Below are 72089 nucleotides of genomic sequence, written 5' to 3' on the forward strand. Positions count from 1 at the left end.
TCCCTCGAGAAGAGATCAATCTATATAAAATATTAGAACCACTTTTTGGGATCTATGTCTCCTTCCAGAGTCTTACCCCAGGGATTTATCCTCAGTCCCTTGTTATACATTCATTACTCTGGGAACCAACAAAACATTATTCTTCCTAATGTTTATAGTCTGCAGTATCTAGGTGATATATGCCTATACCCATCTGGATCCATGGAGGATCCTGCATTCAGCAATCTTACAGAGGCAGTTCTAGAAATGGGCGATTGGTTACGCGCTAGTGGCCTTGAAATCTCTTCTTCAGCACCCTCAGTTATATTTTCAAGATGCCAAGTGCTGTGTAACGAAATTCGCACAAGGGCTACTCATTTCATATTAAGCCATCAGCCAATTTCTTGGGATTGTGGTTTGGTTCCAGACTCAGTTGCATTCCTGAAATCAAGTCCATTATCGATACTTGCCTTCCAGTCGTTAACATCCTTAGATCTTTAACTAGGGTACTGTGGGGTGCGAACCCCAGTGTTCTATTAATCATTTATCAAGCTTTAATTAGGAGTAGGATTGAGTATGATTGCACAGTATATGGGAATGTCAGCGTCAAGTATCTCCAAAAGTTAGAAATGTTTCAGTATAGGTGAATCTGGAATTGTTTAGGAACGATGAGATCAACTCTACATCTTACGCTCTAGTGTGACTCGCTAACAAGATACATAATGAAGAGGTTGGCTCTCAAATCTCACCTGGAAATCAATAAATGTAATAGGCTACACACTATTTTGAACAACAGATTCTTATATTGCCCACGAGACTTTTTTAGAAGTTTTTTCTCACTGAAAAAGATCAAGAAGACTTCCTATGTATGAGTAACCTTTTTGAGTGTGCTCATCCCGCGCTCCAGTGCTTTACTTGTAGCTTGGTGATTGCTGTAGCAGCAACCACAATGCAATAGCAAGTGCACACCTCCATGAAACTTCGAGCGATGCTCTCCAAATTTACACTGATGGATCATGAATCGAATTAGAATGTCTACAAACGGGTCACTATGAATAGAAACAAGCTTCCCTCGACAGCTTCTTCTTATTGGCGGAAGCGGTAGCAATCATGAAGGCAATCAAGTTCATGGTAACCCAGAATTACAAAAGGATCCTAACTATCTCGGACTCATTGAGCATTCTTGTTGCCATAAATTGGGACAAGCACAGTAGCAAAATGGTCATAGACATAGCCCGCGACATAACGGTATGTTCTACATCTACATCTACATGGATACTCTGCAAATCACATTTACATGCCTGGAAGAGGGTTCACGGAACCACCTTCACAATTCTCTATTATTCCAATCTCGTATAGCACGCGGAAAGAATGAACACCTATATCTTTCTGTACGAGCTCTGATTTCCCTTTTTTATCGTGATGATCGTTTCTGCCTATGTAGGTCGGTGTCAACAAAATATTTTCGCATTTGGAGGAGAAATTTGGTGATTTGAGTATCGTGAGAAGGTCCTGTCACAACGAAAAACGCCTTTCTTTTAATGATGTCCAGCCCAAATCCTTTATCATTTCAGTCACACTTTCCCCCATATTTCACGATAATACAAAACGTGCTGCCCTTCTTTGAACTTTTTCGATGTACTCCGTCAGTCCTATCTGGTAAGGATCACATACCGTGCAACAGTATTCTAAAAGAGGACAGACAAGCAGAGTGTAGGCAGTCTCCTTGGTAGATCTCGATGTAACAAGTATATTTTTCTCCTGTAAATCAAAGCTCATAAGTGTATGTTCTACAATGATTCTATGGACCAGCCAAGGGAGCTGCAACCTCTGAAACCTTAAATATTCAGCTACCTTATTTTGACCTTTTTCATCACATAAAAATGGAAATCGGATCCCAGTGGGAAGAGAAATGGCAAGCATCTGCACATAAAGACAAATAATATAAATGGACACAACCTCACTTACCAATATTACCTAAGTTTCACGATATGTCTGTACACAGAAGAGTGATTTCTACAATTACAACAATGACATTCAGTCACAGAAGCTTTCCTGTTCGTTTATTCCACCTTCACCTTAGGACTCTGGACACCTGTGACGGCATGAACTGAGGTATAGGGGACAGAAATCATCGGATCTTTGTTTGCCAAAAGTATGATCAACATAGAGAAAAATTCCTCTCTGAGCTGGGACATCTTGGGATTCCATTCGCTTTAAATATTTTTAGCCTACAATATGCATAGTTCACACGGTGCTTCGCAGTTTTGCAAGATTCATTTTAAGAAGTGATATGAAAATTTAATCAATGATTTATAAAAACGGTGTAATGACCATTTTCCCTATAGAATGGATTACGAGTGAACTGTGCTTTCTGAAGTGTCTATGTTTACTAAAATGCTGTGTAGAAGGTGCAGTTTTGTCATAGTTACTGCATCTCTACATGGCTAAATAGTGTTATACTCCTAAGGGCCAAGTAAAATAAATGAAAAAAGAAAACTCATCAACTACTAATGATACTTCCTCCTAGTGCCTCATCTGCCTCTTGTAATTCTGGGTTACCTAGAACTTTATGGTCTTCGTGATTGCTACCACTTCCACCATATAAGAAGAAGCTGTTGAGGGAATTGTTTATCAAGATCCTCAGATGCATCATCTCCCTTCACATCCACAACTTCCTAAACCAAAACTATCTCCTTCCCTGTAACCAGAGTGGCTTCCATTCCCGTTTCTCCTCTGATGACCAGCTCCAGCACCTCACGCATCTCCTGTCCCATGAATTCAGCTCCATAATTCCGCTATTTTTGCCTCCATCGATCTGAAGTAAGCTTACGAGTGTGCATGGCATTCTGGTCGCTTTTTCAAACTCCAGATTATGTTCGAGTAGATTCATTTTTCGTTCCATGGACCCAAAAATGAGATGATTCTCATGGTTGTGGAACATGTCATAAAATAGAACATACACACTTTCAAATTACTACGTCCACCTTATTGTATCCTTCCTATCTAATCACCAATATTTTGTCACTGTTAGCAATACAAATCCCTGTAGCTTCCACCTCAACTGTAGGAGTACCACAAGGTTCCATCCTTTCTCATTTGCTGTATCTTCTCTACACTTTGATATGCCCAAATCACCTCCACCAGTCCACCTCCATCAATATGCTGATGACACCACTTTCCACGCCCTCTACCTGACACTCCAGAAATCCCAACGATTCCTCCAAATCCACCTCAATCAGTTTACCTCCTGGTGTAACCAATGGCTTCTCGAGATCAAACCCTTCAAAACATAGGCAAAAATTATAGAATGAACTACCTGTACCTCCCGCATCAATGACTTCTGTCTCACTATTTATCAGCGTCCTACCCAACTAACATACAAAAATATCTTGTACTAACCCTTGACCGGCAATTATGTGCAAACTTCATCTATTAAGAAACCAGCAGAAAGCCCAGAATCTCCACAGCCTGATCCAATCCATCCTCTGCTAAGTAAATGTTGTATGGATCTCCACCCCACCAAAATTCTACAAGTCCCTCCAAATACTTGAAGGCCATGCAATCCATCTCACTTTTTGCATCTGTTTACTTTCCCCCAACGTGGATCCTCTACCATCTTATCAAATTTCCACACCTCTTCACCCACATCAAACACCTCCACATCTGCTGTGCTATCTGCAAACTAGATTCCAATAACCCCATTGCCTCCCCTCTGACCACCAACCCTGGGATGCTGCCAGGCCTTCATGAATACATCTGCACATGCTCCATATCCTATCTCAATGCAACTTCAACCATGTCCCTCACCCAGGCAATGACACCCATCCCAATACTCATACCTCCTAAAAACTTGAACTCTTCCCCACATATTCCACTCCACATCAGGGTCCCTCTCTTCACTTCCCTCTCCATCCCTTTCCTCTTGTAACCACTACCCTCTCACACACCACACTAATACTCACCCTCTGTCTTTCCCACCATCTGTATACCCTCTATCTGCCTCACCTCCTACCTATCATCTCCATCGTTTCTCTACCTAACAATCTCTATCTCTTTATCTACACTACTCAACCCTATGGAACACATTATCTCCCCTGACAATACGTCTCACTCAGTGCAGGTCCTTCAGATTTTAAGAGAAAGTGCAGTGCGTCAGTGTTTTAATCAGAAGAATTTCAAATTTCTGCAATGTGTTCTTAAAATGTACATATTTTCCTTTTTTAGTTGTCTGTCATTGGTTAATATAAAATAGAATAAATTAATTTCAATAGAATAAATTAATTTAAAATAGAATAACAGCCCCAAATTTGGTTTCTCCTTCTATATTTTTTTAATTTTATTGGTTGAAAAGCGGAATATTGTGCCACTGGCAGGCCTCCCCCCCCCCTCTCCCCCATCAATATGGAGCGAGGTCGATAAAATAACAATACAGGAAAGAAAAATAGGCTCAGAAATGAAGTTGCAAGGTTCCTGGTGGCGGTATTATTTCAGACTTAGTGTAGGTTTCGATGAAGGAAATCAACTATTTTACAGTGTCGCTTAGTGCAGATGCACAAAGTGTAGCTCCAAAATTCGTTATGGTACTCAATAAGATTAATATTTCGTAGTATTTAACTGATGTGGGATGCAACAGTGTATATACTAACTCTTAAATTATTCTTTAGGGCATAGTAAATAGTATCTAACATAACACTCAAAAACTTTGAAACTGTACTTTTGAGAATTGATAGAGCCCTAATTACTGCAAAGATGGACATTAATCGCCAGATTCAAATATCGAAGTGTCACTACTAGTTTTACTTGAGCCAAGAATGTATCTTTAATGTATCAGACTTTTTTAACAGAGTAATAATTATGGCTCTATAAGTACTTGAAATTAGCTTTTGTTCAAAAAGTGGTTAAAATGGCTCTGAGCGGGACTTAAACATCTGAGGTCGTTAGTCTCCTAGAACTTAGAACTACTTAAGCCTAACTAACCTAAGGACATCACATATATCCACGCCCGAGACAGGATTCGAACCTGCGACCGTAGCGGTCGCGTGGTTCCAGACTGAAGCGTCTTGAACCGCTTATCCACCTCGGACGGCTAGCTTTTGTTATCTGAAATTGTTTTTCATATGGGTCTTCGTTTCTGAATGCTACATAGGCTACTTTGTTTGGTGCCTTTGTGCTATTTATACATAAATTCCAACTTCTAATGAAACATTTGTGCTTTCTTTTCTTCTTCTTCTTCTTCGATTCTAGGTTTGGTTCTAATACCATAAACTGAGTGATAACAGCAAGGTCTTTATGAACAATCCTAGCTGACGCCATTTTGAAAACAGCGCAACTGCGATTTTGACAGGAGGATTTTGTTTCAGGTTCGTTTGAGCAGTTACCAGACAGCGCCAGACAACAGGCTGTACTGCGCATGCGCAGCTATGATGACGTAGGCAGCCCATGCTTGGTGCTTGCTCTGCTCATACCCTTTTCATCGTATTTCTGGTGGGGCATCACGTGACTATGTGTAGCTGTGCCGCATGTTGTTGGGAGGATATGCTGAATCGTACTTAGAGCAACTGTTTTATCATATCCCACACAGATAAAGGATGCAAATATGGAAGCAGTTCTTGGCAAAATATCATTTTAAAATTAGACTCCACAGCTCGAAGTACCATAAAATTTTGCTAAGGGGTGACTTTGACAGATTTTTTTTTTTTTTTAAATTCGTACTCTGCAATATTGTTATGAAGCATTTCCAACAGGTTTACATATACACTCCTGGAAATGGAAAAAAGAACACATTGACACCGGTGTGTCAGACCCACCATACTTGCTCCGGACACTGCGAGAGGGCTGTACAAGCAATGATCACACGCACGGCACAGCGGACACACCAGGAACCGCGGTGTTGGCCGTCGAATGGCGCTAGCTGTGCAGCATTTGTGCACCGCCGCCGTCAGTGTCAGCCAGTTTGCCGTGGCATACGGAGCTCCATCGCAGTCTTTAACACTGGTAGCATGCCGCGACAGCGTGGACTTGAACCGTATGTGCAGTTGACGGACTTTGAGCGAGGGCGTATAGTGGGCATGCGGAAGGCCTGGTGGACGTACCGCCGAATTGCTCAACACGTGGGGCGTGAGGTCTCCACAGTACATCGATGTTGTCGCCAGTGGTCGGCGGAAGGTGCACGTGCCCGTCGACCTGGGACCGGACCGCAGCGATGCACGGATGCACGCCAAGACCGTAGGATCCTACGCAGTGCCGTAGGGGACCGCACCGCCACTTCCCAGCAAATTAGGGACACTGTTGCTCCTGGAGTATCGGCGAGGACCATTCGCAACCGTCTCCATGAAGCTGGGCTACGGTCCCGCACACCGTTAGGCCGCCTTCTGCTCACGCCCCAACATCGTGCAGCCCACCTCCAGTGGTGTCGCGACAGGCGTGAATGGAGGGACGAATGGAGACGTGTCGTCTTCAGCGATGAGAGTCGCTTCTGCCTTGGTGCCAATGATGGTCGTATGCGTGTTTGGCGCCGTGCAGGTGAGCGCCACAATCAGGACTGCATACGACCGAGGCACACAGGGCCAACACCCGGCATCATGGTGTGGGGAGCGATCTCCTACACTGGCCGTACACCACTGGTGATCGTCGAGGGGACACTGAATAGTGCACGGTACATCCAAACCGTCATCGAACCCATCGTTCTACCATTCCTAGACCGGCAAGGGAACTTGCTGTTCCAACAGGACAATGCACGTCCGCATGTATCCCGTGCCACCCAACGTGCTCTAGAAGGTGTAAGTCAACTACCCTGGCCAGCAAGATCTCCGGATCTGTCCCCCATTGAGCATGTTTGGGACTGGATGAAGCGTCGTCTCACGCGGTCTGCACGTCCAGCACGAACGCTGGTCCAACTGAGGCGCCAGGTGGAAATGGCATGGCAAGCCGTTCCACAGGACTACATCCAGCATCTCTACGATCGTCTCCATGGGAGAATAGCAGCCTGCATTGCTGCGAAAGGTGGATATACACTGTACTAGTGCCGACATTGTGCATGCTCTGTTTCCTGTGTCTATGTGCCTGTGGTTCTGTCAGTGTGATCATGTGATGTATCTGACCCCAGGAATGTGTCAATAAAGTTTCCCCTTCCTGGGACAATGAATTCACGGTGTTCTAATTTCAATTTCCAGGAGTGTACAAATACACGGAACACGGGTCAAGTGAGGAACATGAGGAAGGACCCCCCTCCCTCTCACTATAACTCAGCTTGCTCTGCGCATGCGTGAATCTGGCAGCTTGGGCGCACCAGAAAATTTTTTCCGGGTAGCTTCTGGCTACTTGCTGCTACTGCTCATACAGCAAACAGCCACGCTTCAAGTAGCCAGGAGCGGGAGGAAGGCACTGCTCATACGCGAATTCAGCTCTGCGCATGCTCACGAGCCCGCTGGCAACTGCTCAGACGAACCTGAAAAGACAGCAGACGATACCTTTGCCGCATCAGCCGTCATGTCACTTGCTGTGGCATCACTTTTGTTACATGTGGAAATCCGATTTTACAAACTGAAGATTGCTTATATTTCTTTGTTCCTTGTAGTTCCATTCATAGAAATCATTTTATACTGTCATGGTTCCGCTTGACAGCTTTGGTATTGCACTCTTAGTGTTGTTAACTATCTTTGGTTGTTGACTGTTACATCTCTGGCGTAAAATTTGAAACCGTGGCGGTTGGACAAGAAAAATATTTTGACTGTCTAATTTAAAGGGAATGTTCTTGCTTCATTGAATTAACAAGTGTCTTAAGTAACGTAAAGAAAAGAGCGTGGATATTTTGTGATATAGTTTGAAATCTATTTTCTTTTTATTATTAAGAGAACAGAAGTTTTGTTTAGAAGTGCCGTGTGAGTTTATTAAATGAATTAAGTATACCGGGTTTGCAGTTTCCGTGATAGCTTATGGTGACACCGGCACTTTTTAATTACTTTTTACTCTGTTGTTTCAGAAGACGAGCATGTTAAAACAATAGGACGGTTTTACGTTGTGAGAATTTCAGTGCCGATAAAATTAAACGGAAACTGCAAGATACGTTCTCTTTCGTTTGGAAGAGGACGAGAAGGAAAATGGGCAATTGTCCATCTAGCAGCCTCAAAGAGTTGTTTGAAGAAGTTACTTCGATTGAGAATAAACAGAATGCTGCACCCGTAAGTAGTGGTACACCAGACAGGATTACACTCATCGATCCGAGATCTCCATTGGTAGACGCAGAACGAACACCCGTCGAGGTACGTTTTGTAATCTTTTCTACGTATTGTTTTCGTGTTGTTTCTTGTTCTGCATTACGTTGCCACGTTCAAAGAGTTCTTGTTGGGATTGTTGTCTAGTATGGTACCGCTTGGCACACTTATTTGATCTTGCCGTTTTGTGTGTTTTTGAATGCAGTGCTAGAGGATGGGGTTGATATCTGCAAATTATCATCAGTAATAAGAATTAAATCGTAGTTTACCGAAGCATACAGTCAGATTTTCTAATTCTGAATACGCACTTAGCCGCGATGTTTCGAGAGCGTATTTAAAGTTTATCAGCATGTTTGAGAGTATACTGGCGAATACTGTTTGATAGCGGAAATAAGAGTTAATTACATATTGGAGCATCAGATGATTGTAGTTGTAACGGTTACGATGGTTTGAGCATGTACTTCTACGACATTCCTGTTAAGATTCGAAGTAGGGGACCTAATGAGCAAACTTATTCCATTGCATAACGAAACATATGTCCTAAGGTACCTAGCTGTTTCAGGATTGTTATAGAATGACTGGTAATTTGATGGCAAAGCCCATAAATCATATTGTGAAGTAGAAGTAACAGCAGATTTCATGTGCCAGAAGCCTACATGACATGTCAGTAATTGATCCCTATTTGACACCCATCATGACAGCATATAAGAGCTGTGACTTGTGATTGATTTGTTCAGTTTTTTACAAATTTCACTCAGTTTCGTCATATCGAACATTCTCCCCAAATTAATGCTCTTTCGTTTTTATATAACACATCAAGGAATGTTAATTCAGGAAGAGTACATTATGTGATGCGCAGATCCAACCTTGGATCAATTCAGTGTGCCAATACCAGATGTCACATTCATCCTGTAATGTAATGACGTGTGATGTCACATGTGCATAAACAGAAAACGAACATAACTGACATTATTTCTTGTGCACTTATATAAAGTTTTTGACAGACTGGTCTAATTTATCGTGTAGCCAGAGGTTTAGGACGTATTTCTTGCAGAAGTTGTGTATTTAGAAGCAGCTTGTGGTGTATCAGTGAAGCATGTCCAAAAACATTTTTACTTTGTCAGTTTAAAGAACATTACTATTACTAATCCAAAATGCAGACTTGCTTAGATAACTAATAAATTTAGCCACAATACTTCTGTAAATTTACATAATTTAGATGCAAAAAGCCAAAAAAGACAAACGAAAATCCAATAGTAATAGTTCTATACTATGGTTACATAATTTTAGATGTTAGGCATAAGATGGTAAAGCAATCCGTATGTATTCTAACACCAGTTTTGTTTACATTAATAAAAAAATTGAATGCAATGTTACTATAATCCACCAAAGTTAAGACATTTAGGTATAGTAATGCTGTTTAGAAGTCATCTCATTTTGCTTTTGATGTTCCTCTCTTCCTGTGTACATTTTTATTTCAAAACTCTGCCTGTTTCAGTTATTTTTATGATAAATTCTCTGAATGAATATAAAGGAGTTTCTAGTAGTAACTGTTTGATCAAATATATTAATTTGACTCTAGATTTGGCATTAGTGATGTCCATTCATAAACAGCTATAAAATTTTACTGCCATGTAACCATTGCTTCTCTCAAGTTGTGTTGTTGTTCTGTGGAAATCATAATTTTGTGTGATTTCTGATGTGGTGGTGGTGTATATCTTGATTTCCATGGAATTTATCTTTATGGTCCCAAGCAAGTTGCGAAATTTTGCTGTCAATGGAAAGGTCCGATTCCAGCCATCTGCTTTGACCCATGACGTAACTGCGTTCAGTCGTGTGACGTCATTGAGGCGTAGCTGTTAGAAATGGATTTTATTTGCAAATGGCATGTTGGTGTAAGTGGTGGCACACTCTAGTGTGTGGTGTTTGTTTCCAAATTATTTGTGAATGATATTGATGCAGTATTGACCTTAGCACTGCATGTTATTTGATGTCGTTGGCGTTTGTTGCTGTCTTGGTCGTGTATTATTTCAGTGTTGTTAGTCATTGGCTACCGATGTAGTTTTGGTTTTGAAAATGTTAGTTTGTCATGTTGTTGCTGGTTTGAAAGTTTTTTTACTGTATATGGATGTCACAATGAAGTTTACTAGTCATTGATTGGTTGCTGCTGTGTGTGACAATGTAGCATATAAAATTAAAATTCTCTAGTTATACAGCCGCTTAACAGAAGTATCATCAGTGCTTGGAAATTGACATTCACACCATCCACTTTTCCTTCTCCCACCCCCACCCCCCCATTGGGGGGGGGGGTGTTGACATTCGTACTGTATGTTCAGCTTGACCCCACCCAAGACCCACTGCTTTTCACATCAGTATTAGTTCCATTTTATTATTGAAGTGAAATAATTCTTATGTTTAAATATCTGTGTTCGTGGGTGTATTGAGTGACTTTATGGTATTGTATACGCTGGGAATAGGGATGTCATGAGTCAAAGGAGATGGGCAGAATTGGGTGCTTCTGTATTATCAAATTTTGTATAGATACAAACTGTATAAAAATGGAATCTTATATTTTTTGAATAGAGGCATGCAGCAGTCTCTTGTTCTTATGTTTTCTGTTGTTCTGTTTGCTCTCTTTTGTAATTTGAATATTTTAACTGCTTCAATTGAGTGACCCCAGATTTCTATACCATAGCTCATTATAGCATTGAAGTGAGAAAAGTACACCCTGTGCAATCATCTCCACTTATTAGTGGCTTAATTTGTCTGAGTATGTTTATTGCTTATGTTGCAATATGATTTTTCCAGTCCAAACAACTGCCTACAGCTACCCCTAAAAATCTTATACTTTCAACTACTCTTACTTCTAGATCTCCAAAGTTGGTCAGTTCATTTGCTTTTCTTCATTTATTTTTATTGTGTTAGATTTCTCATAACTGAGAACTACCCTTTTCAATTCAAGCCAGTGAAGGATTACTTCAGCTGTTTGATTACTTTTTGTTGTATGTAGGGTCGAACCAATATGGTCACGAGGACAGGAGAGGCACTGCAGGCGATGCTGTGGTGTTAGTAAAGGTGGTTGTGCCAGTAGTTTGCTGTCATAGCCCATTAACACCAAATTTTGCAGCACTGTCCTTACTGGTATCCCACATTGGTTTCTGTGGTTACTTCACATAGTGTTGCTTGTCTGTTAGCGCTAACAAAGGTATACAAACACTTGCTCTTGGTCGTTAAGTGAAGGAATTTTACCAACAAATGTTAAGGCTGTTCTTTAACACATGATGTATAACATTTATATATTACTATTGTAATAGTATTATAATGGATGTTGTACGAAGCGTTATTTTCAGTGATGGGTGTAAAAGACACATGAAAATCTTACATGTCAAGGACTGGTGCAACTGACTTGCCTTAGATATTTTTTTTTCTCTTTTTTTTTTTTTATTATAAATGATATAGACACTTTAGATGAAAATTTTATCAGGATATTCAGTTAAACTCAAACATGCTCTATATTATAAAAATATTTTTGAGGAATAGGTTGAGAACTTTATAAGAAATAAATTAATGTCTTCACTGTATAGTTATGTTAGTCCCTCTGCCACAGGGAGGTAGATAATAAGTTTCCCCTCATAGAGTCTAGGACCTACATGAGGTTTCCTAGACCTCTACAGGATTTCAAAGAGAGGTTGTTACGACCAGGTACGAGGCATGTTCGAAAGTAAGTGCAGTTTCATTCTGCCAACACTACAGCACTAATGTTGCAGTTCCGCACGTTTGCACTTGTATCTCATTCACTGTCTTTCCATTGACACAATTACTGCCAGATTGTGGTATTTATATTCAGTGGTGATGAATGTTAAGAGAATTTTTACCTTCGGAATACCATCATAAAATTTGGTGTACACGTTAGGAAATAGGGGTCAACAGAAGCATCTGATCCCACCTGTCTGCTTTGACTTGTGGCATAAGGGTCTTGTGGTGTGTGGCGTCATTATGGCCCGGAGTTTAGTTTAAGAGTTGGTTGTGTTTGTAGATGTCATCTTGTTGTGCTTGATGGTGCACTGTGTGTGTCTGTGAGTGTGTATTGGTTTCATTTTGAGCTTTGACGTTGACAGAGTGGAGTTGTTGGCAGTGGCTGTGACTGAAGGATTGAAACTCTTTTGTGAGTTACCAAATTTATATTTTTTGTGTTTTAGATACGTGTTATGCTTTGTTGTTTGTGGTGCGGTACGACGTTTAATTTGTGTGGCTTCTTTTGTAAGGTGTGGATATGATGTAGTTCAGTAACGCAAGGTTGTGGGCGGAAATGGAGGAGGATATTGTGGTGTCACCGCCAGACACCACACTTGCTAGGTGGTAGCCTTTAAATCGGCCGCGGTCCGTTAGTATACGTCGGACCCGCGTGTCGCCACTGCCAGTGATTGCAGACCGAGCACCACCACACGGCAGGTCTAGAGAGACTTACTAGCACTCGCCCCAGTTGTACAGCAGAGTTTGCCAGAGATGGATCACTGACAATTACGCTCTCATTTGCCGAGACGATAGTTAGCATAGCCTTCAGCTACGTCATTTGCTACGACCTAGCAAGGCGCCATAGCATTTGATAATTAATATTGTGAAGCATGTACCGTTACGAGAGATGTTCTACAATTGTGGATTAAAGTTAAATATTATATCAACTACGTGCTTTATTTGCTACTATTAATTCCCTTAACTGTTCCAGACCTCACGCCAGTCAGCGTGTAATTAAACGCGTGCATTTTGGCCTCCTCTAGCAACACAGTGTTGGCTCTTCTGCCAACACTACAGATATGATTAAGTTTTTGCAGATGTTTGGATTGATAGCAGAGAATGTCAAATGTAGTGCTGCAGAGAAAATACCAGGTAGGCGAGAGTTTTGGCGTATCGAACCAGGGACGAGTACATGTAGCGGTGTCGAAAGGACAACCTTTGGCGCTCCATTAGATGCAGTACCTGGTTCGAGAAATCTAGATTATGCATGAGAGAGATTGTTTTGATGATGTACTATTTCTGTTACAGGTCCTCGATTAGTTTTTGTGTGCATGAGGCTGGACTGAGTGAAAGAACAGTGTTAGATTGTTATCTTTTTGTAGGAAGTGTGTTCTAAGTATGAAGTATAGGGGTAATTTGGGCGGGCTCTGGGTGGTGGTTGAGATATACTAATCACAGTGTGGGAAGAGGGGTATGAGAAGCATAAGCCTCCAGTTGGTTTATGGATGTGTGCGTGGGGGGGGGGGTGGGGGGGGGGTGTTATGTTGTGGGTTGGGAATGGTGATTGTGTTTTCAGGGTTTCGGAGGGGCGTACTAAGAGGGAATTTGTGGGGTTAATTGAAGAGTGTATAGAGGGGAGTACTTCAGTGTCAGATGCTGGGGAGGGGAGGGGCGGTTAAATCAGTCATAGGGAGGGAGAAGAGGCTCCCTGAGGATTAATGTATTTTTAGTGTTTTTCTGAGGGCAGTAAGGTGTAAAGGCCAAGGGTGGTTAGTTGAGGGGCTTGGTATGTGGAGGGGGTGAGGGGGGGGGCGCGGCGTGTGGGTATTGGTTGTGGATGGGTTTGGGGGGTTGTTTTGATTATGTTGCAGAGGATCTTTCTTGTTGCAGTTGTTTTTGAATTTTAATGGGTGATTGAGATTCGTTTATTTTGTGGGCTTTTTCGGGGGGGGGGGGGGGGGGTTGTGTTCCCCAACTTATTGTGTAGTGCTGGAATTTGTTGGTAAATAGTCATTTTCGTGGTTCTGTTGTTTGTGAGTTGTGATGTTTTGTGGGGTTTTGAGGTGTTGTGGGGTTTTGAGGTGTTGTGGGTCTGGTTTCGTTTATCACAGTTGTAGGTGTTTGTGTTTGGTATCGTCACCTATGGTTGACCTATATAGGTTAAGGGAAGTGTCCTGTTCCAATTTTTGTTGTTTTAGGTGTTGGTCAAGGTAAGTGCCAGATTCCAATTTTTGTATTAGTAGGTTTTTATTATTATTATTATTGACACTTGGGGTTGAGCTATGAAGGTGGATGGAAGTGACCAATTCCTATGGATTTTGTGGGTGTAGCGTAATGTGGGAATTTTGTGTTTCTCATTTTTTGTTGTCCTTTTTGATCCTGGTGTATGTGTGTGTATGTTTATATTTACCTTGTCCCCACCCCCATATGTATTTTCGTCTTTGTTGTCGTGCTTATGTAGTGATGTCATAGGCGCCATATTGTAGATGCTGAAATGGTCATTTCCTCCATATTGGTGTCATGGGTCAAAACAGATGGGTGAAATTGGACATGTCTGTAATCCCAGAAATAGTGTATGAGTAATAAAGATTAATATATTAAACACTCCGTCGTCAGGCCACAAGTGGCCCATTGGGGCCATCTGACCGCCGTGTCATCCTCAGCTGAGGGTGAGGATAGTAAGGACGTGTGGTCAGCACACCACTTTCCCGCTTGTTATGATGATTTTCTGTGATCGGAGCCGCTACTATTCGATCAAGTAGCTCCTCAATTGGCATCACGAGGCTGAGTGCGCCCCGAAAAATGGCAACAGCGTATGGCGACTTGGACAGTCACCCATCCAAGTGCCGGCCACACCCAACAGCGCTTAACTTCGGTGATCTGACGTGAACTGGTGTATCCACTGCGGCAAGGCCGTTGCCATAGATTTATATTCGAAACAGAAAAAGAAAACGATATTGAAATTTTCAGCACTTAAAGGAAGTTTGGTCTGGAAAAAATTGTGTTTTAATTATTTTGAATTCTAAAGCCTATAATAAACTAAATAAAACTATAAATTTCAGGTCTGTATGTCACAGTTTTTAGATATAGCCATTTTAAGATAGAATAATATGACAAAATAGACAAAATTGTAAAACAAGTTTTAATTTTGTTTTTAATTGGTTGATTTCGCATGAAATGCCCCTTCCAAAATACTTGTTTTCTAAATACTTCACACAGCAGCACAAATTTGTCAATTACACATCTTTCTGCCCTGGTGCCCTTATCATCAAAAGGAGGATTTTTCAGTAGTTGACAAGCTCGTATCTAATTCATAGTTCCTCTATATACTGCTGTTCTCAATAAATTTGACCCTAAATAAGGTAGCAAAGTATTGTTGCCCCAGTAAACTCCATTAAAATTCACATCAAACCATATATTTCAGAATCACTAGTAAGAGATACATTTTCTCTTTTATCTTCTTCATTTGTATAGTCGACAACTTCCCCAACAATTTCACAAGTGAAAAATTCCTTGAATTATTTTCCTGGCAGTAATTATTCCCTGAAGTTTGCGGCCTATGTTAGCAAAATCTGTTTTACAATGCCTAGGAGCTTCTGCAAGATACTCTGCCAGAACTTTTTACATATTTATTTGGAGCATGACCTGCATGATTTGTGTCATCATTGTCCTTCATTTCTTCTCCATTTGAGTCATCTTCTACTTATTGATTGACTAGAAATCACTGAACTTTGATAATTTGCAGCAGGCATGTGATAGATTTTGGTATATTGGTAGAGTATGCGGAAATGCTGTCTGTCGACAAAGGAGATTGCTTACAAATCACTCATGCGACCAGTTCTGGAATGTTGCTCAAGTGTGGGGGGACCCATACCAAATAGGAGTAACGGGGCATATTGAACATATACAGAGGAGGACATCACAAATGGTCACAGGTTTGTTTAATCCATGTAGTGTGTCTCAGAACTACTGAAGAAACTAAACTGGCAGGCTCTTGAAGATAGTCTGTTAACAAAGTTTCAAGAACTAGCTTTAAATGTTGACTTCAGGAATATACAGAAACCCCCGCCCTTCCACATATCACTCACATAGTGATCGTAAGAATAAGATTAGAATAATTACAGCGTGCACAGAGGCGTTCAGATAATCATTCTTCCCATGTTCCATACATGAATGGAACAAGAAGAAACACTAATATCTGGTACAATGGAACATACTCTCTGCCACGCATTTCATGGTAGTTTGCAGAATATAGATGTAGATGTGGGTCTGCTTAATGTTCAGCAAAAATTTTGGCCTTGTTCAAGCTTCTATAACTCATTATAGAAAATCTTCTAGACAAGAAATATGTTTAAATGTGACAAACTGGTAATAATAATGATAAGAGTATAAATGAAAAGTGAAAATGAAACAATTAGACTGTAAAACTCACATAGTCCTATGGCAGGGCAGGAACTGTGGAGAGGTGGTGAAGGAGATGAGCAACTTCTTGAATGAATGTAGGGTGCGAGGTTAAGGAAAGTGATTCAGAAATGTTGGTTAACAAAGCCAGAGGTTCTTTCTGTGGGAGCATTTTACTCGGCCACCATGGTACAAGAAGTAGGGAGATATGTGTAGTTGGGTTTGTGGAGTTCAGGGAGTGGGGAAAATATAGAAGTGCAGGGGGTTGCTGATGTCAGGAAGGAGATGGGTTCAGGTGTCACATTTTGGGGTGGATGTAAGGCCTTGAGGAGCTGCTTGAGGGACTTTTGGGGTGGGATCATGGTTTTAAGGTTTGTATGCAGAGGTGCCAGGAAGTTAATAGAGCCTCAGCCACAAAGTCACTAAGAAATATGACCACTGCGGTGCTGCCTTTGTCTGTGGGAAGGATGATAAGGTTGTGGGTGATAAGATCGTAACCTGAAAAACAAGACCCTTCAACATGTTGAAAAACTAAAACCCCCACCTCGATTACGAAAAAAGCACCTAGTGTTAAGTGTTAACCCAGGTTTCAGTGTTCTTTTAATCATTGACAAAGGTCTTCTTAGGCACTTGTGGGTTTTATTGTTGTTCAGAAGAAGGTGTAGTTATCTACACCGAAACCTGGGTTAACACTTAACACTAGGTGCTTTTTTCACAATCGAGGCGGGTTTTTAGTTTTTTAATAAAACCTGAAAAACAATTGGGACATTATTATTTTTCTCATAGACAAAGGCTCCACCATAGTCATCATGAATTATAGTGACTGTGGTTGAGGGCCTCACCAACTTTCTGGCACCTCTTAATACATAGCTTACAATTGTGATCCAAATCCGAAAAGTCCAATAGGTGTTCAGGTGGCTCCTCAGTATCTCAAACCTGACACCTGAATCCATCTCCCTCCTGACTCCCCCCCCCCCCCCCCCCCCCCCCCTCTTGCACTCATACCTTTTACCAATTTTACAAACAAAACCCCTCAGATCTCCCTACTGTGTTGTCCCATTGTGGCTTGGTACGCAGAACAATCCTCTGCCTTTGTTGACCAACACCATCAAACTATTGTCTGTAACATTCCACCCTGCATTTAAGACATTTCTCACTTTCTTCACAGTTCCTGTCCTGTTACCACCAGACTCTTTGTTGGTCACTGTGAATGTGATGTCCGTGTACATCAACATCCTCCATGCGCATGGCCTTGCAGCTGTGGAACATTGGATTTCCCAGTGCCCTACTGATACCAAAATCACCACCTCTTTCTTAATGCACCTAGTCAACCATATCCTGGCCCATAATTCTTTCACTTTTGAAGGCCAAATCTACAAACAAATCCATGGTACTGCCATGGGTACTTGCATGGCACCACCCTGTCCAATTTATGTATGGGCGAACAGGAGGAATCCTTCCTATCCAGTCAACACCTGAAATATCTCAGCTGGTTCAGGTTCATTGATGACATTTTCACGAACTCGACATGGAAAGGACAGTCTTTACTCTTCATTCCGTCAAACCTTTTCCCAAAGCCGTTCCATCTGGTCCTTCTCAACTCCCTGAGCCACCTTCCTGTATGTAGCTACCCACCTCTCAGATGGCTTCATAGATATGTCTGCCCATATGAAGCGCACCATCCACCAACTGCACTTTGACAGCTGTCACCCATTCCGTGTCAAAAAATCTTTTCCTTACAGCCTCACCACCCACAGATGGCATGTCTGCAGTGGAAAGCGGGGATTGTCGAAAGATACCAACAATCTTGCCATAGTCGTTACTGACAGACAATATCCTATTTAGCTCATCCATAAACGAATCTCCCATGCCATCTGCTCTGTTGACAGCAGTAAACCTGTCAAACAGCCATCAACCAACATTGCTCTGGTCACCCAGTATCACCTTGGCCTTGGAAATCTTAACTGCAGCCTCTGCCGGGCTTTGACTACCTCGTTATCCCCCTAGGGGCTCACATCCCGTTTTTTGAGTACACGCCTGGCCACCGTGGGGCCCCAGCCCTTGCAGCACTACTTTCAGTTCCATGCTGCAAGTCTATGTTTATACTACTCTTTTTTTCTCTTTGCCTTTTCTTTGAATGGTCTTCTTTGTGCCAATCGTGCTTGGATCTGGTTTGTGTTTCACTGACTCATTTTATTACCTTCAGCGCCTTTTCGATATTAATTGTATGGTACCCTTGTTGGATCTGAATTGGTACTCCTTTTCTAAATTTTACAAAAGTGTGTATCTTGCAGGGAAAGTCCTCCATCATGGCATATATTCTCTCTTTATATGCTTCTTTCTTGCAATGGTACTATGGCCAAAACCCAGCACGGTAGCCATTCTGTTGTGGGAGAGGGCGGGGAGGGGGGGGGGGGGGAGGGGTTGATCAAGTACCTGCATAGTGGTAGCCCCCAGACCACACAGGGATTGCACTGTTGGTACCCTGACCTGGAAACTCCACGTTCAGGCTGAGGAGTATATGCCCATCATGACTGCCGCACAGGGGCTCTGCGCAACAGTTTACTGGCTAGGTAGCCACTCCTGTGGGTGGGTGGCACCTATGGGGAGAACACCCATTCAGAGTAGTTGGTACCATGGTGGAAGATTCACACGAGGCAAATTAAACTTTCTTTTGCTGATAGCTGCACAGCAGCCTCTTCTGAAGCTCAGATGTAGTACTATGCGAAGAGGTATGATCACAAAATGTTCCCTCCTGTGGTTATGCCATGGGGAAATGTAGTACTCGGAGACAAGGTGAGAAATACTCCCATCAAATACCTCGTTTGTTCTGAGGTGGGCGAGGATTCCTTTTTGACTACAAAGCCTTTTTCTTTGTTTAACATCTCGAGGATAGGTTAGGGGAAGTGGCAGCTATTTCAAAAATTCAAAGTGACTCCATTTTGGTTAAACAGCCTCCTCCACTGTCACAGGCACTACTCGCCTGCGACAAGCTGGATGATATTCCTGCCACTCTGACCACTCATAAAAGTTAGAATATGATACAGGGCATGATTTTCCATCAAGACCTCCTATTACAGATTGGTGTCAAGCTGCTTGCTAATTTGAAGTGACAAGTTGCACATTTTATCCATTGTGTCCAGTGAGGACCAAAAGACAACAGAGTGGATACTGGAGCCTACATATTGGCATTTGAAAGTGACTCATTGCCTGAGGTATGATGTAACACTGTGATTGTAAAGCGGTATATTCCTCCTCCTATGCAGTGTTGCAAATGCATGGGATTCAGATGCATGTCTTCGCATTGCAACTTTAGCCCAGTCTGTAGGGATTGTGGCCATCAGTTGACACGAATGCTCCTTGTGCCCACCCATCCCCCACCCTTCCAATCTGTGTCAACTTGGAGAATGCCTTTCTCAGTGTTCCCAGACTGCACTGTTTTCAATTGCAAAAAGAAAATTGAGGAGTAAGAGACCCTTGACAACCCCACGTATAAAAGGGCCAAGAAGAAATATGGTCACTTACACATTACACGTATGACAGTGACATGTGCTACTGCTACGATGGCGTCATCCACTTCAGTGACTGTGCCATTGCTCTGTGTCTTCTATGTCTGACCCTAGGAGCTACCCAACTACACCTGCACGTCTTATTTTTGGGGCTCCTCCTCCAACTTCTTCCTCCACAGCTCTCTTGGGAATGTCAACTCCCTGTCTGCAGTGACATCAGTCCCCAACCTCCAACCAGAGAAGCAACACCCTCCGGCACCCTTTACCAGGAAGGTGTTCCTTGGGGCATTCCCTTCCCACTACTCTGCTGACCTGAAGGAGCTACAGTTTACAGGTCGTAGGACTTCACATTCCTCCTCTGTCCCAGAATCTGAGGCAGGTGCGCCCTTGCAAAAGTTTAAATCATTGAAGTCCTCCAAAAAGGGGGAGATTCTGATGGCCCCCATGCCGCCAGACCCTGTGTGTTCCACCTCTGTATCCGAAGCAGTGTTCCTGGTGGGCCCTATGACCATTCTGTGCACTTTGTTTTTGTTTTGCTGGTGTATCTTCACAGCAGGTGGCATTGAGGCATGACCTGCCTCTTTGGTCTCTTCATGCACCCACGAGATCCTGGTAGTGTGGCCCTCCGGTGGAACTGTAGCTGTTTTTTCTGCCACTTGGGTGAGCTATGACATCCGTTGTGCACATTCCTTGTTGTTGTTTTTTTGTTTTTTTCCCCATGGCTCTCGAGGAAACTTGTTTCCCAGCAGTGCAGACATCTACTCCCTGCGACTTTTGGGGTTATTTTAAGAGTTACACCGTCTGAAAGAGCATCAGGTGGTGTTTGCACATAAATTTTAGACTCCGTCTGCAGCAAACACGTACCACTCAACACGACTACGAAAATTGTGGCTGTTCGTGTGAAGATATCTCCAGAATCTGCCATCTGTAACACACTCTTCCTAATGGTGACTTCAGTGCCCACAACCCTTTGTGGGATGGAACTAAGACTGCTGGATGTGGCAAAGTTGTCAAAATCTTGCTTGCAAAGCTCAATCTTTGCCTCTTGAATACTGGTGTTCCCACACACTTCTGTGTGGCTTATGAGTCTCATTTGGCCATTGACCTTTCCATTTGCAGCCCAGATCTTTTCCCATCCATTCTTTGGAGATTCCATGATGACATCTGCAGCAGTGACCATTATCTTATTGTTTTGACCCTCCCTCAGCGTCACTCGTCTGGGCTTCCATCCATACGGGTTCTCTCAGAAGCTGCTTGAAATACATTCACGACTGCCATTGTCCATCACATCCCAACACATGGAGGTATTGGTGCAGTTGTCCAGAGCACAGTTGCAGCCATTGTATGAGCAGCTGGACCACTGAAATCACTGTGACAATTAGAAATTTACAGGCTGGCTCTCCAATGCCATAAGTGACGTCAGTGTTTGGACCAACTTGTTACTGTTAAGTGGCTCTGTGCCCAAGTCCACGACCTCATGAAACAACAGAAACGAGTGTGCTGGGAGCAGTATGTTGCTGCCACTGGAATGTACCCTTCCTTCACGGATTAGGGGGAAATTCATCACCTCTATGGACACCAGTACCCTGCCTGCATCGCTGGTATCTCTGTGAATGATGATGTCTACACTGATCTAGATGCTGCTGCCAAACATTTTTTTTCATTTTGCTAGAGTCTCTGCACCTGAGAATGATTAGCTTCTACTTTGTGTCCTCAAATACCAGGTAGAGTGTCTTCACTTACCATTTACAACACATCACCTGGAGCCATACAGTGTTTCATTCGGTGTGTGGGAATTACTCAGTGCACCAGGCCTTTGCCTCTCCTCTCCCCCCTCCTCCTCTCCCCCCTCCTCCTCTCCCCCCTCCTCCTCTCCCCCCTCCTCCTCTCCCCCCTCCTCCTCTCCCCCCTCCTCCTCTCCCCCCTCCTCCTCTCCCCCCCTCCTCCTCTCCCCCCCTCCTCCTCTCCCCCCTCCTCCTCTCCCCCCTCCTCCTCTCCCCCCTCCTCCTCTCCCCCCTCCTCCTCTCCCCCCTCCTCCTCTCCCCCCTCCTCCTCTCCCCCCTCCTCCTCTCCCCCCTCCTCCTCTCCCCCCTCCTCCTCTCCCCCCTCCTCCTCTCCCCCCTCCTCCTCTCCCCCCTCCTCCTCTCCCCCCCTCCTCCTCTCCCCCCTCCTCCTCTCCCCCCTCCTCCTCTCCCCCCTCCTCCTCTCCCCCCTCCTCCTCTCCCCCCTCCTCCTCTCCCCCCTCCTCCTCTCCCCCCTCCTCCTCTCCCCCCTCCTCCTCTCCCCCCTCCTCCTCCCCCCCCTCCTCCTCTCCCCCCTCCTCCTCTCCCCCCTCCTCCTCTCCCCCCTCCTCCTCTCCCCCCTCCTCCTCTCCCCCCTCCTCCTCTCCCCCCTCCTCCTCTCCCCCCTCCTCCTCTCCCCCCTCCTCCTCTCCCCCCCTCCTCCTCTCCCCCCCTCCTCCTCTCCCCCCTCCTCCTCTCCCCCCTCCTCCTCTCCCCCCCTCCTCCTCTCCCCCCCTCCTCCTCTCCCCCCTCCTCCTCTCCCCCTCCTCCTCTCCCCCCCTCCTCCTCTCCCCCCCTCCTCCTCTCCCCCCCTCCTCCTCTCCCCCCCTCCTCCTCTCCCCCCCTCCTCCTCTCCCCCCTCCTCCTCTCCCCCCCTCCTCCTCTCCCCCCCTCCTCCTCTCCCCCCCTCCTCCTCTCCCCCCCTCCTCCTCTCCCCCCCTCCTCCTCTCCCCCCCTCCTCCTCTCCCCCCCTCCTCCTCTCCCCCCCTCCTCCTCTCCCCCCTCCTCCTCTCCCCCCCTCCTCCTCTCCCCCCTCCTCCTCTCCCCCCCTCCTCCTCTCCCCCCCTCCTCCTCTCCCCCCCCTCCTCCTCTCCCCCCCTCCTCCTCTCCCCCCCTCCTCCTCTCCCCCCCTCCTCCTCTCCCCCCCTCCTCCTCTCCCCCCCTCCTCCTCTCCCCCCCTCCTCCTCTCCCCCCCTCCTCCTCTCCCCCCCTCCTCCTCTCCCCCCCTCCTCCTCTCCCCCCCCTCCTCCTCTCCCCCCCCTCCTCCTCTCCCCCCCTCCTCCTCTCCCCCCCTCCTCCTCTCCCCCCCTCCTCCTCTCCCCCCCTCCTCCTCTCCCCCCTCTCCTCCTCTCCCCCCCTCCTCCTCTCCCCCCCTCCTCCTCTCCCCCCCTCCTCCTCTCCCCCCCTCCTCCTCTCCCCCCCTCCTCCTCTCCCCCCCTCCTCCTCTCCCCCCCTCCTCCTCTCCCCCCCCTCCTCCTCTCCCCCCCTCCTCCTCTCCCCCCTCCCCTCCTCTCCCCCCCTTCTCCTCCTCTCCCCCCCTCCCCTCCTCTCCCCCCCTCCTCCTCTCCCCCCCTCCTCCTCGTCCTCTCCCCCCCTCCTCCTCGTCCTCTCCCCCCCCTCCTCCTCGTCCTCTCCCCCCCCTCCTCCTCGTCCTCTCCCCCCCCTCCTCCCTGTCCTCTCCCCTCCCTCCTCCTCCTCCTCTCCCCCTCCTCTCCCCCCCTCCTCCTCCTCTCCCCCCCTCCTCCTCCTCTCCCCCTCCTCTCCCCCCCTCCTCCTCCTCTCCCCCCTCTCCTCTCCAGACCTGCCTCATTCCCACTATCCCTTCCTTGCGTACTCCTTTAACCTTCCCCACCTTCATCAGCTCAGTTAACTTTTAGCAGTAATGAAGCATCAATAACCAATTTGGCTATGGCCATGGGAGTGTACATTTGAGTAGTTGTGTGTGGAAATGTGTGTACTTTAGTCCAAAGAAGAGCTAGTGTGAACACTGTTTCCTGTCACAGGATTCTTTGCCCAAAGCATTGGTCTGCTGTAGATGATTGGTTGCCTTTCCCTTATTCTAAGTGTTGTTCCATCCAGGAATTTCCATTATTGTTATACAAATGAAGAATAATAATTAGTTATTCACCATTTTTCACAACTCTTATGAGCAGTTTGATATAAATCTGTAATATCTGGATTCCAGGTGCTGTTCAAATCAAGTGCTGCTGAGACAGACGAAGTGACAACGGATGATACCCACCACCATAGAAGGCTGTTGAATGATCCCAGGTCCGCCACTGTTGGCATATCAAGAACCCCTATTTTGGTGAGTGAAATGAAAGTTGAATATTTATGACACAGCTGTTACTTGCCTTAAACAATCACAATGTGAATTGGCAGAATTTTTGTGTTTGGAATAAGAAAAAATAAACAACATTCCATAATTCCCTTCCTGGTAGAAGATTGCAATGGTACACGCTACGTGTGGACCATCTTGCTGTCTTGGCATGTCTGAAGGAACTGCTCTAAAAACCAGCTGCAGAAATCGTATAGGAGATAATAGTGCTAATTTCTTTGTGCTATGTCTGTTCTTGGAATTCAATCTTATTACTCGTAGTATGAGGTGGCCTTGTGAGTGATGGAAGGTCCAAAGTGTGGCGGACAATTTGTATAGTGGAGGAGGGGGAGCGGATGCATAGCTTGTGAAAATATTTCCTTTATGTAACTATGTATGAATAAAGGGTCAGTCCAATTCAAGCCAGCCGAAGGTTTGGACCTCATAACGTCAGATTTTATTATTTTAGGTACCCACAGAATAAGGAAAAAAGTAGCAAATTTCATTTTCTTATGATACACATCATTTTTTTCTCCAAATTTGAGAAAATGAAGACTGCTAATTTCTCTGAGACTGGCATTAAAGAATAATATCCTTAATTTAGAAACTATTGATGCTAGGAACCTGGAATTTGTCATTGTAGGTGCCTTGCTGTAAGCTTTATTTTGGTGTCTAGCATTATAATGCTTGATTTTACTACTTTGGTAAATCTTAAAAACACACATTCTGTTTTTTGTCAAAAGGAAAAAAAAGAAAGTTTTCCTGTGTGAGTCCATAAACAATGCTTTGAATTTAAAGATGGAGAAAAAATGGTCTCTAAATGCACAGCCAAGAACATTGTAATACATGAAGACTAATAGCAATGAACTGTGAAACCAGTACTTTCATTCAAAAACAAATGTGAGGTATTAGAATCACTTTACTTTGATCAGAATAACAAAGTAACTGGTAGCTGGTTGTTTACAGGAATGCTAGCTTAGCAAAAACCAGTCAGACCACAAGTTTGCTCACATTTGCTGTTGCATACGCAGTTCTCATATTACTCTATTAGAGAAGGAAAGTTGATCCTGGATTTTCCTTTGTTTGATCTCGTATTACTCTGCTACGTTAGTTTTCTGTTACCTGTCAGTTGCAGACAATTCAGATTTTTGACATAATTGTTGTGATTTGTCCTTATGTGCTTTTCTGTGTGTGTTGGGTTTGTTTAACAGAATGTGTTAAACTAACTCTGAAACTGTTTGGGAAATTGATAAGATTTTCAGGATTGTACAAAGCAAACTCTACCTGCACGTTAACATGTGAATGTACTCACTACACAACTATGCAGCTGCTGTCAACAGAACTATATTGTGCTTGTACCTAATGGTGAAGTGATGGTAACCCTCCCCCCCTCCTCCTCCTCCTGCCCCCCCCCCCCCCTCCAATTCCATGCTAACTGTCAATCAATATGTTGTTCTGGTCCAGGTATCAAAACTGAATTACGTATTTATTAGTCCTACCTTATAAACACAAGGTATATAAACAATAGAAGTTACCTATAATACAAGTGACAGCATGGGAATGACTTCAATGAGCATATATGCATTTTTTTTAGTACAGTGTTAAGCAATCTTTCCCTGATACTGATGTAAAAATAAATAAAATATGAAAACTGCACAAAGCAATTAAGTCACTTCAACAATGTTAGTTGAAGCCTCACTTGTATGATACCTTCATTAGCACTTAAAAAAGGCATAAAGAAAAGTGTTGATCATGGTATCTCATTAAAGGCAATGTACACCCTCATCCAGGGGGCATGCTATGAGTGATGTAGCACTGTATTACCATGGTATCTTGCAGGTGGAAAGCCCATTGGAGCTCAACAGTGACAATGCTGAGGCCCCTGTGGAAGATTCTGCTGGTGTGGATGATAGACAAGAGTTTCCAAAGCCTGCCATCACAGATACTCCTGTCCTGGTAAGAATATGTAGGCCTCACATGTAACAAATGGATCTTCAGTTTTCAAGTTTGTTATTTTAGTGTTATCAAATTGGCATTATAGAATGTATTTATAAACAGGTATTTACTAACAAATGTCTAAGTAATTCAATGAAATGGAAGCATTTCATGTGGCTTAATGAGTTTCTCAGAGCCCAAGTAAATACAGGGACTGAACAGTTCTGCACAATATAAGGGTTGCCTTTCATGGTTTTACAAATGACTCCTAGGTGGAGTCATTTCAGGTGTGACATTATTACTTTTTTAAAATGTATTATTTGTAATTGTTAAAACAGTGGTAGCTGAAAAACTGGCAGTGTAGTTTTAAAGAAAGTGTGCTGAAGGTTTTCATCATATATTTTCTTAATGGTTTTTTTTTCCTTCAAAGGCGTAACTCGACAACAATGGCTCGAATTGCTTCTTTCAGCTTTTGACAATCAGTTAGTTTCGGAAAATACTGTTCACAGTTGGTTTGAGGAATATTGTATAACATTGTATAACACCATAAAAGGAGTTAATGCTGCATTCAGACTAAAAATGCATGGACCAGCATTTTCACCACCTCAATAAACAGTTAATCTCTCTAAACCAGTGCTTCTACATGATAGTGAAAAAATGTTTCAGAATTGCTTTTAACACATGAAAAAGAGTATAAATTTCAAAGGTGAATGTTTTGAAACAATAAAACTGTACCAAAAATGTTTTACCTTCATTGTTTTTGTAAAATTTGAAAGGCTGCCCTTGAATGCCTATGTTCCTCCAATTCATTCATGTGCAGCACTTCCGCTACAAGACTGCTAGGGTCACATCTCTATTGTCCCATTTTTATTTGCTAGGCTCTTGAGTGGTGTGCTCAGTATCGTTCAGAGTTAGCTGTATGACTTTGGGCATATGGTGCTGTGTTGTTAAAAATTTGAAAGCCAGACTCGGTTCTTGTAAGCTCTGGAGAAGTAGTATTGCATAATGCAGGCAAACATTCGTTAGGAGTTAAACTGTCAGTACCAGTAATGGTTGTCATAGCTGCATTCTGTTGTAAACTAATCATTTTTTGTATGCATGCAGGTTCTGTGCCACAGTATTCAGCATCTGAATATGTAAGAGTAATTGCAGCCTTCTGTGTCATAACTGCATTTGCTGCCCAATTGATTTCTCATGTTTTGTTTAATAGATTTCCTCCTAATTTAAACTTGTTTGTCGTGTTCTCAGATAGAAGATAACACCTAGACAATGAGCAAAGTAGTCTTATGAAACTTTGATCCTATCAAGTAGCAAATATAACTTTGTGTATAACTCATTTATTATGGAGGTGGAAAAGCAGAGAAGTGTTTTACTTAGACTTGACTGGCGTCTCCATTTTTCTCATTCATTGTAGTAAGGTCACTTGATAATGTATTCTCACACTGCACAATATATTTGTTCTGGTGTGTTAATACCAGGTTACCTGCATACTGGATTTGTTTAGAGTCAGTAATTGGTATGTCTCAGATATACTAATTCTACAGAATTCAAGCCAGGTTTGGTCCTTGAGGCAAAATATCCTTCAGGCTCTTGTCCCATGTGCTAGTTCTTCTACACAGAAAAGTGAAAAACACCAGTCAGTGCATGCTTTTGAGTAAAATTACTAGGTTATGACATAAATGAACTTGAGAATCAGGCCTTCTCTTCATGCTTTATTGTAAACAGCAGTGACATACCCTAAACCTACAGCGAATTTCATGCATTTCTCAGGTCCACATTCCACCTATATTGCATTAGCACCTAATTACAGCAACTCCAAATATTTTTATGGACCAGCCTGCTCAACAGATTATTTTATAAATGGGCAGCATCTTGGATGCCTCTTCCATAATTTGTGTCATCACGAGTAGAGAGGTGGGTGGGGGGGTGATGGGGAGGGGTTCAATAGTTAGCATTCCTAATTCTTTCTTTGCTTGGTTTCGAAACTGTGGTTTCTGTTGCTGTCTCAAACATACTAAGTAGTTTTCTAGTTTGCCAGACTTCTTTGCGGAATTGTGGGTGCCAGTGTCTTGTCGAGGGTCACCATTGTTGTAATTATACTAATACCTATAAAGTTGAATAGTACTAAAACAAAAATACTATTGCAAATGACATGTCATTCTGTTAGAAGCCTTGCACTTTCATGATACAAGTTCCAACCTGCATCCTCATTTATTACATGTATTTCAATCTGTCTTCCTCTATAGTTTCTACCATCTACTGTTCCCACTTGTACCTTGGAAGCTACTCCCTGATGTCTTAACAAATGTCCTACCATTCGGTCCCTTCTTCTTATCACTGTTTTCCATATATTCTTTTCACTTGGTGATTCTGCTGAGAACCTCATTGTTCTTTACCTTATCAGTTCACCTAATTTTCAACAATCACCTGTAGCAGCACTTCTCAAATCCTTCGATTCTCTTCCGTTCCGGTTTTCCCACAGTCCATTTTTCACTAGCATACAATGTTGTGCTGCAAATTCACATTATCACAAATTTCTTGCTCAAATTAAGGCATATTTGAAATTAGTACACCTTTTTTGGCCAGGAATGCCATTTTTGCCAGTGCTAGTCGGCTTTTTGTGTTCTCCTTGCTCCATCCATCATGGGCTTTTTTCTGCTTAGGTAGAATAATTCCTCTACTTCTTGATCTCTTATTGTGATGTTAAGTTTCTCGCCTTTCTAATTTGTACTACTACTCATTACTTTAGTCTTTCTTTGATTTACTCCTAATCCGTACACATCAAACTGGTCATTCCATTCAACAGACGTGTAATTCTTCTTCACTTTCTTCCACAGCTTTTGGTCTAATGGTTAGCATTGCTGGCTCTGGATTGTGGGGTCGATCACTGATATCTTTTCACCTTGAATTTTAATTCCACACCTGAATCTTTCTTTCATTCCCATCATTGCTTCTTTGGTGTACAGATTGAACAGTAGAGGCAAAGACAGGATCCCTGTCTTACACCCTTTTTATTACGAACTCTTCGTTCTTGACATCTTAAGACAGTCTAAATGTACAGTTCTGATGCTGCCACATCTTGAGTTACGGTTTTACAGGGTTTTGAGGAACAAGAGTTAATGCTAAAGGAAATTCAGCTGACTGGCTGAAGCAAGAGGGAGTATTTTGCTTACCTGAACTTACATCCCTTCAAAATTTAAATACCCGTAGCGAATTAAAAGGACAGCAGGTGACTTGGGCGAATGACAACTCCAGAAGTAAAATGTTACTTGTAAGTTTTATTTCACAGCTGTTTTGATTTTCTCTGTTTTCCTGAAGTATGGGTTTGGCTCATCTGTGTGCAGTTGATGACATAAAGATTTTCATTTTTATCATCATCATATGTGGAATGGCATACTGCTTGTTAATGGCAGAAATAAGTTGAAAACTTCATTATAACAGACTGACTACATCCTTGCACTTAAATGCACGTTATGTCAGCAATTCCCTGGAAATTAATCTGTCTCTGGAAAAGTTTTCAGAGAACAAACTGCCATCACATGAAAATGTTGAATGGAGACCTATACTCAGTGAACATTTCACATGATGATGAAAGTTTTTAGTAAATGCACCTATATTTGTTAAGAGGTAGTACTGTAGCTCTCATTATTTTCTCTTATGACAAAAACACATGCATAAAGATTGTATTCACGTATGCATAAAGATGTAGATTAAAAATAAAGAAAATGTACAAAGGTGCAAAATTAAGGGGATGGGACCTGGATAGATAGAATGAATCTGAATTTGTTGAGTTTGAGGATGCATTAGATAAGGACTGACTAGAACAGGGGAAAGGAATGCAGTACATGATGAATGGGTGCCTTCTAGAGATGAAATAGTGATGGCAGCAGAGGATCAAATAACAAGAAAGATAAGGCCTAGTAGAAATCCTAGGATAACGCAGGAATGTGGGAACATATGAGGCAATATTGATCCTAAGACTTGTCTTAGGAGATAGATTAAGAGAAGGAAAACGTACATTTATAGCATTTGTGGCCTTCAAGAAAGCTTTCGATAATGTTGAGTGGAATACTCTTTGAAATTCTGGAGGTAGTAGGAGTAAAATATAGGGAGTGAAAGGCTATTTACACCTTCTACGGATATATCACGTGGTAGTTATGAGAGTTGAGGGGGTAAGAAAGTGAAGCACTGGTTGAGAAGTGGGTGAGACAGGGGTGAAGCCTATCGCCAATGTTATTCGGTTGTACATTTAGCCAATAATAAGGAAGTGAAATGAAAATTTGAAGTAGGAATTGTTAAGATTATTTATTTAAAACAGACTACAAAGTGCATAAGATCTGCAAAAACAGGGTTTTACACACACACACACACACACACACACACACACACACACACACACACACAGAGAGAGAGAGAGAGAGAGAGAGAGAGAGAGAGAGAGAGAGAGAGAGAGAGAGATGTTTCAGTTTTGTGACGAAGGCAAGCATCCTCGGTCCTGCTGTCCAAAGATTCAATTGTACACATATGACAAAGATATGAAAAAGTGTGTTAAACAGATGTTACAACACATTTTATTTTTCTTTTAGTATTGACACATCCTCAAAAGAAAAATAAAAGGTGACTACTGAATTTCACGTGGATTTAATCTTCTGCACTCCAATTCTTTCGTGCAGCATCTTGAGTCAAACCCTTTCCTGTGGCTTGGTTAGCAGATCGGTTAACTGGTTGGTCCCATCAATGTGTTCTAATTCAAGATCACCATTAAAGAATGTTTCCCTGATGCAGAAGTGATGTAATTCTATGTGCTTTGATTTTCTATGGTGTGTTGGGTTTTTGCGTAGTTTTACAGTACTTGCAGTGTCAAACACACACATTGTGGAGGTTTCACCTGTTTGGAAGTTCCAATCAATTCATACAGCCTTTTTAACCAGATCAGCTCCTTTGCTCCTGCACTGCCCGATATTATTTCAGCTTCCATGGGAGATGTTGCCACTGTCTTTTTTAATTGCCTGTTCCATTACTGATAGTTGCGGCAACACCTCTCATTGAGTGTCTTGTGTCCTTCTCACCAGCATAATGAGCATCACTGTATGGTCACTCAACTAATATCTGAGTATTATTCTCTTTCAGGGACTTTAATTCTTCATGAATGGTCTCCAGCCGCTGATTTTTATTGCTAGACTGCAAAGCTTTGGCATACGCACTTGGACCTTGTCCCTGATGAAAGGAGTTCCAGTCATGTTCCAGCCATGTTCTGGTCATCCATGCTGGCTTCTTCTTGTCACATTTGCTTCTTCGCTTCTCACTCAAAACTTTGCATCCTCCAGAAATTAATACCATACCCAAAGTTTCTTCCTCCTTATTACTCCTCTGGAACTTGACTTTGTCTCCAAGTCTTCTTCCGCAGCACTTACTCTTTCTGTTCTCTCATCATGGCTGACAGCTTCTGAGTCCTTATTCTCATCAGAAGTCTAATTAGGCTCTGTTGAACAGTGTCTTCACCAGCAACTTCAAATTCAGCAGCGCTTGTATGCAGATTGCATACAACTTCAGACTTGAATTTTACATTGTGACTTGGTACGACTTTTCTTTGAGATGGAATCCAGACCCTAAAACCATCTGTCATTTACATACCCTGCCAGATGTCCAAGCACAACTTTGTCATCAAAATTTGAATAAAAATTCTTATTCACATGCACATAACTTTCTGTTCTAAAGATTCTCAGATGATCCAGGTTGCCTATTGGTTGCTCGTACCACAGTTCATATGAAAGTTTGTTTTCAGTAGAGAACTTCACAAAAGTTTGTTTTCAGTAGAGGACTTCACAGTGCAATTTAAGAAGATATGCAGCAGTATTGCGTGCTTCTGCCCACAGTTCCTTTGGCAGTTCACTGGGGGTTCAACATAGAACGTGCACACTCCGCAATAGTGTGGTTTTCTCTTTCTGCAACAGTATTTTGTTGTGGTGTGTAAGGTGGAGTGATGCACTGCTCTATGCCTCTGCTTGCCAGCAATTGACACTTTCTTCTTATCGAGCTCTCTTCCTCCATCACACCTGAACTGTTTGACAGCATGACCATTTGTCTTGTATTCATTCAAGAATGTTCCAGGACTGTGCTGACTGCACTTTTGTGCTTAAGAAAGAAAATTTTACAGAACTTGCTAAAATCATCTTTCAAACATGTGTAATGTGAGCTTTTTTGAGAGAGACTTTGGACATAGGTCCATTTACGTCAACATGGATTTGTTTATCTGTAACCATTGGTCAGTTCATTCTAATCCTGTATGGGACTCTATGCATTTTTCCAATTGCACATCCATCACAGAATTCTTCGTTGCACCCATCCACATTGATGTTCATCTGCTTAAAGATACATTTCACATATTGTTTGTGTTGATGTCCAAATCTCTCTCGGTAAACTTGCAGCATATCTGACAATGTCACCAAACTCACTTTAGCTGGCTGTACTGGTTTAACGACACGTACGTCAAGAACGCAGAGACCGTGGCTGACATGACCAGTCATCATTGTTTGCCCAGTCACTTTGTCTTCAATTTCAACACTTCTGTCATCAAGTCTAATGCAGAAACCTCTTCACACAGCTGCTTTGACAGAGAACAAGTCAGCCCTTCCTTCAGGAACATAAAGTACCTCTTCCAATTCACCAGTTTTTTGGCATTATTCAACTGAATTTGAATTTTCACAGTTCCCTGTCCCTGAGCCAACATGCTTGCACCTCTTTTCCCAATAGAAATCGTTTCAGTGATGGCAAATTTCGTATGTGAAATGAAATATTATTTATTTCCAGTGATGTCATTTGTGGCATCACTGTCACAGTATCAACTGTTGATTCCAACACAGCTTTTGGTTGAAGCACTAAAAACATGTGACAAAAAATGCAACGCTTGTTTCCAGGTTCTTTTCAGAATGATTGATGCGAATGTTATCTGTCTTTTTCGTTGGACACTCTGCTTCCCAGTGGCATACCTGGCCACATTTGTGACAAGGAAATCTTTGTTTTGCACGTTCGATATCCTTTTTCGATTTTTTGCTACCTATATCGTCACTTGTTTTGCTAAATTATCTTTTCAGGGCAACTGGGTGTAACAAACACAGCTAGCTCAACCATACTTTGATCATGCAATTCAATTGCAAATTTTTCAGTCAAAAGGGTCACACTTTGTTTTTCAGATGGACTCGTGTCCCACAGATTCTTGAAATGGTCATATTCTTTGACTAGAGTGGAGAGAATTGGGCCTTTTAAAATTCTTTTTCATTGTGCTTCTGCAATTTATCATTCAAATCCATGAAAAGCTCTGCAGTTTCGCAATATGTGTGTTAATGTTCTCTTTGGCGTCACTTTGAACACGAAAAAATGCTTCTGTCAACATGTTCAGACGTTTTGTATTACTTTGTTGGAATTATTCATGTAACTTATTGCAAATTTGTTCCTTGGGTTCATGTTAATGTTGCTTTCGCATCGTCTTCCAACCGCTGCTGGTGTGTCCCCTTTTTCTCCGTGGACGCACTGTGTGGCACTTCAGGACACTTGTAAGTACCATTTACAGTGTCTTCAAGCACATATGCTCGCAGCACCATCGACACGTACCATTGCCACTTCGTCCAGTCTTCAGGTGCTTAGAGTTTTTCCATTTGCATTTTGTATTCACCAACACTGACTGCCATTTTTGTGGAAAACACAAACAATGGGCAAATTCATGTTATTTTAGTCATGAGCGATAACAATTACTTCGTGGCTGTTCACATACGGTATGGGCCCATAACCTGTTAAGATTATTTATTTAAAACAGACTAAAAAGTGTATAAGATTTACAAAAAGGTGGTTACACACACACACACACACACACACACACACACACAAAATAGGTTCAGTTTTTGTGACATACGAGCACCCTTTGTTCTACTGTCCAAAGATTCAATTGTACACGTATGACGAAGATATGAAAAACTCGCGTTACACAGATATTACAATACATTTTTTTTTTTACGGGAATTATACTTGAAAGTGAAGCAGTTGCTGAGAAGAGTGTGAGACAAGATTGTAGCCTATCGCCAGTGTTATTCAGTTGTACATTTAGCTAACAATAAGGAAATGAAAGGAAAATTTTGAGTAGGAATTATAGTTCTAGGGGAAGAAATAAAAACTTGGGGGTTTGCCGAGGTCATGGAAGAGCAGTTGAATGGAAAGGACAGTGTCTCGAATGGAGGATACAAGATAAACATCAACAAAAGCTAAACAAGAATAACAGAATGTGGTTGAATTAAATCAGTTGGTGCTGAGGGAATTAAGTTAGGAAACAAGACACCTAAAGTAGTAGGTGGGTTTTGTTATATAGACAGAAAATAACTGATAATGACCGAAGTAGAGATGATATAAAACCTAGACTTGCGATCCCAAGAAAAGCATTAGTGAAGAAGTGAAATTTGTTAACATCAAATAATCAAATATAGATTTAAGTGTTAGGAAGTATTTGTTCGTATGAAGTGTAGCCATGTGTGGAAGTGAAACAGATTAGACAAGAAGAGAATGAAAGCTTTCGAATTCTGCCACTACAGAAGAATGCCAAAGATTAGGTGGTTACATCATGTAACCAATGGGGAAGTACTGAATAGAATTAGTGTGAAGAGAGATTTGTGGGACAGCATGAATAGAAGAATAGATCGGTTGGTAGGACACATTCTGAGACATTAAAGGATCACCAATTCAGTATTCAAGGGAATTGGGGGGGGGGGGGGGGGGGTAGAAATTGTGGGATACCAAGAGATCAATACAGTAAGAAGATGCAGAAGCATGTAAGTTGCAATAATTATTTGGAGATAGAGGCTTGCATTGGATAGAGTAGCATGAATACCTCCATCAGACCAGTCTTCAAACTGAAGACAACAACAAGATACGTATAGATGAACCCCAGTTAAAGACGTGTCGCACGGAGAACATAGTCATATAGAGAGACTGTAGAAGAGTAGTAAACACAGCAAAATGTGATCACAGTAATAAAAGAAAGGAATGCAAACAGAAAAATGCAAGTATTAACTCATTTCAGTCACTGGAGGAGTGTGACTGGTAATGGGTGGCAAGAACAAAATGGAGTCATACCTTCAGTGGCAAAGATTGAATTTTAGACGGAGGAAGGGACAGTAAATAATGTCAAATCATCATCATCAGTATAGTTTGATGGACGAGTGCCTCACTACAAATCCATTGGACTGTGGTTCAGTGTACTGTTGGTTGAAGATTTTTTTTAAAATTGCGTGTTTTACTTTGGACAGTGATTTTTGTACACGAAATATCCCAAGTTGCAGCACAGTTGAAAGTCCCTGTTAAACTGTGGGTTCCTGTGTAACTAGCTGAGTAACTTCAGAGCTTGGCACAAGACCAAGTCGTACAATCTCTGATAGGACTGCCTGAAAAAAACACTGTGGTTTTCAAACTACCTTTTGGCCTGGTAACAGCTTCCATTACCATCAGCACAAAATAACTGCCGTAGTCAATGTTATGTTTTTCACTCTTCTGTGGTGCCTCTCTAAAAAGAAACTTAAGTAGCCACATGGCATACATATTTTGTGAGCTAAAGAAAGAAGCCACTGAAATTAAAAAAAAAAAGTGTTTTATGTGATGCCTATAGTAATATTTATTAAGAACTAAAAATTGTTATACCTTTAGTGATCCATTCCAGTTATTTTTATTGCTTTATTAAAACAAGTTAGGTGGAAATGTTTAATTGAAGACATTAAAAAAGCTACTTAAAATGCTTCATAATTTGCAATCCTTGAAGTGTTTCGGTCAAAGTGCCATCAGCTTCATGTGAAGTAAAATTGTTTTCCTAGTTAAAGTTACTTTTCATGTAGGCTTTTTTTGTGGAACTGCCTTATTTGATCTGGTATCCTCAATGAATAATGGTGAATGATCAGAAATTCCGAAATCTGAACAAAATTTATGTGCCTCATCAGAAACATAGCTCATTAAAATATTGTCCGTACATGTTCCTGACTGAGCATTTTCTCTTGTAAATTAAAAAAAAAATTAATTTGAAACTGTATTTTGTTATTAAGTCAATGAATTTAGATGTCTCATAGTTTTTACTCAACACATTGATGTTGAAATCAGGAGAAATTAATTTTTTCTTTTTTCGGTACTGCATTGTTCTAGAAAAAAATGAAATTTACAGTGGAAATGCTCGGTTGTAACTTTACGTGGGATTCTATACATAGATACATTACAACATTTAGGTTCTTTAACTCGATGTATCAACCCTCTAAAATACTCTCTTCATTTAAAGTTAGTACATGGTAATCTAAATCTGAATGAACTTCTCGTGACTTATCTTTCCTACAAAGGCTGGTAGCTCTCTCAAAGTTCTCGTTCCCCCCAGGTTTATTTATAGTTTTAATCTTACTATTGGTTGAAAAATGTCTCAGATTCTATAATACCCCCATCAGCACTTAACACTTTCCATTATTTCTTATATTATATGAGAGGTGTCAATGTACATTTTGCTAAGCATTTTGGAACCTAATGTGTTAAGATATAAGTGATATTTCCCCAGCTATTCATTAGGATCTATAAATACAGCTCTTGATCTGTTGCAGTGTTCCTTCATATTGCAATTTATCCTCACTATGTACATTTTGCTTACTGATCTCCTGTATATTATGCTACTTATTACAAGCGTCGCTCTGTCGAGGTGCCTTGCTGTTAAAATTAAATTTTTCATCTCACTAATATTTCTTCCTCGCTGCTGTTTCGAAGAAAATTTGTCCCCATGTGTAAGAACACAGCTTCACAGTTTGAACTGGATTCATCTCAGATAAATTCTTCTGAGCGCAGTACATTATTCAGGTGTTTATTCATTTGCTGAGATTTGATGCCTGAATGCATATCAATTTTTGCATTTGGTACTTCGATGGTTTTTTTTAAATGTACTGTCACCTGTAAAGAGAAACTCTCTTTGACAATATTAGTGTTTTTGATTTACTCTTCTGTTGTATGTTACTTTAGTCCATTTATATTTATTTACTGATTTACAGTCTTCAGTCTGTTCCACAACTGCTGCAAGTACTTTCGAGGAATGAGAAATTGTATCACTCCACAGATTTTCGTATCTTTGTCCATTACTAATATTTTGCGCATTTAGTTGTTGGTGGTCTGCAACAACTGGTGTTTTCACACAACTAAATTCTTTCGACATTTCTTGCCTTTATTTTCTTCCATCAGTAAAATATCTCACTTTTGAAAAAAGTCTGTATCACTTACCAACTCTTCTGTTATTTCATCTTTGGTCTCCACTGCCGATGCTAAACACGTGTTTTCTTCTTCTAAACAGTCGGAACACAGCCACTGTAAATGCTCACTTAAAGCATTTTAAACATACTTTGGTGCAGTTTTCATGTATCCGGCAGTTGCATTTAACACACAGTATTCCTTCAATTGCACGTTTTTGGCACTTCTTACACAATTTGTTTGTTTTATTCTTTTTCAGGAATGATATCACTCTGCAAATTTGTACATTCTTTCTACTTTTAAATGTCTGTCAGTAGTATTATACATTCTAGTACACACACATGAAAAGAGGTGTAGTATATGATGCTTAATGCAGACTATTATTTACAGCCCTGTGATGTTCCCCAGAAAGTTGTAGCAGTTGCAAAGAAGCTGACATTCGACGTATCTCCGTCACCAAGGAAAGTAAATACAGCTGAAGTAACAGTGACGGTACGTGAAACTGCTAAGAATTTAACTTCCGTCTGGTTTGTTCCTCTTAATTGCTCCACACCTGAAAATTACTGATACGTTCTATCAGTTTTGTACAATAGAAGTGATGCACATTGAATCACTAGGATGTTTTGAAAGGAATGTAGGACAAACACTTGAAAAATTTAGTCTTCAGTCGTAAGTATTCATGTAGAAATATATTTATAGAACATTTTGATGTAAAACTGCAACAAGATACTAAAACTTCTATACTATTTAGTGTGGCATCTTCTGTCATCGTCCTGTGCTGTGACATGTGCAGGTGTTTGAAAGTAGAGTGCCGCAAAACTTTCCCGCTGGACGCCAGAGACGCTATAACAAGTAACATCTGTTCTGTGATTAACTCTTTGATTGTTGATTTCTGTCCCATGTTCTACTCCTTGGTGAAAGCATGAATCCAGATGTGTTAGATACGGAATAATTTACCCTACTGAACTTTTCTGACGCCTTCGCACGAATTATCGGTTGCAGTGTATTATTGTCTGTTCCGACTGCAGGGTTTCATTAATAAATTATTACATCAAGCTGAGACAAGCCTAATTCCCTTATTCAGTCTACAAGCACACAGAGATGTTAAACCATCGATCACGGTAGTTCAAACTGGTACCAACATTTACTGTCGACATAAGTGTCAATGTGTGGAAGATTTTTTTCCCATAGAAATCAGATATGTACACCATAAAAATAATATAAAGTCTGCCAAGTGATAGCAATGCTCAGTGTAATTTCTGGCAAATTGCCAGACATATAAAAGTTCCTGCCACGATATTTTGAATCAGTCTTTTGGTGATCTTTGTGTGAGTACAGAATGAGATTAATGTCAAAACTAGCTGCAGAATAATAAAAAATTTTAGCAGCACCTGTCTTTTCTAAAGGCGGTGGAGTATGACTTAAAAATGTTCTGTGAAATAATTTATATTCATGCATAATATTAGTGAGAGTGATGTTATGATTCTGATAATCCATATGGGCTGATATCACAAAAAGCAGTTGTCTGTTCTTTATTTACTTTATGTTGATCCTGTAAGCGACCTGTCACAAGCTATCATGCACACTTGTATAAGGACTACGAACGGTGGCTATAGTGTCTACGAAACTAATCTGCCACAGTGTGCTCTGCCAAATCCTCCTCTTCCACAGACTGCATGAGTTTCTGTAATTAATTTATATTTACAGCTCTGGGGAAAGATCACAGGACACATTTAGAAATCACTCACTTCCCTTACATTAATCTTTTCCACTAAAGCATCTACTCCACACATGCTCCACATTCCCCAAAAACTGTCCCGAAAAGAATTCTGTATACCCTTATCCCAGATGGAATGTACACTTCTAATATTGCGATATGACATCCTTCAGTATAACTGTGACAGTTTAGAAGTGATTTAATTGGTTGTGATACCTGGCCATTGACACATCTGGTCAAGAGCAGGTCTTATCTCTCAACTGTATCTGCTATGTATAACAGTTACAATTGTGCTGCAAGAGAGCACAGTATCTATAAGGGCCACTCAAATGGAGAAGACACAGATGGAACAGAGGTAAGTGATCACCATAACTAATACATTGACCCCAGTGTGAGATAAGATGGTCAATGCCTTCATAGAAAAATGTTTGCAGTTGCTACAGTGTCATAATTTTACTGAGGCATGCAGTTCTCCATCAGAAAGCAAACTGACAGCAACATATGTCTTTCTTCAGGGCTCCAAAAACATGAAAATGATATGGGGAAAGATCAGGAGTATATGGAGGATGTGTGTGTCCCAGCAAAACTTATGCAGCGTACTCGAAACAATCTTTGTCAATGTGGGTGAGCACGTCCCCCATGTAGCCCCAGTCTCTCCCCAGAAGATTTCCACATTTTTGGTGTGCTGAGGAAAAGACATTCAAGGCTGTCAGTTTGCTGTCTTTTGATCCCTCCTCCCTTACTGTGTGTGTTGCACACAGACTAGGCACACTGTCTTGGGGAAATGTTGCTCTCTTTTAACTTATTATTCTTGCTCAAATTGGTGTTGCTATGGGGCACGTAACTAACTACTTCTGATTAAACTTTGGGCATTTCCAATAATTTTTCGTCTGATCTAAGTGCTGCTGTTTCCTGATTTCTGACCCATTAGTTCAATTTCCTTTTTTGGTTTTCTGTGCAGATGGGAATCTAAAACAGGGTGTATACGCTCTGGAAAAAACCCAGGAATTTTTTAGAATTCCAGATTTTTTTTTTTTAGTCTTACATTAATTTTTTTAAATTTTGACTGGTAAGAACCGATAAACAGCAACATGTGTCAAAGGATTTAGAATGAAGACTATAGAATACTTAATAAACAATAAACTGCTGCCGCTGAGCTGTTGACATTAAGTTCGTTTGAGCCACTGCCCGTGGGCTCACGCTGATGCACAGTTGAGTTCCATATGGGCAGTACCTTCTCCTACTTCCGTCTACTAGAAGTGTGGCTGTTAGCTGTATCAGCAGTAGTGACAAGCAGCCAGATGCTACCTGGAAAAACTTTTCTGGCATGCCCCAGCTGCCAGATTCGCACAAGTGCATAGCAGTCTGGGTTGTAGTGGGGAAGTGTTAGTCTCCACGTAAGCCGTGTTTATGTTTAATGATTTTGCTGTTTCCTCTTTGCTTACACTTCTGACATCAAATGAAAACAAAAATTGATTTCGGTGGTCGGGAGTTATCAAGTGAATTATAATACACTCACATAATTATGGAAGGCTAACGTATGTTATTAGTTTCAGTTTTCTGATTTTATTTCCAAGTTTTTGGTAGTCAGTCACCTTGCAGAACAATGAAGTTATTTTCGTCGGTTGGCTAAATAAATGTGGCTTTTATTAATCTTTTCCTCAGAGGCAGTCAGTTTATTAGAAACGAAGTGTTTCATTCCACGCCATTGGCTAGTTTCAACTGTTCACTGAATTTAAAGTGCACATTTTTATCTTCTGGCACATATGGCATTATGCCATAATAAAGAACCAAATAGGTAATACGGTACTGGTACTCAAAGAAAATTTGCATTCCACAAAACCTCACTGAAAAGCTTAATATTAGGTTGGGGCCTACTTCATTGTGAATCTGGACATATGAATTTGCACTTTAAGCCAAGTTATGCAGTTTAGTATGATTTAGGAAATTCCAGTGCTCTTGGAGTATTCTGTTTCTTTTATGACATCATGTAAGATCTCTTGATACTATAATGTATGAACAAATGGGGATCCTACGTCCTCATAGCTGCCCACGCGCAGTAATGCCTGTTTTCTGGCACTCTCTGGCAACTGCTGAAATGAAGCTGTATCTTAACAGTTCGCAGGAGAATTTTGCAAATGGTGCTTTGAAAAGTGTTAGTTTCAAAGTAAATTTCCTTTTACGCAAGATGAATTGTGCTATGTGTGCAAGCGTGCAATAAATTTCTTAAATCACAGGGCCTCTTACTCATTCAAAAGTTAACAAATCGAAGACTAGCCACTTTGAAGAATTTCGAGCTCAGAAGGCCAGGCATTGTCATTATTTAAAATTTTACTGGCAAATTTGTGTGGTGTATCTTGAAGTGTAACACACGCAGAAATATTACATGTGGAAGCTTAGCTTTTCTTGTTGCTTTCAATCTTAAAGAGCAATATTACGTGTGAAAGCTTAACTTTTCTTGTAGCTACACCACATACATTAATTTAAACCATTAACTTTTCCTGTTTGTGTGTTTGTTTGTACATTTAACAGTGATGGCTGAGTACGTCACATGTCCTATGCTCTGAATATCTGATGTCATTGGCTGATGAGATCACGTGACATGAGCTATGATTGGCTTACAAAAGCACATTTCAGTCTCAATTCCAATGCTTCGGAAACCAACGTGCTGTTTCTGTACTTTGGTAATACAAATACAAAAATATGCAGTGTATTGTAATATGAAAGTATGCAGTGTAAATGTAGTTGCACATCAAAAATCTTCCCAAAACCTTTTTGCAAGTTTTTTCATTCTCTGAAGGCCCACACTTGTATATAAAACCTTTACCATTGAAAGAATGGATATTTTTACAGCTCCAAGGGGGTAACAGAATAAAACTTAAACTGCAAAGGAAATGTGCCATTTACAACAACAAAACACAATGCACATACAAATGTCTGCCAACAGCAAAATGTCAGATATTAGGACGAAGATGATGCAATACTTCATAGCAACAAATTTCTTCCAATTAGCATGACATTTACATTAGGTTTGTTTGAGCGGTTGCCAGAGGGCTCATGCACGTGCTTAGTTGAGTCATGAACTTTCTCTTGCTTCTGGCTGCCTGAAGTGTGATTGTTAGCTGTATCAGCAGTAGCAACAAGCAGGCAGATGATACTCGGAAAAATTTTTCTGGTGCCCCCAGGCTGCCAGATTGGAGCGTGTGAAGGCCAGTCTGAGTAGTTGTTGGGGGGAGTAGTCTCCACGTGACCCTTGTTTACGTTTAGTGATTTTGGTGTTTTTTCTTCATTAACAGCTCTCACATCAAATGAAAACAAAACGGATTTCTGTGGCTAGGGGCTATCAAGTGAATTAAAATACATTCACTTAATTGTGGAAGGCTAAAATATGTTATTGGTTTCAGTTTTCTGATTTTATTTTATTTCCACATTGTTAGCAGTCAAGCATTAATCGACTTGCAGGACAATGAAGTCGTTTTTATCAATATGCTAAAGAAATTTAGCTTTTATTAATGTTTTCTGCAGAGGCAGTCCATTTATTTGAAATTAAGTGTTTCATTCCACAGTAATAGTTAGTTTCATCTGTTTGCTGAATTTCAAGTGCACGGTTTCATCTTCTGATACATATGGCATTAAACAAAAAAAAAAAAAAAAAAAAACCCTTGAGATAATACAGTATTGGTACTCCTAAGAAATTTGCATCCCAAAAATCACACTGAAAACCTTAATATCAGGTAGGAGCCTACTTCTTTGTGAACTAGACACATGTATGTGTACTTTAAGCTGAATTACGCATTTTACTATGATTTATGAAATTCCGAAGCTCTTGGATTATCCTCTGATGACCCGTTTCATTTACGAGATAGTATAAGATATTTTAATGCTGTATACGTGTGAACGTACAGACTTCCAACTTCATCATGGCTCTGCAGTCACAGTTATGCCTCTTTTCTGGCACTCTCTGACAACTGCTGAAACGAATTCTAACAGGTTGTGGAAAATATTGCGAATGGTTGAAAAGCGTTACTTCCAAAGTAAATTTCATTTTACACAAGATGAATTAGGTTTCTTGTGAGAATGTGCGCGTTGAACTTCTTAAATCACACAGCATTTGACTTCCACAGCTTAACACTTTGATGGCTAGCCACTTAGAAGAATTTCGAGCCCAGAAGACCAGACATTTGTCATTATTTAAAATTTTACCGGCAGATTTGTGTGATGTATCTTAAAGTGTAACACTCGCAAAAAAAGACCAATATGATATGTGAAAGCTTAGCTTTTCTTGTAGCTAGAGTGTGTCTATTAATTTAAACCATCAATTTCTCATATTTGTGTGCTCGCGCTACTTAAGTGATGTTGCTATTGGTTGACTATAGCACATGGTCTATGTTCTCAATATCTGCTATCATGTGGCAAGATCATGTGACATAAGCTATGATTGGCTTACAAGAGCACTTCGCAATCTCGGTTTCAATGCTTCGTATACTAATGTGCTGTGTTTGGGGGAACGCGGGTACATACTGTCGTAATACAAAAGTATGCGGCATATTGTAATACAGAAGTATGTAGTATAAAAGTTGCTGCACATAAAGATCTTTCAGTTTTTCACTACACAGGCGTATAAACCTTTAACCATTCAAAGGACTTATAAGTTTTACAATTTTGAGGGAAAGTGTACTGTCACGTAATAGGGAAAAAGTGTATTTTTAACAGGGAAAAACTCAGGATTTTTTTCCGTGGTCACGTATACACCCTGAGTTACTATATGGCAACTTGTAACAGAATGGGAAGAGAGCAATAGACTTGGTCCAGAAAAATGTAGAATGCAGCTACAAACCTGTGCCTTTGTCTGTAGAGTTCAGATTAGGGCATTATGAAATGGTATGACAAGAATGAGAGGGAAATTTTCCTTATGACAGTTGTATTTTGTACATGCTGAGGATAGTGTTAATTGTGACAATGTGATTCAGGTGCACTGCTCGCCAAAGTGAAGCAGACAATGACCAATATGGCAGGTCACTGAATAATGTTAGATACATTGCAAGAGGCGAAAGGCATTTATCTTGGTATTACAATGGCCATTTGGTCTGATTTCATCACTTAAAAATTCCAGGCTAATAAGCTGTGGTCGATGTATAAAACTTTCTCCTAGTGTCTCCTCTCCAATTGTGGGAGACATCTTCAGAAGTAAAATGGTGAACTGCAACCTGAACTCAAGGGAGCACCAAATATATAGGCAATGTAGAGGGCATTACAGTGTATCGTGTGTCATCGACTATGACATTATCACTGATCCTGCCAACATTTTTGATTGAAAGTAATTGATCGTTATTCTTACGTTGCAATGGTGACATTCAAATTTTATCTAATTTAACACTTCCTCATTTCTGTTAAAATTATTATGGTGTTTATAAATCTCAATAGCCCCTCTATGCACACACGCATGATAGTGCGACATTTTTGATATGACACTCGTCTCTGTAAATTTGATTTCATGATAACCCTTTTGGTAAGGATGTTCTACTACAGCCAGTGTATCCAAATGGCAATTCCTCTCATGTTCAGTGAGACAGGTATTAAGTTATTTTTTGTGGTACCAATATAAACCAGTCCACAACTACAAGGAATTTTATATATACCCAGTGTAGCCAAAGGATATGTATATATTTTGCTGATCTTAAGCATTCTTTTATCTTCCTTGTGGGTCTAAAGGTAGCTAAGATCAGGAAAAGATACCTTCACCGGGTGTATATAAAATTCCTTGTAGTTGTGGCCTGGTTTATATTGGTACCACAAAAAGAAGCGTCAACATCTGTCTCGTTGAACACAAGAGAAATTTATGCCTGGAACATACTGATAATTTGCTGTAGCGGAACACCTTTTCCAAGAAGGTGATCATGAAATAAAATTCACTGAGATAAGTATCATATCAAAAACCTCCTATTATCGTGCACAATGTATAGAGGGATTATTGAGATTTATAAACATCATAACAATTTTAACAGAAAAAAGGAAGGTGCTAAATTAGATAAAATTTGGGTGTCAACAATGCCGCATAAGAATGACAATTGATTACTTTCAGGCGAAAATATTGGCATTACTGGCAATGATCTTGTAGCCAATGTCACGTGATAGACTGTGGTGCCCTCTACATTGCCTATATATTCGATGCTCCTTTGAGTTTTGGTTACAGTTCGCCACCACTTTACCTCTGTAGATGTCCCCCACAGTCGGAGAGGTAACATTAGGAGTAAGTTTTATACATTGACCAAGCACTAAATAAGTCAGTACCAGCTGTGGAAGCTTAAATTGTATGATCATTTTGCATGAGTGTTTAAACTCAAGAAGACTGGGAATGAAAACCATAAGTATGATGATGTCGGAATAGAGGCAGCTGTGATTGTGTTTGCTGAAAGCTTCAAAGGTCAGTAGTTGTTCCATTACTGCAACTGGTGATACGTAGCATCACCATTTCATTCCCAGATGCCAACATGCAACACACAGATTGAAATTCATATATTTCACAAGCTTCAGATAGGCACTTACATTCAGTGTTATGTGAAAGTAGCATGTTCCAGTCTTAATTGCTCTGTAACACATAAGGTTACAACACTTGCGCTCATATTTGTATCCACTGTGACAGCAGTGCACCAACTAGCCAGTATGCAGTATTGCACTCTCACATGTGGTATGAATGTGAATGTCATCATTTGCATTCGTTTGTAACATGATTTTTACAAAAGGGAACTGTAAAACTTCATAACTTATCTTCTTCTCTCTACCTCTGTTTCTCAGTTATTCTTTGCAAACTGATGAGTTGATCGGAATTGATTGATGTAACTTATTGACTCAGTTCCAATGGTGCTTTGCAAATTGTTTACCCCCTAGAACACTGAAGGGGGAAAATATTATATTGTCTCAAAAGCATCATAAATTTTACTACTCCCTATTTTATTCAGATGAAGTCATTATATATAGTTTACGCACTAGTTACTTACAATTTTAAGGTCTCCAGTGGCACGCCCCATGCAAATTGAGTACAAAATGCCCAGTTTTACACCCTGTACTGACAATAGCATATTGGTGGGAAACGCAAATTGGTACCAAGCGCAATTGTAAATTTTGTGGGGATTTAGTTATCTAGGGTTAAAAAGAGGATATTGGCGTGGACAATAAGAGCTGTAGTTGGCAATATTTATTGATCACAAAATACACTGGGATTGTCCCAATTCTCTTTTCCCCAAATTTTCCAAACTGCGCACACATAGTGAATGAATGGCTTCAGACTGAAAGTTGAGTTATACTGTAAACCTGGGGGAGGGAGGACAAGTTGCAAGTATACAGGTTGTAAACCCTTCACTGAGACAATGAAAGGGTCACAGAAAAAAGAAAAATATGTATTTTTGACATAATTTTTTTCACAGATATTTGTTTTGTTTAAGAAATGTAATTACGACAATATCCTTTAACAGAAACATGTCATTCCCTGTATGCGCAAGTTCAAAAATAACATTCCATGGGAAAAATTGTTCCAGTTTTGGTTCCCACTGCCACAGTGCCAGCTAGCCTGCAGTGGTTGAAAAGAACTAAGTTCTTCAAGGGCCTGCCCCTCCTTTCCAGGAGGGAATGATAGAAGGGAGGGGGGGGGGGGGGGGAATACGAGAACACAGACTGCAGTATGTGCATACTTGCTGTAAACACTAAGTGAATGGTTAAACCATACACAATCTCAGAATGGGTGCAGTTTAGAGTTCCCATTATCCCAAGATTCATACATAAATTCAACTGCACCTCATGAGCCCTGTTGAGCAAGCGTTTTCAATTCAAATATTAGCTCAGTGCATGCACCGTGTGAGCAACAATCATAATACGTTAAACATTGCTGGAGGACGAGATCAAAGTTAGAATTATACAAACACACACCCTGACTTACATTATCAGAAAAGGCCAACTAACATTCTATGGGCACGTACGTATGAAGAACAGGAGATTCACAAAGAGGATTTTTGTTGTGGTAAACAGCTCAGTCGAAATAAGAGTTGAGTTCAAAAAATGTGAGACCTGAAACAAGCAGAAATCAATAGGGAAATGATAAATGGAGGACACAGATTCAGAAATAAATTTATGAAAATGAAATTTGGAGGAAAAGAAAGGAAGAAAACACGGAAAATATGGGCAGAACAAAGGTAACATGAACAGTCACAGACTGGAGAGCTTTTGGGAAGAGAGAAAGGAGAAAACAAAGAAAAATTGAATGATCATGTAATATGTTCAAATCCAAACACTTTCTTAAGGAAAAAAAACTTTTTTTCCCATCAGTATGGATTAAGGAGCTGACTATCGATACTTCACAACTCGGTGTACTGCTTCATGAGAGGGAAAAGGCTTAATAAAAATGCCAAAAGACAGCAGAAAACTGTGATTTTAAATGTATAGGATCCTTATAGACAGTATGTTGCTCAATAAATTGAACTATAACAAAAAAGACATTACATTAATTCTTAACGATCCTGGGATGTTTGTAACTCCACATTATGGGACTGTTTGGTTAGGAATGTCTTGTAACCTACAGTATTTCTGTGAAGATATACATTTCTTTTTGTGAGCAAGGAGTGGCTGGTAAATGGCAGAAGACAAGACTTTTTGCATAAACGTGCTGTGTACCTATACAGTAATTACACTTTATTCACTTTATTTGGAGCCAATTCAGTTTCTGCAGTGAGAAAAATAGGGCACTGGTGTGGACTATAGTACCTGTGTCATTTATTTGATGTGCCATATAAGCACCACAACTGGCACTCAAGGGGTAACCTCATAAAACTGTGATAATAAGAAGTCATAACCAGCAAAACAGCTTCCTGCCACATACTAAAAAGAAAATTCACCAAATAGCAGCTCAAAAGCATCAAACAATTCTTTCTTTATCAAATGGTTTTACCCAATGGACTCTGAGATTGTTGTTGTGAGTAGAGGTGGCACAAAGCAGGTAAATGATTTCAGACCATCTGCTTTGTTTTTTATACTTTGACTATTGCAACATCCAAAAAACTATGGAGAGCAGATGCGTGTGATAGTGTATTCACATAGAAACACTTACGGGTGAAGATGATTGTCAATATCTATCTACATTTAACAACTGTGTGTAACTTGAGCTACACAATAATATATGGACTAGAACTTAGTGAATCTCTTTACTCAAGCTGAAAATGTTCTCACTCTAAGTATATTCTCCAACTAGCTTTATTTGCGCAAACCTGAGAATGTTCTTGGAAATTCCAAAAATAAAGCACATTCTCTGTATGTGGCACCTGTGTTGTGGGCACATCTTCTACTTGGCATATTCAATTAGATTTCTGTGTGTTTTTGTTGAAAATCTGAAAGAAATGTGCCATGTAACATAGCCTTTTGTTCAATATCTATGCTAAAATAATGCACACTTGCTTGTTGGTAGCATTACTATTCAGTATTTGATCATAAAGAACAATTGATATTCGTAGCATTTTTCTTCTGCATATACTTTCTTTCTTTTCATTTATTTGAAACTGGAGCTGTGTGCCATAAATCTAGTGTCTTTGGAAGCTGTTTTGAAGAATTCAGAGATGCCTCTGAATGTAACATCAGAAGATAGGTTCTGCTCGTTCCATGTGATTGCTGGTGGTGTAAATATTGTGTAAATTAAAATTGTGCCTACATAATGTTTTTGAGCTGATAGTTTTCCTCCCTTTTTATTGACTTGCGCTGCACATGTTACCAGATAAATTTCACTTATTTATTGGTCTTTAGAATGCTCTGTCCAGGAGTCAGTTGCTGTAGTGCATTTGGAAAAGTTGTAAAGAAAATGTTCTGCAAAACCACCTTGTCAACCAACAACAGTGAATGTGCTGCTCTCATTCCTGTTACTACTACCACCACAGTCTGACCATGTTATTTGCAACCTCTGTTTTAATTTATCATCATTAATGCTGAGACCTAATCTAAAATAGCACTAACCCTCAGTTCCTGTAACATTTATTACTCACAGTGTCTGTGCCATAGCTAAGTTTGCAGGCTTTTCTTGTAACACTCAGCTTGAAGTCTGCATGAGGGTGGTGACAAGAGTAGCACGATGTGTCGAATGACAAACTTGCCATCCTCATGCACAGAGCTTGCGCTTCTTGAGTAGGATGAGCATAATGTCTGCACAACATTTCCACAAGAAATGTTCAGGTCGAATCGTGCGTACTGTGATTTGACAGTGCCATGACCAATTTTATTGCTCCAGAATGAGATTTTCACTCTGCAGCGGAGTGTGCGCTGATATGAAACTTCCTGCCAGATTAAAGCTGTGTGCCGGACCGAGACTCGAACTCGAGACTTTTGCCTTTCATGGGCAAGTGCTCTACCATCGAGTGTCGGTCTGGCACACAGTTTTAATTTGCCAGGAAGTTTCACTTTTATTGCTGTTGGTATTGGGACATGGGGAAAAAATAGAAAAGTAGTGATGGAGGAGATTTGCCAGTTCTAAGAAAGTGCAGCAAACTTCACCCTACCAAACAATAATGCTCAAATTCTGTATGTTGCTGTAGCTGATTTGTTGACTTACCTAGGGAATAATTGCAATTATTAGAATTGCCACTTTGTTTATTGTATGTTTCGTGCCATTAGGCAGTCAGAAAACACTTCTGTTACTGTGACTAAGAACTGTAGACATTACAGTAGGTGAATTCAAGCTTTGCCAGAACATATACAGTTGATATTCTAGAGACATATTGAATCTCATCTTTATTTATGATAATGATGTAGGCCAAAGCAATGAATTAAAATTTGTACCAGCACCAGGATTTGAAACCAGGTCTTTTGCTTACTAGACAGATGTGCTAGGTGTTATGCCTCACTGGTGCTCTGATTACCAAGGCTGCACGGAATACTGTAGTACGTCTCCCTCCCCAGTACAAATCCAACTTGTGCCTCAGCCAATTGCTGTTCCCTTCTAAATAATTCACATCACTATTGCCGAGGCTCTCCTATACTGGAATAGCACCTTAGCAATTAGCAAAATGCGGTTAATCCTGCCTGTGCCTCAGGTGTAGATGATATGTTAATCACATACAGTTGATTTTCCTGAGACATATTGCAAATAGAGCTATCCTTTGGCAAAAACTTGTTGCCATCTTCGTGCCATCCTTATTACTGTCTGTCTCCTGCTGGGCACCGTCCCCATCCCTCAAGTCTTGAGCGTGCTCAAAGCAGAATTGTAGACTATGGGATGACAGATTCACACCGTGCCAACTGAAGAGCTGGGACCACGCCACATAGGAGTTGCTTCACTCCAGCAGTTGGCTCATGTCCCGCCAGTGCACTTCCCTCACAACCTCAGCAGCAGAGCCACACTCAGCCCAGCACCAGCCTGTGTTTGACAGCAGGAGAGGGTATATAAGACAGCACCCACCAAGGGACAGTCAGTCCTCGGGACCCCGTGAAGGTAGCAGCAAATCAGTTTGCCGAAATATATCTCAATTTGGATTATGTCACCCAGCCAAATACTTAAACATTCCAATATCTACTGTTGGTTATGCAGCAATTGGATTTTAGGGATGGGAGGACTCTAGAAAAATATATATTTGCAAGGAGGAAAATGATGCCATTTGCATTTCTTGTACGAGTAATATTCACTGTATACTTAAATTCTGATGTCTCTCCTTTATGTTGTTATTTTGTACCACAAGATATGATCTGTCTACATTTGAGTGACATCAGGTTTAACATTAGCTTATCACTGCAGGCCCGCAGTCGTGCACCGCTGTCTCACGTCCGAGGGAATACTCCGACCGGATCACAGGGAGCTCTCCCTGGCCGACGCCTGTCTGCGAAGGTGAAAGCCCAGCGGCCGATGTCACCGCTGCAGCTGCTCCAAGTGCGGCAGCGCCTGGCCGTGAAGCGGGTGCTGCAGCTCACTCGGACGCAGGTGGAGGCGGAGGGGGAGAACTGTCCACCCACGAATGTAGAGGGTGCCCAGTGCGACCCGGCAGTCCGGCCGATTAAAGTGTCTGCACCCCCTGCACTCCCTACCAAGGACATGGCCCTTCGGTTTTGACACTTGCACTGTATCGATTGAAAACTTTTCTCATAGTTTGTTTTTATTCTTCGTATTGTGCCTGTTTGATATAAAGACTCTATGTTTTGGAGGTTATATGTTGTAAACTTCAGGGGAATTTTAAGCAATAAGATGATCAAAGTGCAATCCGTGTGAAAGATGTCTTGCAACACATCCTTTGTTCCCGTAATCCTTTTGGGTTCAATATCCACTAACGCCCTGTAGCCACACCTCATTCTCAATGTCTCCCATTGCCCTTACTCTGTTCCGTTAGCCCCACTCAATCCAATCCCCATGTCATCGTCATCGTGTGCTGCACGAAATCCCTGGCTCCTGTGCCAATGTGTCATTTCCTTAGCTTGTGGAGCTGCAACCTCTCTCTCCCGCATTCCTATTCTGGATACCTGCTGTCTCTCTCTGAGCTGCCAGCTGGCTTTCACCAATCCTCTTTCTGCTGCCAACCTCTTTTCTTTACTCGCCCACTCCATCCGACATATCCCCTCACCTCAATCTACCTTCCTATGTGTGGTTCAAGCACGGTGTAGCTGTGTGTGGTGGGGAGGGGGAGGAGGGGATTAAGTATGTGTACTCTGGCTCGAAAAAGGATTCGTCCAAAGGCTACTAATTTTTTTTAAAATGAGGCTTGGCAACAACTTAATGCTTCCACTATGTACTGACTTGTCATCTTCACTCCTAGATTATTTGCATTCTGCCAGAACTTTACATTCTGTATTTCATATATGTCATAAAGCGCTGTATAATATTGAAAACTAACATAATTTAATAAAGACGTTATTCAGTAAACACAATGTTTACGTTTGGACTATGTAATGTGGACTGGTTTAGGCTTTGTGTCTGACACTTATAGACACACAAAGTACAGAAAATTATAAATTGACAAAACACAAGATTGCTTCATTTTAGGTGTATAAAAAAGGTAAAATTATTAAGATACAGAGATTCAGTAGGTAATCACGTAAGTCTATCTGTCTGTCTAATAGCAGTTTTATCAGAAAAAGGTAAAATTATCTGTACTACTTTATGGGGGAGAAGTTTGCTATGAAAGGAGATTACCAAAGTTGAAAATTGACTTTCACATGATTTGCCTGTACAGTAAATCCCAAATACGAGGGTCGTTTGAAAAGTTCTCGGAATCACCATGAGAGGTCAGTGCTAGCACAACGAGTTGTTCACTTGATATTCATTGGGCTGTTGCCTGTAAACACGTGCCATGTCAGTGCTCTTGGAAGAAAGCTGTGGCAGTGATGTGGCTCTGTTGTTCTCATGCAGTGATATGCGAAGGTGGAAAAAAATTGACATTCGAGCAGTGATTAAGTATTTCGTAAAGAAAGGTATGAAAGAAAAGGACATTCATGCCGATTTCCAGAATACACTTGGGGACTCTGCTCCTTCATATTCAACTGGTACTAAGTGGATAAATGAATTTAAATTGGTTCAGGAGAGCTTAGATGATGATCAGTGCAGTGGTCGGCAAAGATGTGTCACCACTCCAGAAATCATTGCAAAAGTGCACAAAATGGTCATGGAGGATTGCCAATTGAAAGTGCATGAAATTGCTCATGCTTGCCAGATGTCATCTGAAAGGGTAGATCACATTTTAACTGAAGACTTAGAAATGAAAAATTCTGCAAGATGGGTGCCGCAACTCTTCACGCTGGATCAAAAATGCACGAGAATGGACACATCGGAACAATGTTTGGCCTGTTTTAAAAGAAACAGACAAGACTTTTTGCGCTGGTTTGTGACCACAGATGAAACATGGGTGCACTACTATACCCCAGAGACAAAATAGCAGTCAAAGCGGTGGAAACATGCTGATTCTCTGCCACCAAAGAAAGCAAAGACAATTTCTTCAGTGGGAAAGGTCACGGCATCAGTGTTCTGGGATGCGAAGGGGATTCTGTTTGTAGATTTTCTGCCCACTGTGCAAACAATTACTGAAGAATACTGTGCTAACCTTCTGGACAAATTGCAACGAAATATATGCGAAAAAAGGCCAGGTTTAGCAAGGAAGAAAGTCGTCTTCCATCAAGACAATGCGCACTCTCACATTGCTGTCACCATGGCAGAATTACATGAACTAAGGTATGAATTGTTGCCACACGTGCCTTATTCACCTTATATGGCTCCATCAGACTTCTGTCTCTTCCCAAAACTGAAAATTTTTCTTGGTGTACGAAGATTCACTTCAAACGAACAATTGATAGCTGGAATTAAAAACTATTTTGCAGGCCTGGAGGAAACTCATTTTCGAGATTGGATCAAGGCACTGGAACATTGTTGGACCAAGTGCATTAATCCACAAGGAGACTACATTGAAAAACAAAAAAAGTTTCAGTGATGTATGTACTTTTTTCTGTTCTGTTCTGAGAACTTTTCAAACCCCCCTCATATTTCTTTGAAGGAAATGTTTCCATAAGAAACCATTATCATTAACAGTCTAAAAGCTATCCTATGAGAAATAAATTTTCATGAAATCTTGCTTGGATAAGAAATTGATTATATCTTGTAACTATTGTACATGCTTTCTAGTTTCTTCTCTGGCTCATGGTGCATTTTGGTGCTAGATTCAGAACTGTAGTATTGCTTTTGAATAAAATTGCAGCCCCATTTGCACTTTTTATTTTACCAACCGTGAATGGTTTTGGCCCACAAGGCCATTAGCGAGTGGTACACGTCAGGTGGTCTGGGAGGACGTTGAACAGCAGTCAGGACACCTGACATAGACTGCTAAATAATGGCCTTGTGGGCCAAAACTGATCATGGTTGTTAAACAAAAAGAAAAGTGCAACTGGTGCTGACATTTTATTGTCTATGTATGTGTATGAAAATTGTCATATACATTGCACACATATATGTCTGATTCTCTGCTCTCTCCATATGACTCCAGAGAGGATGAGTCAACTAAATACAGGAAACAAACGCCAGTAGGTTGTCCTAGAACATTTCTTATGACCTTTTTACAGATAACCTACTTCTCCTCCCCCATCGCTAGAGGTATTTATTCCCACAGTAGTTTCATACAAAGAAATGAGTCGTGTATGTACGAGATTAGTTGGAATAGCTCCACCTGTCCTGATCTATGCTTTGATCACCCCTTTCCAGCCACACTCTCAACTGCAGGGGTGTGGGGATAACTATTACAGAAATTTTTTCAAGGTTGCAAGTGATACATGTGCTACATTTGTTAGAAATTGGTGATTCTAATATTGATAGTTATCAAATATTTTTTACATCTGCCCTGCCCCCGCCCCCTCCCCCGACCTCTGTGGATGGTAGATAAGGGTATATTACCCACACAGTATTTTTATATTTGAAATTGCTCCAGGCTTTCCTGAGCTATGTGTCTGTCTCTTCCAATTTTCAATTGTGCCCTCTACCCCTATGGATAGTAAGTGGTTCTTGCTCACACTATGCTTCTTATCAGATGTTAAGTTATCTGTGTACCAAGCTTGGTTGAAATTGATACAGTGGTTTAGGAGAATATGCTACACTTCCATTAATCCAGCCATTCTTTGCACACTTGGGTGCTGGATTAATGGGAGTGACAGATCAGTGAGAGTATCTGAAATTTAGTGTAAACATAGAGGGACTATGCTTCATTAAGTCCAAAGATACTCTCTTTTTCACACAAAACTTAGTTCTTAAGTGTGTACATATACAGTTGTATCATGCAGTATGAAAGATGAAAGATGCCCCTACATGCAACCACTTACAGGCATTACATCAGTATTTCATTGTGTCAGACTTCACTCATGAGCGCTGTGGGCAGACCAAGGTCCGACCTGTCACTTGGATTTACTCGGTCTTCCTCGGAAGTAGAAGGAGCAGCTTCTCATTTCATTTGCTAATGTAATGCGGCATCTTTCGTTTGGCCCAACTCTGAGTTTGGCAGAATTGTGCTGTCAGCATTGTTTAACCTTCGCTATTTCTTCGTGGTATGAAGGATGTTCACAGGTCCAGTGGCTGTTTTGTACAAAAATAGGCAGTGTAACGATCTGTTGTCTCAATTGTTTGAAATTAGTGGTAATGACAGAAGAGAGTGATGAAAATTCTCAATTCGCATAAGCAATAGGTACAGCATATTTGCTATGAATCATCATCAAATTATCACACAGAAAGAATTGATGGTGAAAGAGCAAACAATTAAAATAATCAAGAGATGGGATTCATTGTACATAAAAAAAACTTTGTGCTAAATTTGCAGGCCTGGAGCATGTAAAGAAATTGGTGGTACGAATAGTAAAATGTCTAAAGTCGCACACATTATTCTGTTGTCACTGTGATCTGGATTAACAAGAGTTAAGTGTCTGTCAAACAAACATACATACGTAAATTGTTGTAATATATTAGCGAACGTGGCAATGCTTTGCAATTGCTAAAAATGTATGGGAATCGAATATACATCCTGCTCTGCAGTGTCCCTTGGTCAGGTGTCAGAATTTTCGACTCCTTGTGAATTTGCCTGCTTTGTAGGTACGGAACCCAAAATTCTAATAAATCATTTAGAATGTGTGTGAAAAAGACTCCTTAGTTTTCATTTTTGGTTTTCATTATTTTTAAGGTTTTGTTTTATTTTTTGTTCACAGTACAATAAGAAAACTTCACGATATACAACATTTTTCAGTTATTATGTACTGTATGAGAATAATATGGACTGGCATCCTCAACTACCGGTCTGTGAAAGGGCAACATGCAACTGAACATGTGAAAAACTTACTGATTGTAAATCATTCCAACTTATTTGAATGACTGACCTTGTAACCTGTTTATTGTTACTGTAAATGAAACCTTGATTGGGAACTGAAGTCACTTAAAAGAAATAGGTTAATCGGTTGTGATCCTTGGTATATGGGGGAGCACGGTGACCTATCCAGCTTCTGAACATGTAAGGTTACTGGCTTCAATGACATTACTTCTCATAGTTTTAATCTGCAAACAGGTACCATTACAGACTTTTGGAGGATTGAAAGAGCATAGTAGTACAGTACAACTCAAATTGTTGGGTGAAAGCAGGCTGTATTCAGGAATCAAAAAATTCTTGTGGGTACAGAATTGCATGTTTAGTGGTTCCTACCATATCAACTGATTGGTGTTTCTTATGTTCTCATATTAGTTTTCCAAAATAATTGAACAATGGAAAATATTATATTATGAAAAGGACAGTTGCTACTCACCATATAGCGGAGATGCTGAATCGCAATATGGCACAACAAAAAGACCTTTGGAAAGTTAACTTTCGACCAACAAGGCCTTTGTCAAAAATAGACACCATATGCACACGCAAATGCAACTCATGCACACATGATCACAGTCTCTGGCAGCTGGAGCCAGACTGCCCTTAAACAGGTGGGAAGAATCATGACTAGAATGAAACATGAAATTTGAAGGAGTAGGCCAACATTGAAAGGCAAAAACCAACTGAAATTGGCGTGAAGCCACAATGAGATCAAAGAAAAAAATAAAAATATTTGTGATGTAAGTTGCAGGTCTGTGGATGAATAGGTGTGAGGAAGGGGGACGGCAGATGTGAGTGATAACGTGAAATTAGTAGGTGTGAACTGCAATAGTGTGGAAGGACTGGGGGGTGGGGAGGAATTGGTAGGATGAGATGTTCGTGTGGCACAGGAAAGGTGTGGGAAAAATAACATGTGCAGCTGACACAGGGAAAGTGAACAATATGAAGGTATAGGAGTAATGATATCGGTGGGAGCAATGTGGGACATGAGGTGCTGCACCAACAATCACCATGGCTCGTAAGTAGAGCAGTGCAGTTTGTAAGGTGACAAGAGAAACACGGGGAAGAAGGGGAAGGAGGATGGATACTTGAGTATAGTAATGCATTAGAAAATAGTGACAAAGACAAGCACTGCATTAGGATAGAAGAAAAAGCATAAGCCAAAATCACAGTGGAAAATCCAGGATGAACTGTATCAGTATTTTCTCCATATTTCTGATTTTAAACACAAACTATGTATGCAACAGTGTGTTGTATTGTTTTCTTTCTGGTAATTGGTTTTAACAGAAAACGTGTATATTAGGAAAGTTGTATTTATGGCTCATCAGCTTATGATTAAAACACTGAGTCATCTGAAACAGCTGTGCGATTCAGTAAAGCAATACAGATTGAATCAAAATGGCACAAAGTAACTAAAAACATGTTAACTGATAAAAACAGTGTGATAGCGATGCACAGAATGGTAGTGATATGAACTGGCTAGTAGCAAGCATTTGTAATATACAAAGTTAAAAAGTGAATGGTTGATATGATCAGTGGCATGGTGACAGACCACAAAATTTGTGATAGATGTAGGGAAAAACTGACACAGAAATGAGGGTCTGTGGCTCAAGCAACTACATTGAAATGGATAGGAATCACAAATGTGCATAATTCACCAGATGAGTCTGATACATTTGTAGCACCAGCTATTGATTGAGTTGCATTAAATGGCAGTGTGGTGTCCATTGGTAAGTCACTGGTGAAAGAGAAGAGAGAGAGAGATAAAATATATGCACAGAAAAAGTTCAAGAAATTGTCTGAAATATTCCAAAGTAAATACAAGAAAATGCAGAGGGTGAAACAAACGTGGAATGGAAATTATAATGCAATTGAAAGAGAAATTCAGTACTAGAAACACAAGCAGTGAGATGATCTAAATATTAACACTTCTTCCAAAAAGTTTGAGCTTTCAAAGAATTGAAAATTAATTTTGATCTTTAAACTATTTAGCAAGAGAAGCAAAACAATTAGTCAAAGAATGTGGTATCTTAGTAACTCATAACCCAAGACCTAGACATGTCCTATGTGAACATATTGTGAACTGTGTCATAGAATTCTGCAAATGAGATTATGAAAGTCACAGTTTGCCTGGAAGACGTATTTTATTTCAGTCAAGGAAAATGGTTCCAGGGTTCATAAACAAAAATGACTGATGATGGGAAACCTGAACAAACGGTGTCAAGCATTCAAAACACACATATAGGACTGAAAGTAGAATTATCCAAATTTTGGCGTGACCCAAGAAGTGTGTTATGGCTGGTGCAACTGGTAATCATAGTGTGTGTGTGTGTGTGTGTGTGTGTGTGTGTGTGTGTGTGTGTGTGTGTGTGTGTGTGTGTGTTTTTGAAGTGTTCACGAAAATGTGAAGCTCGTGTTGGAAGGTTCCAGTTTGAAAAAGTTGACATGTGATGCCGACTGTCAACTTAACATCTACATTTGTTATGGTGCACAGCCAAATTGTTATATGTCAACAAGTGAAAGTTGCCCAGGTACACTCTCTTTCATGACATCCTTAGGAGAGTTGTTTGACAAAAACGGAATTGATGAAATGACAAACAAACTGTGGACATTCACAGATAGGTCAACTCTCCACACATGCCCATTTGCTGTCAAAGACTTCTTGCAAAACCTCATTGGAAAAAAATGAATGAAAGCTCCTGCTGCACTCCTTCACAACCGCCCAACGGTCTTAATGTCGGTAACGTCTGAAAGAGAGACTTTGTGACAATGAATACATTGTTATATGTGATAAGATAATTTTATTGTCATTAAACCATTACAGCAATAGAGAAATTTTTTATACAGTGTAATCATTACATTAGTAAATAGAACAGTACTATGTGTCAGTTGTTAGCTTACAATTTCATGTTGCAGGCAAAGTAACCCTTTTTAATTGATATAAAGGGTTGGCAACAAGTCATTTATTTAATGCTTTCCTAAATGCCCCACTCTGGAAGGTCTCGTTCCATCTGTGCAAGCTTACAAAATAGTTTATGGCCTACTAGCTCATAGCTATTGATTGACAGTCGATGGTGTGACATACGTATGGACTTATTTTTTCTTGTGTTGTGACTGCGAGTATGATTTCTACATTTTACATCGTGCAAATTCTTTTTTGTGTAGATTAACACTTGGTATATATACAGATTTATAACAGTCATTATTTTACATTCAGAGAATGAGGGCTTACAATGTGCTTCATGTTCAGAACATGCAATGACTCTAATTTCTTTCCTCTGCAGAAGTAATATGTTTTGAACAGGGCTCGAGTTTCCCCAGAGAATAAATCCGTATGACATAATACTTTGAAAAATGCAAAATAAGATACTTTAGCATAGGCTGCCAATACACATTTGATAAGACATCTTAATAAGTAAATTATTCTAGACAACTTAGCACTAATGTATTTTGTGTGTTACTCCCAGGACAGTTTGGCGTCTAAGTATACCCTCAAGAACTTTATATTATTGGGATCTTTAAAAGGCTTTTGTTCTTTAGACTAAATACGGTTTCTTGTGTTTTGTCATCATTCAGGAGGAACTCACTTGACCCAGTGCATGGGCATAGTATCTCTTAGCTCATTCAGATCATTATCATAATTTAGAAAGGTATTATCGTCGCCCCCCCCCCCCCCCACTTCAGCTGCCTGCCATTGCCCCCTTTACCTGCACTCCTAGCTGGCCCACGGATGGCTCCCCATCCTCCCACAAGTCGCTAGATGCTTCCCCAGTACCCCCTCCCTGCCTCCCGCTTCCCTCCATCCCCCACCCCACCCCACCCCACCCCACCCCACCCCACCCCACCCTGGGCTGGTCGAATGAGCACAATGTAGGGAGAATCGTGTGTGTGTGTGTGTGTGTGTGTGTGTGTGTGTGTGTGTGTGTGTGTGTGTGTGTTTTTTTCTCCTACAGCTTGAGAAAGGAATTTCATTCCGAAAGCTAGCAAAGCAAAGCTCTGTACCTTTTGTTTGTTGATATGTTGACGACACAGTGCTTCTGCCTTTTGGTGAGTTGTCTTTCTATTCCTAAATAATTCATTAACATCAGCACATGATCTTTTATGACAGACAGCGTTTTAGAGTACCAAGAAGTTTTCTTTTTCGACACCCTTTTTTACAGCCACTGTTACTTCACATCTTCTAATGGGAAATCTGTCATTAAATTTTTACAGAAATTAGTTTAGAAACATTCCAAAAATATCTTAGCTGTCTCGTTATTTGATAGACAGTTTTGCTATTTGGGGAGCAAAATAACTGATGATGGTCGAAGTAGAGAGGATATAAAATGTAGACTGGCAATGGCAAGGACAGCGTTTCTGAAGAAAAAAAATTTGTTAACATCGAGTATAGATTTAAGTGTCAGGAAGTCGTTTCTGAAAGTATTTGTATGGAGTGTAGCCATGTATGGAAGTGAAACATGGACGATAAATAGTTTGGACGAGAAGAGAATAGAAGCTTTCGAAATGTGCTGCTCCAGAAGAATGCTGAAGATTAGATGGGTAGATCACATAACTAATGAGGAGGTATTGAATAGAATTGAGGAGAAGAGGAGTTTGTGGCACAACTTGACAAGAAGAAGGGACCGGTTGGTAGGACATGTTCTGAGGCATCAAGGGATCAAAAATTTAGCATTGGAGGGCAGCGTGGAGGGTAAAAATCGTAGAGGGAGACCAAGGGATGAGTGCACTAAACAGATTCTGGAGGATATACGTTGCAGTAGGTACATGGAGATGAAGAAGCTTGCACACGATAGAGTAGCATGGAGAGCTGCATCAAACCAGTCTCAGGACTGAAGACAACAACAACAACAACAACAACAACAACAACACTGTGCTTATCAGTTGACATGTCAAAATCAAAATTAAGATCACCACCTATTATTGTATCATAGTTGGTAAATCTGTTCTCAGTGAGTGGACATAGAAGGATGTCCAATTTTTCTAACAGTACACTAATAATACCTCTGGGAGACCTGTACAATGATACTAGTATTAGCTTCATACTGCTAATAACTATACCAGTGGCTTCAAATTTCAGTTCTTCGCACAAATCCTCTAGATCCAAGTTACCTAATGAGAAAACGAATGATCTGCCAATATTGATTGCTACATCACCTCTCTTGTGAACTCTTATGCAGTAGCCGTTTAATATGCTATAATTTTTTAACTTATGAACTGGAAGTTCATCTTCAGTGACACAGTGTTCACTTAAACACTAGTCAACATTATTCTCTGATGAAAAGTCATTCAATACCAATTCCTTGGTCAATCCCTGGATGTTTAAAAAATTGGTTTTGAGGTCCACATTCTGATTTTCCTCATTTTTTGCATGATACTTTTGGATTTTTTAGTTTTTCACCTTCATCAGGCTATTTTAGTTTCCCTTGTTTATTATTTCTTTGTAAACTTCTGTAACCATCCTGCTTAATATCAGAGACCCCAATCTATTTAGATGGCGACCATTCTTTCTGAGGCAGTTTTCATTTAGGAATTTATTTGGATCTATGTACAATTCCCCAAGCCCATCACATTTTTCTTTTATGGCACCGTTTATTTTGCAGATATATTTATCACTTACAGATCTTTTTATTATTCAATTGAGCATGGGCTTGGAACCTTCACAGACACTTCTAGCTGAGCAAATCATTTCTTGTCTCATTGGTGATTTTTTCTTCACTGCTACTTTTTATCAAATTTGTCCAAATGTGTGATAGCACATCACTGTTGTTGTGCTTAAGTTCATTTTGTGCAGTATTCTGTTTGAGTTTCCCATATTTTTTAAATGCTTGTTTAGTTTTTGTATTTTAATTCCAGGATGGACATCAATTTTGCATCCTAGAACAGTGACATTTTTCAGTGACATATCGCCTATCAATAGAAATTCCTTTTCATTCTTTTGTAAACTTGAGCCACTGCTTTTACTTTTAGTGTATGTTACCAACTTTCACTTATACTTATGCATTTGTTCTACAGCATGACGTCCAGGTGTTTGTTTCACCGGAACAATGCACTATTTTTATAGACATCCAGAAACACATGCAGTTGATTAAATTCCATTTGTTATCATATCAGATTGCCCTAAACATGACACTGTGTGTTTTTATCTTTTCCATTGTCATTCCGTTAACTTAGTGATATCCACACAACTCCCAAGTGCATTTATTACTTCCCAGATGGTGCTGCAGCACAGTACAAATACTGCAAGAATTTTGCAAACATATCTTTCCAACTGAGTGAGATCAGTGTCTGTGCAGTGTGCATTCCTATGTCACTTTACATGGCAAAGGATCATGTGACGCTACCGTGCCTGTCACTCTTTCATTAGAAAACTAATGGTGGGTATGATGAAGCAGCCTCTCTCTTTCAAGTACAGTTAGCACAGATCCACACAATTGCAGATACCCACAAGTTATGCTCTGTTATTCCCATTGGCCACAACAAAATCCATATAAAGGTTTTCTCCAATTCACCATACATCAGAAATGACTAACATGGACCCAACAAGACTCATACCTCGGTGACACCACTGAGACTGTTCCATACATATAAGCTCACTGCTGGCTTGGAAATGCTTTGAATGTTAATGAAGATTCCTGGGGGTGTTACAATTAGCTTCCTATATATAGTCATGGCCCTTCACCATCATTTGTACATCCCAAAAAAACTTGACATCTTTTCTGTGGGTAAGAAAGCCTTACACTATGTGATCAAAAGTATCTAGACACCCCCAAAAACATATGTTTTTCAAATTAGGTGCATTGTGCTGCCACCTACTGCCAGGTACTCCATACCAGCGATATTAGTAGTCGTTGGACATCGTGAGAGAGCAGAATGGGGCGCTCCACAGAACTCACGGTCTTCGAAAGTGATTGGGTGTAACTTGTGTCATGCGCCTGTACATGAGATTTCCACACTCCTAAACATACGTAGGTCCTCTGTTTCTGATGGGATAGTGAAGTGGAAATGTGAAGGGACACGTACAGCACAAAAGCGTACAGGTCGATCTCATCTGTTGACTGACAGAGATCGCCGACAGTTAACAAGGGCTGTAATATAATTGCGTAGGCTTCTGCGGCCAGAGTCAGTCAACATAAAAGTTTTCTGGGTTTGGTACTGCGTCAGAATGTAAAAACTACTGCTGCTGGAGAAAAACGAACGTTTCGGCCACTTGTGTGGGCAGGAAACACACAGCAACATCCGAAAACTGGAAACATTCAGGAAGAAGAAAGGGAAACTTCTCAACGATCTTATCTACTTGAAGAGGTGTTGGGATCATGACATTGTACCTAAATTTCTTCAGTTTAAATATAACATTGAGACTCACAAAGCAAGAAGCATCTACAGGTGAGCCAGTAAATCTCTTCTGAAGGAGCGTATTCAGCAGGTGCAGAGAGAACTTGACTTCAACAACATACAGGGACTCGCATTCGGAAGGACAACGGTTCACTCTCGCATCCAGCCATCCTGATTTAGGTTTTCTGTGATTTCCCTAAATCACTCCAGGCAAATGCCGGGATGGTTCCTTTGAAAGGGCACGGCCGATTTCCTATCCCATTCTTCCCTAATCCTATAAGACCGATAACCTCGCTGTTTGGTCTCTTCTCCCAAACAACCAACCGACAACAAACAGTTGCTGCAAATACATCTTCTGCTATCATCTATGTTATCGCCTACCAGCTGGAATAACGTCAACAGAATCACTCACCTGTAAGCGTATGTAACTAGTGAAACCGCTGCTATTTGCTAGAAGATGAAATTTGAGCAGCTAGCAAAGATGACACGGAACACTGCACCTCGACTGAATACATATCGAACAATGGTGAACGTTTCATTTCATCAATCAGCAACACAGCTACGGAAGCACTAGCTAAAGGACTAAATTTTGCCATCACACCTGAGCGGTTTCCCACGGAAGAAATTATCGAATCCGTGGAATTAGCACTCCGGCACACATCTGTGCTAGAAGCTGAGAAAATTAGACAGGAATCCGTTTGAGTTCTACTACATACCAAGCCACTGTAACACAACCTTAACCAAGAGGAAAGGACAGCTATCAAGAAACTGAAGAACGACGACGAAATTGTGATATTAACAGCAGACAAAGGCAATGCCACTGTCATCTTAGACACCTTGCAGTATGAAGACAAGATGAAAGAATTATTAAATGAGCCCATCTACAAAGAACTAAGGGCGGACCCTATGTTGAAGTTATTCGAAAGAGGCAGGCCGTGATTAAGGACTCGAGAATTGACGTTGACACAGCCAAGAGTCTTATTCCCTGAGTACCAATCTCTCCTAGAATTTGCGGTGTTCCAAAGATACATAAGGAAAGTTATCCTTTGAGGCCAATAGTGAATGGGATCAATTCGCCTACTTACAATTTGGCAAAGTATCTAGCCTGCAAATTAAGATGTCTAGTTGGCAAGACGGACTCTTCTGTGAAGAACTCGACGCACTTTATAGAACACCTGAAGGGAGAAACAATTTTACCTACGGTCATCATGGTCAGCTTTGACGTGAAATCACTATTTACGAACGTGCCAGTAGATGAAACTATCCGCATCCTTCAGGAGCATGTCCCGCCAGACAGATGCGACCTAGTTGAGTTGTGCCCAAGTTCAACATACTTCAAATGGCAAGGAAAATAGTACGAGCCAACAGACGGCGTAGCAATGGGGTCTCCGCTGGCAGCCGACATATTCATGGAAGCCTTTGAAAAAACGGCCCTCAGTTCAGCTCCTTTACACCCATGTTGCTGGTTCAGATACATGGACGACACATTTGCTATATGGTCACATGGTGAAATGGAGCTACACAAGTTTCACGAATATTTGAACAATATGCAGAGGAAGATACAGTTCACGCTCGAAGTAGAAAAGAATGGTGCAATTCCATTTCTAGATGTTGAAGTATACAGGAGAACGGAGGGCACACTGGGACACAGAGTATATCTCAAGCCTACACATACAGACAGGTATCTGCACGCCCAATCCTACCACCGCTCAGCGCAGAACAACTCTGTCATCCGTTCTTTGGCAATCCGTGCGCAGCACCTAAGCGATGCTCGAAACATCACACCTGACCTTAAAAGGCTATGCACAACGTTTCTAGCCAATGGCTACAGCCATAAGTTGATCCACACAGCCTTGGCGATGAATACAAGTAAGAAAAATAAACAAGAAATAGACAAACTGAAGCCAACAGTGTGCTTACCTTACTTGAAAAATGTTACTGACGGAATAGGCAAACACCTTCGCCGCGTCTGGGTGCAGCCTGTCTTTTATAGTGGTCATAGGATCCAGGACATGCTAGGCTCCACTAAGGGCAAGGTAGATGCATTACACTCTGCCGGCATTTACAAGGTGGAATGTGAATGTGAATAGGCGTACATCGGCGAGACTGATAGCCAATAGCAACGCTATTCAGGAACATGAGCGCTATATTCGTCTAGGGCAACACAACAAATCTGCAGTGGCAGAACGTCAGCAAGACTGTGGAAAAGAAATAAAATTCAGCGAAGCCTGTGTGTTGGCCAAGCAGCTAGTTATGGCAAAATGCAAAATCAGAGAAGCCATCAAAATACTTAAACATCCTAATAACATGAACAGGGAGGATGGACTCAAGCTTGCCCCATTTTGGCTGCCAGCAGAGCCCAACAGACCACACTGTCAACATGAGGCACGAGCACTACCAGCGAGTAACTGCCGCTGCGCGGCCGACGTCCAGCAGTTGGTAAACAGCAGCCAACTTCTCGTTCAACGGTGACCACCAATCATGGCACAAAACGCAAGAGCCAGTAGACAACAGAGGTTATGTTCTCCCTCCACTGCAATAAACTATTAAAATAAAGTTCCATCTCCTTCTTCCTTAACTGTCCAATGAAACTAACTACCTTTTTAAAATTATGATGTAATGGCATGCCCAGTGAACAGTAACAACAAAATATAAGAGACACTGCATAGCTAGAACGCACCATTAGACCCAAAAGAAGGCCGCTGCAATCTTGGCCGAAATGTTGGTTTCTCTCCAGCAGAAGAGCCGTAATGTGGAATAGGCAGACATCCATCCAGACCATCACACAGGAATTCCAAACTGTATCAGGATCCACTGCAGGTACTATGAGAGTTACGAAAGAGGTGAGAAAACTTGGATTTCATGGTCAAGCAGCTGCTCACAAGCCACACGTCATGCCGGTAAATGCCAAACATCGCCTCGCTTGGTGTAAGGGGCATGAACATTGGACAATTGAAAAGTGGAAAAATGTTGAGTGGAGTGACGAATCATGGTACACAATATGGCAACCCGATGGCAGGGTGTGGGTGTGGTGAATGCCCGGTGAATGTCCTCTGCCAGCGTTTGTAGTGCCAACAGTAAAATTCTGAGGCGGTGGTGTTATGGTGTGGCCATGTTTTTCATGGAGGGGGCTTGCACCCCTTTGTTGTTTTGCATGGCACTATCACAGCACAGGCCTACATTGATGTTTTTAGCACAGTCTTGCTCCCCACTGTTGAAGAGCAATTTGGGGATTGTGGCTGCATCTTTCAACACGATCGAGCACCTGTTCATAATCCACGGCCTCTGGCAGAGTGGTTACACGACAATAACATCCCTGTAATGGACTGCCCTGCTCAGAGTCCTGCCCTGAATCCTATGGAACATCTTTTGGATGTTTTGGAATGCCGACTTCGTGCCAAGCCTCACCGACTGACATCGATACCTCTCTTCAGTGCAGCACTCCATGAAGAATGCGCTGCCATTCCCCAAGAAAATTTCCAGCACCTGATTGAACATATGCCTGCAAGAGTGGAAGCTGCCATAAAGACTAAGGGTGGGCCAACACCATGTTGAATTCCAGCATTACCAATGGAGGGTGCCATGAGCTTGGAAGTCATTTTCAGCCAGGTGTTCGGATACTTTTGATCACATAGTGTACTTACATAGGTGGATGTCAGCATAGCAACAGGTGAGTGTATGTCCTTTCACCAAAAGATGCACAAATGGTATTGAGGTATGGTAAGTCTTAAAGGTACATTTGTTATTATGTAAATTTTAGCCTGTTTGCAATTCATTCCACACATTTGGCAGGGATGGTTATATCATGTTTTATACCATTGAAGGTCAAAGATCAGTTACCTTGCATACTATTGGTACTTGCCATTGAACTGTTCATCCTTCCACATTACTATGCATTGCTGTCGCACTATCTTTTTAACCATTAATATGCTATTAGTACTTTATCATTTATTTGCAGAGTGCATTCCGTTTGTATTGCTTTATAATATTGAATAGCTATAGATATCAATTTATATCTCCTAATTCAAATGTTACTCCAACTTGATGTTTTACTATCCAGTGTAGTGTAACATGAAGAAGCAAATATATTTTCTCAGAAATTTTGAAGGTTACATATTTGAGATATTCATCTTCAAAGACAAGGTTATTGACCTTAATTATGCACATAGTTTGAATATGGCCATGTTGGACATCATTTGAAAACTACTTTTTAACGTTTTTCAAAATTTTCTGATTCCTAGTCCTCTATCTGTTAGAACATTAGTTGCAGCTGTTTTTGTCAGCAGTGTTTCTTGAATTTTTAGAACTTGTGCTACAATTCTGAAATTGGCTTATTTCATTCTCTTGTCATGGGAATGAACACACCAAATTTTAAAATACCTGAGGTGTTTGTGTTGGGAGCTCTGTTGATTTGACATAGGATGAATCCTATATATATATTTACGGAGTAACAAAATATCAGAAAAGGAAAAAGTATTACTGTCAGGAGTGGTATATGAACGTGTAGGAAAATCTCACTTTCCTCTCTTACAAAGCCCTAAAATTTGCTTACTGTTAAGGACATTGCCTGTTTATCATTGTTACGTTGCTACATACCGTAAAAGAGGGTAGGGCGATCAAATTTTATGATTTTTTTTTTTTTTAATTGATTCTGAAGTTTCAAAGTTGAATGACCCAGAAATTTAATATTTTATTACAGCATTCTTTCTTTATCAGACACCTCAATGAAAAACAGAATTGTTATTTTCAAAGTGTGTCATTTTTTCATGAAATGTGATCAAAGTTACCGTGTAACTCAGGTAAAGTCAATCTCAGATTAAATTTAATGGGAGTTATATTTTAAAATATTATAAGAGTAAAATTGATCAGTAAAAGAAAAAGAAAAAAGGACACTGTTACAACTGTTACTCATATAATTAATGTGGAGTTACCATATGTTGTTATTAATAAAATGAACAAAAATATGTTAGTTGCTAATACTTTACATGGTATACAAACAAATAAAATGTAGGTTTTTCTTATTCAACATTGTTCAACTAATATTAGAAATGTCACAATATCACTTAGGTTGACAATTGCTTCATCACCTGAGGTGCAGTGGACAAAATATGTTCCCTTGATAGTGACCTTCCTCAGAAAACTCATCGTGATCTCATATCCTGTCATTGCAATTGTTTTGGCATTGTAAGATTTATTTTGGTTGAAGGGAACTATACCAGATCAGCGAAATCCGTACTTCACATTTTCTTGATCTTGAGTCCTGGTATCAGCTTTATCAAAGACCAATGTCAGCATGTGAGGGAACTCAGTCTTTGGCACTTTCCCTGTGTTCTTCATCTTTAAAGGCAAAAAATATCACATCAAGGACCTGGCAAGTATATGTTGTGTTTTGGCGAAAGTAGCATAGACCTTATGTTTTCTCCACTAGCAGATTACGTCAATGGACATGTGGCTCGATAAGTTACCACCAATAAGGTAGGAGAATCTTACTGAACCAATCATTGAATATTATATGTTGAACCAGCCACTTGCATTTCTACTGAATGCTGAGCCTTGGATCCCCTCTTCGCATCAACCAGGGTATAATTGGTTGGTTTTATAAACTATATATGGAGGGAGAGTTGTTCCATCAGCAGTTGCAGCCATCATTACACTCGTGCTAGTCTTTGAGGGTGTCTATGAGCCTTTCCACATTCTTTACATCACGCTTAACTAAGACTTTTGTGACCCATCAGAAAATTTAGGTTCATCAAAGTTTATTATGTTTCTGGGGGTCACTCCATCAGTAGATTCTTGAAGATTTTCAGAGTAGTTTTCCTTCCCCCCCCCCCCCCTCCCTGCTAGTGATAGCACATCTTTATCACTTCACATTCTCAGACACTCTGTGTGTCTCCTTGTGATGTCGGAGGAAACTTCTCATCCAATCCTTGCCAGGTCTATTATCTTTGAAATGCTTCTCAAACCTACCCTCATGATACAGATAGTTCTGAACAATATCTGCAACACCTCTAGCAAATCTGTGGAATTCCCCAATCTGCACTAAGCATGATATCTTCCATTAAATTCTTTTGTCCTCAGCACTAAGGACAGTTTGTCAGGCCATAACTAAGATGATGTCTGTTATGGATTGAGTTATTCAACGTTGTATATGGCACGCTTGCCTAATACTCATTGTGCCAGATTGGACAGCCTTAAATGCCAGTTCCAGATATTTTGGAGAGTAATTTCTTTTTCTTGCAGGTCCAACCTTCTTCCTGTAATTAGAAGGCATGATTGGCTTTCTTTTCTTATAGTAACAAATAACTATCTTAAGATTTGTGATTTGAGAAATACCAAATTCAGACTAGGATCATGAAACAAGTTACTTATGTATTCTTTGAAACAAGTTACTTATGTATTCTTTCTTCTTTTCTGTTCTGATGAAAATATGACTCCCTGTGCTGCAGTCTGATTTCGGCATATAGAAGAGAACTGAAAATAATGCCTTTCATTCAAATGAATGCTGAGAATAAAATGCCTCGTTTAATGGAATTTCTTCATTCATAAAGTCATGTTTGCTATTTTAACAGTGAGTCAGTGTTGCCATGTAGCAAAATACTAAAATTTACCGAAGATAACAGATTCAGTATAAAGAAAGTTGCAGGTGATCGATTTTACCCTCGTTTACGGTATGCGATTTCACCACAAAGACTATGAATGTCAAGTATGAGCTAGTTGTGTGTTGAAACTCTTTAAATGATAAAATAAGAAGACATGATACACAGTTTACTGCAAATTGATCAAAAGTTCACTGTGTATCAAAATATACAGTATACCTTCATTATCCCAGACTATAAAGTTCTTATTTTGCCGTGAACAGGACACACAAGATTTTCAATTAAATTTGAGGTGTGGGGTAGTGTTTGCAGTTTGTATTGTAGTAAGATACTGCATACTTAAATTCAAAACACTCATCATTATCATTAACGTATATTTCCAGGGACTAGTAATGAGCCCCTTCCAATTTCTACTGTCCATGTGTAATCTGTCACAGAGGACATCATCCATTGTCCTTCCTCTCGCAGCAGCGAGGTCTTTCTACTGGACATTTTTCTTCCACCTCTTCCTCCAAGTATATTTGAGCTGTTCTGATGATCTCCAACCTAATTATATGCCCCTATCACTATAGTTGGGGTGTACTGGTTCTTCCTGAAAAGGATGTCTTGATTGCAGCTTTCTTCCTCACCTCATCATTCCTTAACTTAGCCATCGTAGCCTGTGGATGGTGGATTGAAGGAATTTTGTTTTGGTTGCCCGTAGCCTTGATGACTCACATTATGAGAGTGTGTGCGCTTCGATAGAGTAGGTCAATATTGGTATGAAGTAGTTGGTGAACATTGCTGATTTTGCTTCTTCTGGAATACTGTTGCCTCCTAAGAGATTTTCACTTGATAGAATTCAGCACTCGTTTGCACTCTGTTGGTATACTCCTTTCTAATTGAATTATCGCGGGAGATTATACTTCCAAACTACGGAAGACTGTCTATAGTCTCTAGCTGATGGTCTCCACCTGGAAGCACTTCTGGAACTCACTTTCCATTATGGTGTGTGGCTCCTTCAGTGATTCTGTTTTTATATCATCAGTGGTGGAAAAACAACATACTTTCATGATTCTCTTCATCTTCGGGAATAGAAAGTAGTCACAGTGGTCCGCGTCTGGTAAATATGGTGGCTGAAGCAACATAACAGTTTTATTTTTTGCCAAAAAAAAAATCACGAACTAGGGTTTAGGTGTGAGTGAGAGCGTTATTGTGATGCAGTTTTCATGAGTGGTTTTGCTACAGTTCTGATCATTTTCTTTGGATTGTTTTATGCAAATGGTGCATAACTTCTAAATAGTATTCCTTATCAACCATATGACCATAAGGCAGGAACTTATGATGGACTGTAATAAAAGAAAACAGTGAGAACAACCTTCACATGTGATCGAACTTGTAAAAATTTTGTTCAGTTTATTTTTATATTTTTATTTTATTTTATATATATTTTTTCCGGTCTTGGCTCATCAGACAGTTTTCATTGGAGTGGTTGGATCTTAGTTTCAACGTCATACCTGTATACACATATTTCGTCACATGTTGTAACCTTCTTTGGATGTTCTGGATCATTCTGGACTTGATTCAGAAATTCCTTAGCAATGTCTGCACGATGTGTTTTGTGATTAAAATTCAACAATTTCGGGACAAACTCTGCTGCTACACATTCCACACCCAAAACTTCTGAAAAAATACTTGGCATGAGCCAAAGGATATGCCAACATCATCAGCAACCTCACTTATAGTGATTGGACAATTTTCCAGAATCAACAATATCAATAACAATAAACTAAATATTTAAAACAGGTGAAAACTGCAAACATACATCAAGAGCATGTATACCAACAACAAGATAAAAAAAAAAAAAGGTTTGAAAATTGGATTTATAAAGGCCATGAAATTAAAAAAAGTCTTGTTATTATTGATTACACTTCGTATTATGTACAACACTTACATTTGCATTTTTTTTACACCATCACTCTCAAAACTACTACAAACAGCATATTTCACAGACATCATTTCTGATGGTCATCAGATTGGTAGCAAATTTTTTTCAGTTTGTGAAACAATCGGGAATGGTGGAACACAAACAAATGCAGCATTGGAAGATTCGCTATACTGGCCAAAGTCACCCAGGTGAACGCAAAAAATGTTTCATTTGTTCCTAATCAAAGGCAAGAAAAGAGAAATAATTCTGAAAGAAGCGTAAAAAGACAGTCTGAATGATCACAGGTAGGTGTTCAGCAAATGGCGCACAGAGAATTGAAATAACAAAGAAGTTGGTGTTTGAGTACATGTTTGGTTCCACTGGTAGAAAAGTATGTTTATCTAGTATTTATATATGAGGTTCATTCAAATGAAACCTGGTCAGTGCATCTGCCTTTGCCTTACACATTAGGTTGTACCAAGTAACTGGGATTATGGTTGCGCCATCTATCGGTAAAGAGGCTGACACGTGTGCACTGTTCGGTGTTGCGTAGCACCAGTGTGGCTTCAGGCCGAAGAGAAGATGGTAA

General features: G+C 40.7%; 1 protein-coding gene across 2 annotated transcripts; it reads left to right on the plus strand.

Moving 5' to 3' along the window:
• The first annotated feature begins 7662 nt into the window (after positions 1 to 7662).
• LOC124553796 lies at positions 7663 to 51704 on the plus strand. Of its 2 annotated transcripts, XM_047127775.1 has the most exons (6): positions 7663 to 7862; positions 7964 to 8243; positions 23807 to 23929; positions 25778 to 25894; positions 37508 to 37609; positions 50596 to 51704. In XM_047127775.1, the coding sequence occupies exons 2-6, from the start codon at positions 8082 to 8084 to the stop codon at positions 50905 to 50907; spliced, it is 816 nt and encodes a 271-aa protein (XP_046983731.1). In that variant the 5' UTR covers positions 7663 to 7862; positions 7964 to 8081; the 3' UTR covers positions 50908 to 51704. The 2 variants fall into 2 exon arrangements, with proteins under 2 accessions (XP_046983731.1, XP_046983732.1); XM_047127776.1 differs by lacking the exon at positions 7663 to 7862 and having other exon boundaries at positions 7897 to 8243.
• Positions 51705 to 72089: the final 20385 nt, after the last annotated feature.

The sequence above is a fragment of the Schistocerca americana genome, chromosome 11 (genome assembly GCF_021461395.2).
Source record: "Schistocerca americana isolate TAMUIC-IGC-003095 chromosome 11, iqSchAmer2.1, whole genome shotgun sequence".
NCBI classification, from domain to species: Eukaryota; Metazoa; Arthropoda; class Insecta; order Orthoptera; family Acrididae; genus Schistocerca; species Schistocerca americana.

What these genes read in the sequence shown, in the direction of transcription:
- LOC124553796 (XM_047127775.1), top strand. Translation starts at nt 8,082, where the DNA reads ATGGGCAATTGTCCATCTAGCAGCCTCAAAGAGTTGTTTGAAGAAGTT. An exon ending in CAGAACGAACACCCGTCGAG is followed by an intron (nt 8,244 to 23,806) that starts GTACGTTTTGTA and finishes TCTGGATTCCAG; the next exon opens with GTGCTGTTCAAATCAAGTGC. An exon ending in TATCAAGAACCCCTATTTTG is followed by an intron (nt 23,930 to 25,777) that starts GTGAGTGAAATG and finishes GGTATCTTGCAG; the next exon opens with GTGGAAAGCCCATTGGAGCT.